Genomic DNA, 72,089 nt, shown 5'->3' with positions numbered 1-72,089 from the left:
GGAAATCACAAAAAGTCTGAGTGACAATGAGTATAGGGATGCGGGCTGATGGGTGACACTGAAAGAGATCAGGTGATGTTAAGATAGAATTCAGCAACACAAGGAGCAGTGCTTGGCGATAGAGTGATATGATGTTAGGTGTGAAGACATTCTCAGACTGAACTTCCACAATGCTGAGCTCAGCCAAAATGAAACAGAGCGTACTTGACTGATGAGGGGATACCCTTCCTCCTCTTGTTATGCAGGTTTAAAGTCAGTGGCCCCCAGTGATCACCTTCTGCAGATGTACTTGACCACTTTGTCACGAAGCTCTTTGGTTTTGACCCCATAAATGATAGGATTGAGCATGGGGGGAATGAGGAGATAGAGGTTGGCCAAGATGATGTGGACATGGGGAGCGATGCCCTGACTGAACCGGTGTGTCAACTTGGAGAAGAGGGAGGGAGTATAAGACATCAGCATCACACAGATGTGGGCTGTACAGGTGTTGAGGGCTTTCTGGTGGGCTTTCTTGGTGGAGATTCTGAGGATGGCCCTAATGACGAGACCATAGGACAGGGCAATGAGCATCAGGTCTAACCCGATAACTGTAACTGCTATCACCAAGCCATACATCTTGTTGACTGTGATGTCCCCACAGGATATCTTCGCCACAGCTATGTGCTCGCAGTATGTGTGGGGGATAATGCGGTTGGTGCAGAATGGCTGCCTCTTCAGGAGCAGGGGCAGGGGCAGAATGAAGAGAACAGCTCTTATCAAACCCACGAGCCCTAGCTTAGCTATTCGTGCATTGGTGAGGATGGTGGAGTATCTCAGAGGGTTACATATGGCAACGTAGCGATCGAAGGCCATTGTCACAAGGATAGATGAGTGCATAACAGAAAACACATCAAGGAAGAACATCTGGGTGAGGCAACCATCCACAGTAATGCCTTTCAGATTGAACCAAAATATACACAGTGCCTTAGGCACAACGGAGGTAGAAGTGCTGATGTCTGTGAGCTCCAGCATGCAGAGCAGCAGGTACATTGGCTTGTGCAGGGTCTGCTCTTTCCCTACAACAAACAGAACCATGAAATTTCCCAACAGGCTGATAATGTAGAACACAGACAAAGGGATAGAAATCAGGATATGCGCAGCTTCCAGGCCAGGGATGCCCATAAGGATGAATGTTGAAGGGTCAGAGGGGGTGAGGTTGAAAGATGCCATGAGATGAGGTTGATGCATTGATTGGGCTTAGAAATGTTCAAGGTGTCTGCAAAGGGAGAGAAGCACAGCCATGGAGTAACACAGTTTATAACAAATAGTACAGTAAATATTTTATAGTTATTACCAATGTAGAAAGAGGGATGAGCAGTGAGGTGGCAACATTTATAGATGGCACCAGATTATTTAGGTCATAGTCAAGCCCAGAGAAGTCCTCAGAGGGAGCTAACCAAGCCAGGTGAATGGGCAACATGATGGCAGGTGAATTTTGATGTTAATAATGGCAACGTGTACGCCAATTTGAGGGGAAAACGTAAACCCCTCAAACACCTCACAAGATCCTAATTTAACTGTCTGAACTCAGGACAGGGACCTGGGCATCATGGTACACAGCTCTGTGAAACCCTGCTCACAGTGCAAGCATGGACAGAAACTAAGCAAAACATTGGGATCCAAGAGAATCATGGAATCATAGGACAGGAAGGGACCTCTCGAGGTCATCAAGTCCAGTCCTCTGTACTCACGGCAGGACCAATCACCATCGAGACCATCCCTGACAGGAGTTTGTCTAACCTGCTCTTAAAAATCTCCAGTGATAGAGATTCCACAACCTCCCTAGACAATTTATTCCAGTGCCTAACCACCCTGACAGTTAGGAAGTTTTTCCTAATGTCCAAACCAAACCTCCCTTGCTGCAATTTAAGCTCATTGCTTCTTGTCCTATCTTCAGAGGTTAAGGAGAACAATTTTTCTCCCTCCTCCTTGTAACAACCTTTTAGGTACTTGAAAATAGTTTTCATGTTCCCTCTCAGACTTCCCTTTTCCAGACTAAACAGACCCAATTCTTTCAATCTTCTCTCATAGGTCATGTTTTCCAGACCCCTAATCATCCTTGTTGCTCTTCTATGGAATCTCTCAAATTTGTCCATCTCTTTCCTGAAATGTGGTGCCCAGAACTGGACTCAATACTCCAGTTGAGGCCTAATCAACGCGGAGTAGAGTGGAAGAATTACTTCTCGTGTCTTGCTTACAACACTTCTACTAATATATCCTAGAATGATGTTTGCTTTTTTGCCAACAGCGTTACACTGTTGACTCATATTTAACTTGTGGTCCATTATGACCCCTAGATCCCGTTCTGCAGTACTGCTTCATAGGGAGTCTTTTCCCATTCTGTGTGTGTGCATCTGATTGTTCCTTCCTAAGTGGAGTATTTTGCATTTGTCCTTATTGAATTTCATCCTATTTACCTCAGACCATTTCTCCAGTTTGTCCAGATCATTTTGAATGTTCATCCTATCCTCCAAAGCACTTGCAACCTCTCCCAGCTTGGTATCATCTGCAAACTTTATAAGTGTACTATCTATGCCATGATATAAATCATTGATGAAGATATTGAACAGAATTGGACCCAGAACTGATCCTGTGTAACCCCACTCCTTATGCCCTTCCAGCCTGACTGTGACCCATTGATAACTACGTTCTGGGAACAGTTATCCAGCAAGTTATGCACCCACTTTATAGTAGCTCCATCAAGGTTGTATTTTCCTAGTTTGTTTATGAGAAGGTCGTGTGAGACCGTGTCTAATGATTTACTGAAATCAAGACAAACCATTTCTTCCATTTTCCCCCTATCTACAAGGCTCCTTACCCCGTCGAAGAAGGCTATCAGGTTGGTTTGACATGATTTGTTCTTTACAAATCTATGCTGACTATTGCTTATCACCTTATTATCTTCTAGATGTTTGCAAATGGATTCCTTAATTATTTGCTACACTATCTTTCTGGGTACAAAAGTTAAGTTGACCGGTCTGTAATTTCCTGGGTTATTCTTATTTCCATTTTTATAATCGGGCACTAAATGTGCTCTTTTCTTGTCTTCTGTGTGGGATGGGGACTCATCTTGTAAATACAATGCCATGAGATCAGTCAGTCAATGTTTCACCCTCCTCCGGACTCCCCTGTCTAGTCCTGGGCACCCTCCTCACAGAGGATATTGCAGAACTACAGGGGTTCAGGGAAGGGCAAAGAGAATGATCAAGAGCCTAGGGAAACTCTCAAACTGAGAGAGATTAATAAGACTGGGATTGTTGCCTTATAAAAGAGTTGAATAAGAGGGGACATGAGAAAAATCTATAAAATACTGACTCGTACAGAGTACATTGAGAATGTGTTCCCCCGTCTTATTACACAAGATCAAGAAGACATTCAATTAAACTGAAATGTGGCCAATTCAAAACTGATAATAAATACTACTCTCTTCACTCAATGCCTAATTAGACTGAGGGACTGATTGTCACAAGAGGTAGTTGAGGCCATGAGCTAAGCAAGAATCAGGAAGGGTTTGGACATTTACATGGATAGTGGGACTAACCAGTTACAATAGTTACAGCCAAATCAATATTTTGGAAAGCCTATACACCCATGTGTTTCAGGGCACAAGCCAATCTCTAGCTGTTAGGCATTCAGGTGACACTCTCCCGATGGTCAGGTCATCCCCACATCCACCCACTGCAGGGTTTCTTTCACCTTCTTCTGCAGCACCTGTGGCTGTCACTGTCAGAGAGAGGAAACTGGATTGGATGGACCATAGGTCTGATCTATGATGCAAGGCCCACTTTGGAAAGGAGCCAGCTTTTTCCCAAGGAAAGAGACATTATCATGCTGGGCTATGACTTTTTGCTCAACAGAATCAGCATGAAGGGCACGGGCATCTTGGTATTTATTGCTACAGGCCTGCACCTCTGTTACTTCCTGTGTTTCTTTGGGGTGAGCCAATTTCTTGCAGGTACCCAGCTTTGTCTGAGACATAAGTGTGATACTAAATATATCAGGAGTGCCCTGTAACCCCCATATTCCTCATTGATAGATAATCATGATATTGCATATATAGCAGGCCATGTGAGGTATCAGGGAAAGGTTATGATTTGCTGAAAGTCATTGTTCTATCTAAATATGTAAGCATTAGTGCATATGAAGTTATGAGAGTGCATTTGATGGTTGTCACTTAATCATGCTGTGAGCTGGGAATCAGCAGCTCCACAGAGAGAACAGCAAGAAAAAGTAAACAAAGCCTGGGCAGGTGTCAAACAATCATCAACATCCATTGTCCAGCAAATGAGCTACAATGCAATGACTGGCTTGCCCAAGGTCATATCACAGGAATTACTCAACCTTGCCTGGCAACACAACAGTGCCCAGCAGACATGCCTGGACTTGTGTTCTCCAGGGACTAAGGGTATAGAACAGAACACAATGGCCCCACATTTGACCTTTTCTCCTTTCCCCATGTAGCCTATAGGGCTAACCTGCTTGCTTGCCTATAGAGATATATTTTCCTACAGATTTCTTATTTCCTTATGGTTTTGATTATTTGTTTTATTATAAAAAGTTATAACAGGTTTATAGTAAAGTAGTTTGGCTGTAACATAAAGGACTTAAAGGCCACATCCTGTATGTTGCACTAAGGCAAAGTTATCATATACATGTCTGGGACCATTCACCCAGATAGCAAAGTTGGCTCACCTATGTTCAGGACCTGTCACCTAGATAGATGGTGATGAGCTAAAACATAAGGTCCACATATGATGTGTTAAAGCAAGATAGCATAGGGACCTTCCTAAGTTCATACCTTTTTAAACTTAACAGGTACACCACAACTTGGAAAAAAAACAAACAGTTAAGACCAGAATGAAATGACCATTTAGGACAGAAATAACAAATGTGATACCTAATCACAAAGGGGCTATGGTAATGAATGGACACATATGATAATAAGTTGAGGTCAATGATATACTGACCTATAGGAAATAGACACTGCGGCATTAGTAAGGTGAGGGAATACAAATGACGAAAAAGGGAAAAATCCCCTATTGAATATGCATCAAACATAACAATGTCAGTGTAACATGTTACAAAAGTGGCATCCCCGCCTAGGGGCTGTAGAAGAAGAAGATGTAATCTTGGGAGGTGCCAGGATGATGGCCACCTGAGATGATGGGCAAGGTGATGAGGAAGATGATGGATAACACTTCAGGGTGTTCTACAAGGGATGGTGTGAGTATATGGAAGTGCAGATGTACATTCTCTATCTATCTTGTTAAGTTAGGGTGTTTGTGACTGTGGTACATGTATTAATAAACCATATTTGTAAATATACAAGAGTTCCTATAGTGTGAATGTGACAACTGTGCACATCGGGGTTCCTAACTATAAAATAATTTGAATAATGCTGGGCCTGCTCTGGGCACAAGAACCTGTCAACACTCCAAGTGATAACTGGAGATTCTTAAGTATTCTATATAATTAATACACAAGCTAAAGATCAGGCAACACCCCCTCCCTCCCTCCCTATGTGGCAAACAAAAAGGACACTCAGAAGACTGAAGACTCCAACGGAGGAGACTGGCCTAGGTTTCAAGGGTTAAACCTGTGTACTATGAACTGCAGCTTCCGGTGGGATGAGAAAAACTGCTAAATCTAGATGTTACCAAGTCTAACAGGGTTGAGAGTTTGGGCTGCGTGTTTATTGTCATCAGATGTTTGGCTGTGTGTGTGTGTGATCTCCCTGGGTGCTGCTCCAGCTTTGTGCGGACAGCCAGCACAGCAGACTTTGAGCGAACTGCCCAATGACCACAAAATCCATTCAGGTGTGAAGGCTCCCAGCCAGGTTTACGGTTGAGGAAGCACAGTAGCAGCACCTGGCACACTCTACGAGGATACTGAGACACGGATGCCCATGACAATGGATGCAGCTCAGTCAGCGCTTTGACTTTCCACTGCTCCCTCTGATGGGCAAAGATACTCCCTCTGAGACATTTTTATACCCTAATAAAAAGCAAGTTAATACTACCCCCTGGCGTCACCTTGTACACGTTGGTTTGATTAAAACATCCCTATTACATATGGTCATTCGGACCTTGTCTTTTAGGACTCCGTCTTTTTGTACCATCCTGACTATCAGAATGTTTTGCTACTACTTGACAGTGGGATGTGTTTTTGTGACTGCTCTGTGACTAGCATTCCTTAGTCAGATTCTGTGAACAACTTTTGCCTTATATCTGGTTTCTGATATAAGGGCTCATGTCTCAGGCTCTTTTCCTGCTACAAATATTTTATTTTATTTTGCTAACTAACTTTGACTTCTTGCCTATCACTTATAATCACTTAAAATCTCTTTTGTAAACTTGTTTTACTTTTTATCTTCACCAGTAAGTTTGCATTAAGTGTTTGGCAAATTTGCTCAGGTTTACAAGGGCTGGTGTATATCCACTTTCCATTGATGAAGTGCTGAACCAATTAATAAACTTGCCCTGCTCATCTTGAGCAGCGCAAGATGGTATATTCCTGAGATACAGGGCTGGGAGCTGGGGGGATTTGGCTGGTGCCTTTCTCTGTGTGATTCATGAGTGGCTTTGGGAGCATTCATGCAATCTAGCTGGGTGTGGGGCTCCACATGTGCTTGTGCTGAGTGATAACAACGCCTGGAGGAGTTTGCTGTTTGTCACTAGCAAAGCATTGTGAGAGACGGCCCAGGCTGGAGAGTTAAGGGGACACTGCCGTCCCACCTTTCCAGACTGCACCCTTAGGATCCTGTCACAATTAGTTACAGTTGTTAACTAAGAAGTGTAAGCAGAGACAATTGTCAGCAACTCAGCTGCCAACCCTTCTCCTGCCTCAATATAGATATAAAGTTTGCAGATGACACAAAAGTTGGGTGATGGTAAATAATGAAGAGGACAGGTCGCTGATTCAGAGCAATCTGGATTGGTTGGTAAACTGGTCAAAGAAAATTATGTGTGTTCTAATATAGCTGTGTAGATAGATCCATCTAGGTACAAAGAATGTAGGCAAAGCTGACATGCTGGGAGACTATAGTGGGAAGCACAATGACTCTGAATAAGATTTGGGGGCCTGAAGGAATAATTAGCTAAACATGAGTTCCCAGTGTGACCCTGCAGCCAAAAACCCAATGTGATCTTGGGATGATAACCAGGGGAATCTCAAGGACAGGTGGAGAAGTTATTTTACCTCTTTATTTCGCTCTGGTGCGACTGCTGCTGGAAGCCTGTGTCCAGTTCTGGTGTCCAGGATTAAAGATGGATGTTGATACATTCAAGAGGGTTCAGAGAAGAGTCACAAGAATTATTAAAATATCAAAAAAACCTGCCTTATAGTGATAGACTTAAGGAGCTCAATCTATTTAGTTTAACAAAGGTGGCTAAGGGGTGACTTGACAATAGTCTCTAAGTACCTACATGGGGAACAACTAGTTAACTACACGCTTTTCAGTCTGGCATACACAGATGTAGCATGATACATTTCTGACTGGAAATAAGGCATACATTTTTAAAACGGTGAGAGTAATTAAACATTGGAACAATTTACCAAGGGTCATGGTAGATTCTCCATCACTGAGAAGTTTTAAACTAAGGATGGATATTTCTCTAAAAGATCTGCCCTAGGAATAATTTTAGGGAAATTCTCCAGCCTGTGCTCTACAGAAAGTCAGACTAGATGATCACAATGATCCCTTCTGGCCTTGGAATCTAAAAACATGTCCCCAGGAGTCAGCTGGAGGCATTTTGCTTTCAGGGCTGTGCCTGAGCTTACTGAAGTCATTTTTCTGTTCATGGCCATGGTAAATGTAGCCCTATGGCGACACAGTCTCATGTGAGGGTGGCAACTTGAAAACGTTACATTACGTGTGTATTTCATGAAGCTAAGGAATCTCATGAGGCTCTGCATGGATGAACATTTTAGGTGAGAAAAATAATGACTTAAGCCCATGAAATCTCCACACTGAGGAATGTACAACCGTTCCTGTGAATGGCTAATAGCTAACAAACGATTGCAGAGAGTCCTGGGTTTATTGTCTGTGTCCCACTGTTTCAGGTAACTGCCACTGGCTCCTGCACATGGCAGCTGTATTGATCTCGGCCCTCACATGTGTCAGGGTTGCCTGCTTCCATTATATAATGTGGCTACTTCTCAGCTTGTGCCTTGTTCCTGTGTAGCTGTCCGCCAAGCTGCACAGTGTGTAGGGTTGTAACAAGAGCAGCACCACGGGTGCCTTTGCATTCGTCTCTGTGTGAGATTACTGTACAGTGAGACACAGTCACCGATTACCCCCGGTCAAGGGAGCAGGTGTGACAGGAGGCAGCTCACTTCCTGCAGAGGAGGAGCTGTGGGGTGCGTGGGGTGGTTCGGAGGTTGTGGGAGCCACGGATGACTGGGGAGCATGGAGAAGACACTGGCGACTGTAGTGGGAAGAGAGCCTACCATATATGAACAATGAAGTTGGCGATCAGCTAGAAACCATTGCCAGTTAAGTTAAATTTGGCTACTATGTAAAAGCAACTGGGTTATTGCTGGGTTACTGTATTATTGTTGTACTGTATTATTGATGTACATCTTTTACAATGTGCACAACATTGCCAAACTATTTAACCAACACACTGGTAAAAATCAAGAAACGAATGGCAACAACGAACACAAAGGCTTGGGAAAAACAAATTGGTAAAAAAATTAAGTTCCACAGTAACTGCAAATTGGGTCAACAAATTCCCCGATAGTACCAGTCACACTTGGACTTGTGGCACCTTGGAGACTAACAAATTTATTTGAGCATGAGCCTTCGTGAGCTACAGCTCACTTCATTGGATGCATTCAGTGGAAAATACAGTGGGGAGATTTATATACACAGAGAACATGAAACAATGGGTGTTACCATACAGACTGTAAGGAGAGTGATCAGGTAAGGTGAGCTAATACCAGCAGGAGAGCGAGAGGAAAAAAAACCATTTGTAGTGATAATCAAGGTGGGCCATTTCCAGCAGTTGACAAGAACGTCTGAAGGTGGCCCACCTTGATTATCACTACAAAAGGTTCCCCCCTCCCCGCTCACCTGCTGGTAATAGCTGGTAATAAAGAACGTCTGACGTTCTTGTCAACTGCTGGAAATGGCCCACCTTGATTATCACTACAAAAGCTTTTTCCCCCCATGCTCTCCTACTGGTAATAGCTCACCTTACCTGATCACTCTCCTTACAGTGTGTATGGTAACACCCATTGTTTCATGTTCTCTGTGTATATAAATCTCCCCACTGTATTTTCCACTGCATGCATCCGATGAAGTGAGCTGTAACTCACAAAAGCTCATGCTCAAATAAATTGGTTAGTCTCTAAGGTGCCACAAGTACTCCTGTTCTTTTTGTGGATACAGACTAACACGGCTGCTACTCTGAAACTACATCCGAAGTAAGGCACATGTTATTCAAAACAATCTTGTTCAGTGTCTGGCTACCAATATTAAAAACTGACCCCTCTCCCGCCCTGAAATATTTTTGTATCCTGACTGTTCTGAAATTTTAAGCCTGGGAGTTTGAGATCTGAGCAACTCCCCTGTCAGTTCTTCTTTGTTCCAAATGAGCCTACACCATCTTAGAGGCCACGGGATGACTCCAGTTTCAGTCACCGGAGGCTCATGGTTGGTGAACACAGGCCATTTATTTAAGTCCCTAGTTGTGGAGTTAGGGTGAAATGCTGGTGAAGTTAGGAGTTTTGCCACTGATCTCAGTGGGACCAAGATTGCACCTAACAGGGCAGTGAAGTTGCTGAACTGGAAAACTGGAGAGAACCAGAAAACCAGACAGCCCAAAAAAAGGAAGCTACTGAGACAAATAGAAGAACACAAGAAGAGACAAGGAATTGACCTTAAAAGCAAATATTTGTCTTAATTATTTCCAATACCTTTGTAGTTCCAATTTTCCCAGGTAAATCCCTTGGCGTTTCTGACAATACTAAAGAGTTCAAGTTGCCGTGCTGGTGAATTCCTGCCTAGCTGGTTTTTGACTTGTACCTGGAACCCTTCCTGAGCCCTTAGCACTAACTTTATTGCAGAAACAGGCAACTCACCGCAATCCCACTCAACAGAGAGACGAAATCTCCTTACCTCAACAGGAAGTCAGAGCCCTGAGAATCAGCGTATGAATCTCACATGTTTGACCCTCAGTGTGCTGGACAGTGACAATTATGATTCCTCTGTACAGTCCCGGCAGACTCTAGGTTGGCCAGGACTCCTAGACAATTCTCTTGTCTCCATGAGCCTTGGGAAAAGCAGAAAATAGACCCTGGAGAACTTCAGCCTGAAAGCCTCCCCCGGTAATGAAGATATTATTTGCCAATAACAGTGGCTGGGATTGTGAGAGCAAACAGAGTCTTGCAGACTTGATAGAGTTGTCCAGCACTACTGAAACCAGAGAGAGAAAAGGAAAGTAAAAGTTTAGATGTAAGAATTTATCTATCAGCATTTCCGTGCGGCTGACCATCGTCATAGAACCTGACCATCCCCTCCTCCTTGCAGCTGACGTGCTCTGTGCTGAATCCCTGAAAACACAACATGCACATGGAAAGGCTCTCGCACATCTTTGTTTCAAACACACAGTAATAGACACTCCCTTTTGATACCTCTCTCTGACAGAGGGCAGCACAGATTGCCCCTGATCAGTCATAAACCCTCATCGTGCAATATAATGTCATGGGGAGGAGCAGCTTCCTGAGCCCCCTTCAGTGATCAGCATATGCCCTGAGGCTTGTGGGCTGCTAGAGTTGCTGACAGGCTATAATTAGAATGGGGAGGGTGGAGGGAGATGTTCAGACACATTCGGTGGGACTCAGGTTATTCAAGGCACAAAGGCAGTAGGCACCAATTATAATCTTGTCCTGCCTAACATACTCTGGTAAAGAGTTCCACGGGATGGGTCCAAAGAGTCCGTCAGTGGCTATTAGCCAGGATGGGCAGGGAGTCCAGTCGTGGCGGGTGCTGATCTCAGGTTTTAGGCACCACAAGCAGTGTTCCACCAGTCTTGGGCTATCACCAGGTGCCAGGCCCGTGGTAGATATTTCTGTTCATGAAAGGAACACCAGAGTGTCTTTTCATGACATCCATATAATCAAGGATGGTGGCCTTAACTCTGCTGTAATCAAGACTGTATTAGACTCGCTTGGGCCTAGGTCTGAAGCTAAGAAGTAGTCCCATTGCCCGGGGCCGAACCCTGAGCACTGTTTTCCAGGGCTGAAGCCCCAAACACCTGACATTGCCGGTCTCAATTTCCCCCAAACATTCCTCCATACCCCCTAGGAGGGTGCTACCCATAGTTTGAAAAGTTTATTTTGACGTTTAGAAATTAAATTATGGTGATACTTGCATTACAATACCCACAGTGACTCAAAAGATATGATGTAATTTAACTTTGTGACACACCCCCTCTGATGTGGGGCCCCAGGCAATTGCCCTATTTGCTACCCCCTAAAGCGGGTCCTGGGGCCAATCCTTTCCAGCCATCAGGTTGTGCCCCCCGTTGGTGGTCTGGGCTAGTCTAGTCAGGTGGGGAACTAACAAGACATCCCAGTGCTGCCACCACCTGCTCCAGACATCCCAAAGCTACCACCACCTGATCATTGTAAGGAATGCCAAAATTAGCTTGAATTTATTTAAGTCGACCTTTAGAGTCTGATTTTATAAAGTTGAAGGTGCGTGTCCACATTAGGCATATTAGCTCAATGGAGTGCTTTTTCCCTACCGTGGCTAGCATTGAACATCCTTCTGTGATGTATTAGCAGGACATGAAAAGTAATTTTTCCCTTCTACTCCACGCTGATTAGGCCTCAACTGGAGTATTGTGTCCAGTTCTGGGTGCCACATTTCAGGAAAGATGTGGACCAATTGGAGAAAGTCCAGAGAAGAACAACAAAAATGATTAAAGATTTAGAAAACATGACCTCTGAGGGAAGGTTAAAAAAATTGGGCTTTTTTTGATCTGGAAAAGAGAAGACTGAGCTTTCAGTATGTAAAGGTTGTTATAAGGAAAGGGAAGAAAAACTGTTTTTTTCTTATCCTCTGATGATAGGACAAGAAGCAATGGGCTTAAACTGCAACAAGGCAGGTTTAGGTTGGCCATTAGGAAAAACTTCCTAACTGTCTGGGTGGTGAAGCACTGGAATAAATTGCCCAGTGAGGTTGTGGAATCTCCATCATTGGAGATTTTTAAGAGCAGGTTAGACAAACACCTGTCAGGAATGGTCTAGATAATACTTAGTCCTGCCACGAGTGTAGGGAACTGGACTAGATGACTTCTCAAGTTTCCTTGCGGTTGTGTTATTCTGTGATTCTCTCATATTGCAGTGCAATTGTAAGCAAGCTGTCCTTGTCCCCCTGTTACCCAGGCTTCTTTCAACCCAGAGCTCTTGGTAACTTTTCCTCTATGTGACGTGGTGTCAGGAAATAAACCAGAGGAGACACGGCCGTCCGACCGATAGGTGGCCGGCACAAACAGGATGACACAAGAGCACTTTCACTTAAAGATACATTTTACTTGGTCTCAAGCACTGACACACGTCTGCAACAGGGTCGTAAAACACCCCCAACCCTTGATAATGACCAAAGCTGAGTGTGGCTCTCGAGTGTCACAGCAGCAGCCCTTCTACCAGTGGGGACCACAAGATGCATCCAGAGGGAGAGTCCTATCCCAAAGAGTCCTCAAACTTTTCCACCTTATTTATACATTAGTAACAGAATGGCATGTCCCTTAAGGAAAACTTGTTAAGCAAGCAGTTCCAATGCTCAAGCAAGAGGCTTCCTTCTGATTATTGATTAGCCCAGTGTGGGTTTTTCCAGAGTTTACAGTCTTGAGACCCTGTTAGACACATTCCTGAGGGCACATCCTGCTCTTCTAAAATGTGTGTATCAGCAACTTCAATACAATTCTTGTCAGGAAGGACGGGGGGTCAAGCTGCCCTTTCTGTGGCACTCAAAACACCCTCCCCTCCTGCCTTGGTGAAGCTGAGTTTGCTACCTGGCCACTTTACACAGCCTTCTGACTTGGCTGCTTTTCGCAACAAGCCATAGTGGTTTCAGGAAGTTTACTGGTTTGCTGACATCTCCCCATACACCCCGGCCCCAGTTTTATCAGCTCTTTTGCCCCAGGTTATCTTACTTTTCTTTGTTGTCTCTCATTTGTGATCATAATAAAAGTTAATGGAATGAGGAGAAAAGGCTCTTTATTCATTGAGCACACAGTGGTTAGTGCGGGTGTAGGGGACAGCTTGGTAAGGAAGAACACACATAAATGTGACATTACTGTGGGTCATTGATGAAACCAGATTTCAAAGCCACATGGCGACACAGTGTAGCTCAATGTGCTCTTCTTATTGCCCTGGTGTCTGGCTGCAAGGTGATCTGCCTCAACCCCACACCCCGATGGATTTTCGCTTTGTTTCCCAGATATTATGGAGCACACAGCAGGCATCAATAACATTGGGGATATTGCTTTCGCTGAGGTCTAACCTAGCAAGCAAACTATGCCAGTGGGCTTTTAAACATCCAAAGGCACATTCCCCCACCATTATGTATTTGCTCAGCCTATGGTTTGACCAATCCTTACTGTTGTCCAGGCTGTCTGTGTATGGCTTCACGAGCCATGGGAGAAAGGGGCGGTTGGGTCTCTCAGGATCACGACTGGCATTTCAACATCACCAATGATTATTTTGCTGCCTGGAAAGAGAGTCTCTGCTTGCAGATTTCTGAACAGACCAGAGTTCCTAAAGATGTGTGCTTCACGAACCTTTCCGGATCATCCCACGGTGATGTTGGGGAAACGGCCCAGTGATCCACAAGCACCTGCAACACTCTTGAGAAGTATGCCTTTTGGTTTACGTACTCTTTGGCAGGGTGGCCTGGTGCCAAAATAGGATTATGTGTTCATGTTATTGCCACACCACAGTGAGGGAACCCCATTGTGGCAAAACCATCCACTATGTCCTGCCCGTTTCCCAGAGTCACTATTTAGTAGAAGAGTACTGATTGCTTTGGCTACTTGGATCACAGCAGACCCCACAGTAGATTTACCCACTCCAAATTGATTCCCTACTGGCCAGTAGCAGTCTGGCATTGCAAGTTTCCACTGAGCTATCGCCACTCGCTTCTCAGCTCTCAGAACAGCTCTCATTTTAGTATAGCTGTGCTTCAGGGCTGGGAAAAACATTTCTCAGTTTCATTAAAGTGCCCTTATGCATTCAAAAGTTCTGCAGCCACTGGTCATCGTCCCAAAGCAGCATAACTATGTGGTTCTACCAGTCAGTACTTGCTTCCTGGGCCCAGAAGTGGTGCTCCACCATGTCAAGGTGACGCACGATTGTCACCAGCATCTGCAAAATGCTCCACCTATGGTTTCCACCAGGGCTGCTTGCATTGCATCCTATTGTTGCACCTGGAGGAACCTGCTTCGGCTGAGAAAATACTGCAGGATAAGGTGCCAGGGATTTGTAATGCCCACAACAACAGTGTACAGCTGAGCGGGGTCCATGCTTGCTGTGCTGTGGCATCTGCGCAGGTAAGCCAGGCTTTGGAAAAAAGGCGTGAAAAAGGCTTGGTTTGTTTGTTATTGATTTCAGGGAGGGAGGGAGATAAGTGCATCATGGGAGGCTAATGCCATGTTTCTATAACCACTAGCACAAATGTTGTGGTCACATGAGGCATTGCAAGCCCAACCCAAAATTCCACTTGTCTCCACGCACGGTGGGATATTTCTCCACAGTGCAGCGCTCCGGGCGTCGATGCAAGCCCTGGCAGTGAAGATGCACTTAGCCTCCACAATGCGCATAGTGGGGACATGGAAAATTGACTTATTAAATCAGAGGCTCTATGCTAATTTAAATAAAATTGGCTTACATTTGTAATGTAGACATACCCTTCATCGCCTATGGCATTCGCACGTCTCTGCTCTTTGGTTGATGTTTGGCTGCTATACCTGGCCCAGTTGTCGGACTCCTCCTGCTGCTGTACCTGGTGATGCTGGACCCGCTTTGCCAAGGGGGCTGGAACACAGGGGGCGAGGAGCTCAGGGTCCACTTTTAAAAATATGCTCTGTTTTTCGCTGGTGAGTCGCATATGGTAGCAGCCTTGGGGGATGAGGGTGTAGGAGAGGAGGGACTCAGCGAGTGGCAGAGGAGGGCCATGGAGGAAGGGGTGGAAGACAGGAAGAACTTAGTGCCCGCGTGCTTGGCTTATCATCCCCCCCACCCCTGGCTTGCCTACTCACCCCCCGTGTGCCGCACAGTGAGCAACCCATTTCTGCATCAATTTCTGATGTACAGAATAGATGAACACTTAGAAGAGTTTCAGCTGCCAAATATATATCCACTTTAGACCTCACAAAGGGATACGGGCAAATGCCTTTGATGGCAGAATCCTGGGAGAAGAAAGCTTTTCACCTCCTTTGGCTCTCGTCAATTCAGGATCACGTCGTTTGGCCTACATGGGGTGGCATTGATTTTTCAGAGACTAATGGATGGGACATTACAATTGCATGGGCGGTATGCAGCGTGTACACTGATACAATTTATTAAAAATAGGTCTTGGTCCTGTATCTTCTGGCAGCATTGCCACACACAGTGCAGTTGGCAGTACATTACACTCAGGATCCCTTAACGATCTGAGCCCTGATTATCAGCCAATTATTCTCCACTCCCGGGGGAGGCTCTCAAGCTGAAGTTCTCCAGGGTCTATTTTCTGCTCTTTCCACTGCTCACAGAGCCTAGGGAATTGTCCGGGAGTCCTGGCCAAACAGAGAGTCTGCAGGGACTGTTCAGTTAAATCATAAAGGTCGCTGACTGGCACGCTGAGTGTCAGGCATGTGAGATTCGTACATTCATTAGCAACCCCTGTTGAACAGGATTTTGGTAAGTTGCTTGTTTCTGAATTAAAGTTATTGTTAAGGGCTCAGGAAAAGTTCCAGGTTCAAGTCAGTGACCATCTGGGCAGGAATTCACCTTCATGGTGACATTGAATGTTTAGTAGTGTCAAAAACATCAGTGGATTTATATGGTAAAATTGGAGCTACGGATGTATTGGCAAAAGTTTAGACAAATATTTGTTTTTAAGGACAGTTCCTTGTGTCTTACTGTGTCCTTCTTTCTGTCACAGGAGCTTAATTCTTTTTTTGTTTGTTTGTTTTTAGTTTATGTGGATTATCCTCCGATTCGCTCCAGTTTTCAAATTCAGTAACTTCACTGCCCTATTGGGAACTCCCGAGAAAGTCTCTGCAGTGGGTTTCTGTGTTACCAGAGCGTTCACAGCAAGAATGGGTCACATACTGGCCAAATTCTGCCCCCACTGGGGTCACTCCTATGGGGAGAAAAAACTGTCCTTTGGGGAGAACAAAATGAGAATGCAACATGAACATGGGGGGCTGTGTCAGCACCCTAACAAAACAGCTCTCTCTGTAGCAGGACCCAAAGCTGTGATTTTCACGGCTGGGAGCCGAAAGTTAATCACTAACTGTGGCAATCTTGATCTCATTGAGATCAATGGCAAAACTCCCAACATGGCCTGGAGTTCACTCTAAATCCACATGTAGTGACTTAAAAAAATGGCCTGATTTACACTGGCCATGAGCCTCCAGTGGTTTCAACTGGAGTCATCCTGTGGTCTCTAAGGACAGGTGAGCTCATTTGGACCAAAGAAAAACTGACAACAGAGTTCCTGAAATCTCAAACTCAGAGGAGTACAGGTTGAGATCAATCAGGATAACAATTTCTTTAGGGCGGGACTTGAGTCTGACTTCTCTGTGCCCCGGCATCTCTGGTTTGAGAAGCCCCAAAAGGCAGTAAAAATAAAATCATGTTTGGTAAGTTGCTTGTTTCTGCATTAAAGTTATTGTTAAGGGCTCAGGAAAAGTTCCAGGTTCAAGTCAGGGACCATTTGGGCAGGAATTCACCTAGGCAGTTACTTGAAATGTTTATTCGTGTCCTGAAATCTCATTCAGAGGTTTAGAGGTTCAAATCAATCAGGATAACAATTTCTTTAGGGCAGGAGAGGGGCCTTCTCTCTCTGTGCCCCTGCATCTCTGGTTCGAGAAGCCCAAAAGGCAGTAAAAATAAAAGCATGTTTCTGCCTTAGAGGAAACCAGGTGGTGTGAGAAATCTAACCCTGGGGTGGTCCAGGAATGCACAGTGTGTGGAGAGGAGTGGGGATGTGCAGTATCCAGACTGGGAATGAACATCCTGCTTAATGCACAGAGCAAAGAAGCATCACAAGTTCTCCTAGGATCGGTGGGGGTCTCAGACTGCAACATAATGTAAACCACATTGTGCCAGATTGTATCTGACACCATCCCCCATCTCAACCGCCCCTTCCCCATGAGCAGCCCCACTACAGCCTTGTGGTAACATCAGCAATTGCCAAGATGGAAAAGCAACCACAGGAAGGGGAGTCTGGTTTTCTAAGGGGCTGCAATATGTTAAAGCTTTATGTCATTGTCATAAATATAAAGGGAAGGGTAACCACCTTTCTGTATACAGTACTATAAAATCCCTCCTGGTCAAAGGCAAAATCCTTTCATCTGTAAAGGGTTAAGAAGCTAAGGTAACCTTGCTGGCACCTGACCCAAAATCACCAATGAGGAGACAAGATACTTTAAAATTTGGAGGGGAGGAAACAAAGGGTGTGTGTGTGAGTGTGAGTGTGTGTGTGTGTGTGTGTGAGAGAGAGAGAGAGAGAGAGAGAGATGCTTTTGCCGGGAACAGAAAAGGAAGGGAATCTTAGAACTTAGTATGTAATCTAGTTAGATATGTGTTAGATTTCTGTGTTGATTAAATGGCTGGTAAGTTGTGCTTAATGGAATGTATATTCATGTTTTTATGTCTTTTTGTAACTTAAGGTTTTGCCTAGAGGGATTCTCTATGTTTTGAATCTGATTACCCTGTTCGGTATTTACCATCCTGATTTTACAGAGGTGATTCTTTTACTTTTCTTTAATTAAAATTCTTCTGTTAAGAACCTGATTGCTTTTTCATTGTTCTTAAGATCCAAGGGTTTGGATCTGTGTTCACCTATACAAATTGGTGAGGATTTTTATCAAGCCTTCCCCAGGAAAGGGGGTGTGGGGTTTGGGGGGATATTTTGGGGGGAAGATGTTTCCAAGTAGGCTCTTTCCCTATTGTTTGTTTAAAACACTTGGTGGTGGCAGCATAAGGTCCAAGGACAAAAGGTAAAAGTTTGTACCTTGGGGAAGTTTTAACCTAAGCTGGTAAGAATAAGCTTAGGGGGACTTTCATGCAGGTCCCCACATCTGTACCCTAGAGTTCAGAATGGGGAAGAAAACTTGACAGTCATTCTGAGGAAGAGTTACTGAGACTGGTTATTTTTAATCTCCACGTCCGCTCTCCCTCCCACCGGATCTATCCCTCTCTCCTTTCATGCACAGGCTGAGCTGCTGCTGGGGTTCCCTTCACCCCCAGAAAGGCAGTTTAGGCTGATCTCCCCCTTTTCCCCGTGCAGGCAGACACTGAGTTTAACCTCGTCTGAGGAGATATTCCTGTGAGCTGCCTCTGTGGGGTCTTGCTCCTGTTTTTGGTTTTGGGTGAGGGGCAGCACTGTGTGCCAGGGCTGGAAGTTGTGCGGGGTTGGAGACCTACATGGACGAGTAGCCAGCACTCAGAGTTATGGAGGAAGGAAGCGGGTTGTAAATGGGCAAGTGGGCAGTGCTGAGGGTACGGGAGGAAAGCAGGGTGTGTACACAGAGAATAGGGAAGCTCTGAGGGTTGTGGGGACAGGCAGCGGGTACACAGAGACAGACAAGTGGAGTTGAGTGTGTTGGGGACAGGGAGCGGTATATACTTGCCGGGTGGGCAGTGCTGCTGAAATTAAAATTTTCTTTGTAATTGTTGGTCTAAGGTCAGCACTGGGAACTTTCCTGGCCCTGGGTGCATTTGTGCTGGTCTATGGGTCTCCTTGCCCTGGCAAGCCACAGAACTGCAACCTGTGTGTCACAACATTTACTCAGTTTTATTTCCAATCGTTGTTCTTGTTGTGTAACTTCAGGCATTTCACCCGTAGAAAGAACAATTGACCTTTGTGTGACACTGCACCCCTATTTCTCATCGTGATATTATTATGATATGATTATAGCATATTTCTGATACATTTCATGTCAGATGTATTATGTAAGATGTCATTGGAAAAGTTATGATCTTCTGAATATGATTATCCTGTTTGTATGCATGTATGATTTGTGTACCTGAAGTCATGAATATTGACTATGTATCAATATGTAGGAGGGAGGGATAGCTCAGTGGTTTGAGCATTGGCCTGCTAAACCCAGAGCTGTGAGTTCAATCCTTCAGGGGGCCATTTAGGGATCTGGGGCAAAAATTGGGGATTGGTCCAGCTTTGAGCAGGGGGTTGGACTAGATGACCTCCTGAGATCCCTTTCGACCCTGGTATTCTATGATCTGTTTTTCAATTGTAGTTACACATCAGTAATGCCCACTAGGCAAGATGCCTTCAATCTAGGTAGCTGGTTGGGAAGGGCCTCTCCACTCAAGAGGACGGGAAAGATGTGAGGAAATAAGCCTGACTGAGGGAAGTGCTGGACCCCGGCCAAAGGGATTTCTAACCTGTGTATGGAAACCTGAGAAACCCAAGGTGTAATTCATAAACTTGTTTGATGTTTTAATCTAAACCCAGGATGCCAGTAAGTGAAGTGTGTGGGGCAAGGGGGAATATCAGCTTGGTTACCAAAGGCGTGCACTGTGTCCCCACATTGAGGGAGGGGCAAACCAGGAAAGAAATTCATACTGGTTGGAGTTTGGACCAGTTCAGTCCGGTACAGTTCTGAGGTCATGGGCTAGGGAGCTGGGGGTTATTTTGACTGTAATCTCTCTATCGTTGGCTCACGCAGAGGCTGGTCAGAGCCTGCCTGTACCTGCAGCCAGGTGTGTCCCTGCCTGTGGGAACGCCGGTGGAGGCAACACTGGGAGCGGGTCTTTAGCGGGTCACAACAGCCCATTGAGAGAGGAAGCTCAGGCTGAGGAGTCAGAGGACTCGGTGGAACCCCAGCTCCAGGTGCCACCTGGGACAAACCCGTCAGTTTGCTTCTCACTTTTTTCAATCTCCCATTATACTCTGTGCCCCCCTCTCCATACTCTCCTTCCCCATCCCAGGCTGCCCCGATTCCAAGAGCACGCTGGTCGCTAGTGTCTGCTCCATGCTCCCCAATAATCCCTACATCTGACCATCTCAGAGCCACCCCACGCTCTCCACAGCTCTTCCTCTGCAGGGGGTGAGGTGCCTCCTGTCACACCCGCTCCCTTGGCTGAGGGGTAATCAATGAATGTGTCTCGCCAGTGAGATACATCACACACAAGGGGCAAATGCCAAGGCAGGCACCGGTACAGCCTGTGATGGTTGCGGGTAATGCAGGTGTCTCAGAGTTGGTTCTGGATACAACTAAAGCCCATTAAGGGAATGGTCCTAGTTTGGGTCTTCTGGGAAGAATGACACTATGACTGGGTTGCATCCAGTTAGTGTCATGACAAAATCCCAGAGACCAAACAATTCTGGTGCTTTTATTTTGCCTGTTGCTGGGGTGTTGCTGGGAAAGGGTATACCAGGTATGCGTGATCAGATTGATCAGCTAGGGCACAAAGAGAGCATGAAGGTGATTTGACTATGTTGCCCTTTGACAATGTGGAAACTTGTAACCAGGAGGAAATGATTCCTAAGCCTATTGAGCCTGACAACTTGCATGTTGCTGATAACTGTCAGGAAAGTTGCAGTGGGAAAGAAAGCACCTCTAACCTTTTATCTAGTGAGGCTATGAGCTTGCCTGAAAGGAGATTGTGTAAAAATTGCCCCAATGGGCCAGAAAGTCTGTTGTTGCTGAGGAACATGGTCCTTTAAAGCAAGCCCTAGGTGAAGAGGGTATGGGCAGAATTTCTGTGAGGGGTGAATTGTTGCTTAGAGAAGCTCCTAGGAAAAGGTAATGGTAATCTGTGCAAGCAGTTTGCTGTAGCTGAAGGGTGTGGACGTGATTTAATCAAGGCAGTTTCAGTTCCTGATAGCCAGAAATGTTCTGCTAAGAATCAATTCATTAACTTTGCTTTGAAAAGATCCAGTATGGATAGCTGTGAGAAGGCTTTTTTTCAGATAAAATGAAAATTATTAGGGAATTTGGCCAGCCCGATAACCAAGTGGCTGTGCTTGACAAGTTTGTTGGGAAGACAATGTTATTGGGACAGGAATGTCTCCATGTAGATTCTTTTCAGAGTAACAGCCGTGTTAGTCTGTATTCGCAAAAAGAAAAGGAGTACTTGTGGCACCTTAGAGACTAACCAATTTATTTGAGCATAAGCTTTCGTGAGCTACAGCTCACTTCATCGTATGCATGGAAAGTGTGGAAGATCTTTTTATACACACAAAGCATGAAAAAATACCTCCCCCCACCCCACTCTCCTGCTGGTAATAGCTTATCTAAAGTGATCACTCCTAACAGTCTGTGTCTCAGGTTGAGAGGGAAGACTGGGTAGCTAAGTCTGCAGAGCAGAAGAGCTGTGTAGTTAATCTCTCGAGAATGCATGCCAGGGATGGCAGGTACACTCTCACCTCTATACATTTTGCCTATGACTTGTAGTCTCTCAGTGAATTTAACGTCTGTTTCCATGTGGAAACAGAGGTTGGTAATGGAAGGACAACAGAATCTTGTATCTAATATGTTAGTAAAAATGGATGGTATCTCTTTAAGACAGAGTCCAGCCTTGGAATTGGTAAGAGTTAAGGATCTAAACACTGGTAAAGGGGCTTCTGTCTGGTTGGATGCAAATTACCTGGCTGACAGGGAGAAGAAAGACTGGCTAATAGCTAAAAGAAAAGGAGTACTTGTGGCACCTTAGAGACTAACCAGTTTATTTGAGCATGAGCTTTCGTGAGCTACAGCTACTGAAGTGAGCTGTAGCTCACGAAAGCTCATGCTCAAATAAACTGGTTAGTCTCTAAGGTGCCACAAGTACTCCTTTTCTTTTTGCGAATACAGACTAACACGGCTGTTACTCTGAAACCTGGCTAATAGCTGTTAGCACAGAGGGCACACCCAATCACCCAGTGGATTCTGTTAAGCAAGAGAAATCAGGATTTGATCCTTCAGGACAAGGAGGAAAGAGAGAACTTAATTTTGCAAAGGGAGGCCACAGGTTAACCCTAAAACCCCAAAATCCCAATGGTATTGGGCCAAAGGTGTGGCATGACAAATATGATTGTAGATGGACACTTGCAATGGATTTGTTGTTATTGCCAGTGGTGATTTTTGGAAGTAATGTGTTGCTAATACCAAGAATTGTAAAACTATACAATGTGCCTAATCATTTGGAAAATCCCTTGAACATGTTAGGAGTGATGCATGAGAAAACACTTTATGTGAAAAGACGTTGTGATTGTGATATTTCAAAGTTAGTGTCTGTGAACAGTCTTGAAACTTTTCACAGGAGAGAAGGAACTCCAGACCTCATGTGCTGTATAAGAAGGGAAACTGAGGCACACTACCATATTCCTTTCATGGCTATATGCCAAGATTCCTACACTATTGACAACATTAACTTGGCTTGATGTTAATTGGGTTCCAAACATTTGCCAGAGCTTGTATAGATAGAGTACCTATTTTGTTCAGCTCTTGGCACGAGCACATAGAACATACAGGAATCAAGCTGCAACAGCAGATCCAATCCACTTCTGGAGTTGACTATGGCCAGAATCATAGAATCATAGAATATCAGGGTTGGAAGGGACCTCAGGATGTCATCTAGTCCAACCCCCTGCTCAAAGTAGGACCGATCCCCAATTAAATCATCCCAGACAGGGCTTTGTCAAGCCTGACCTTAAAAACTTCTAAGGAAGGAGATTCTACCACCTCCCTAGGTAATGCATTCCAGTGTTTCACCACCCTCCTAGTGAAGAATTTTTTCCTAATATCCAACCTAAACCTCCCCCACTGCAACTTGAGACCATTACTCCTTGTCCTGTCCACTTCTACCACTGAGAATAATCTAGAACCATCCTCTCTGGAACCACCTCTCAGGTTGTTGAAAGCAGCTATCAAATCCCCTCTCATTCTTCTCTTCTGCAGACTAAAAAACCCAAGTTCCCTCAGCCTCTCCTCATGAGTCATGTGTTCCAGACCCCAAAACATTTTTGTTGCCCTTCACTGGACTCTCTCCAATTTATCCACATCCTTCTTGTAGTGTGGGGCCCAAAACTGGACACAGTACTCAAGATGAGGCCTCACCAATGTTGAATAGAGGGGAATGACCACGTCCCTCGATCTGCTCGCTATGCCCCTACTTATACATCCCAAAATGCCTTTGGCCTTCTTGGCAACAAGGGCACACTGCTGACTCCTACCCAGCTTCTCGTCCACTGTCACCCCTAGGTCCTTTTCCGCAGAACTGCTGCCTAGCCATTCGGTCCCTAGTCTGTAGCTGTGCATTGGGTTCTTCCGTCCTAAGTGCAGGACCCTGCACTTATCCTTATTGAACCTCATCAGATTTCTTTTGGCCCAATCCTCCAATTTGTCTAGGTCCCGCTGTATCCTATCCCTACCCTCCAGCATATCAACCGCTCCTCCCAGTTTAGTATCATCCACAAATTTGCTGAGAGTGCAATCCACACCATCCTCCAGATCATTTTTGAAGATATTGAACAAAACCGGCCCCAGGACCGACCCCTGGGGCACTCCACTTGACACCGGCTGCCAATGAGACATAGAGCCATTGATCACTACCCGTTGAGCCCGACAATCTAGCCAACTTTCTACCCACCTTATAGTGCATTCATCCAGCCCATACTTCTTTAACTTGCTGACAAGAATACTGTGGGAGACCGTGTCAAAAGCTTTGCTAAAGTCAAGAAACAATACATCCACTGCTTTCCCTTCATCCACAGAACCAGTTATCTCATCATAGAAGGCGATTAGATTAGTCAGGCATGACCTTCCCTTGGTGAATCCATGCTGACTGTTCCTGATCACTTTCCTCTCATGTAAGTGCTTCAGGATTGATTCCTTGAGGACCTGCTCCATGATTTTTCCGGGGACTGAGGTGAGGCTGACTGGCCTGTAGTTCCCAGGATCCTTCTTCTTCCCTTCTTTAAAGATTGGCACAACATTAGCCTTTTTCCAGTCATCTGGGACTTCCCCGTTCGCCACGAGTTTTCAAAGATAATGGCCAATGGCTCTGCAATCACAGCCACCAATTCCTTTAGCAAATAATATGGTGCCATCTGTAAATCTTGCCACCTCACTGGTTAACCCCCTTTCTATAGTCTTAATAACTATAAAATAGTTACCATACTATTTGTTATAAACTGTGTAATCCCCCTCGCTGTGCTTCTCTCCCTTCACAGGCACATGGAGCATTTCTGAGCGTGATCGATGCACCAGCCACCTCATGGCAAATTTCAGCTTTTCCCCCTCTGACTCTTCAATATTCATCCTAACCGGCGTCCCTGGCCTGGAAGCTGACCACATCTGGATTTCCATCCCTTTCTCTGCGTTCTACGTTATGGGCCTGTTGGGAAATTTCACAGTTCTGTTTGTGGTAGGCAAAGAGCAGACCCTGCACAAGCCGATGTACCTGCTGCTCTGCATGCTGGCGCTCTCAGACATCACCACATCTACCTCCTTTGTGCCAAAGGCACTGTGTATTTTTTGGTTCAATTTGAAAAGCATTACTGTGAAGAGCTGCCTCACCCAGATGTTCTTCTTTCACGCATTTTCTACTATGCACTCAGCTGTCCTAGTGACAATGGCCTTTGATCGCTATGTTGCCATATGTAACCCTCTGAGATACGCCACCATCCTCACCAACGCACGAATAGCTAAGCTAGGGCTACTGGGTTTCACAAGAGCTGTTCTCTTCATTCTGCCTATGCCCCTGCTCCTGATCAGGCAGCCATTCTGTGCCAACCGCATTATCCCCCATACGTACTGTGACCACATAGCTGTGGCAAAGGTGTCATGTGGAGACATCACAGCCAGCAGAGTGTACGGCTTGCTGATGGCGTTTTTAATCATTGGGTTCGACCTGGCCCTCATTGGCCTGTCCTACGGTTTGATCATCAGGACGCTCCTCAGAATCTCTTCCAAGGAAGCCAACCAGAAAGCCCTCAACACCTGCACAGCCCATATCTGTGCGCTACTGATGGCTTATCCTCTTGGACTCCTCTCCAGTCTGTCACACAGGTTTGGTCAGGGCATCACTCCGCACGTTCACATCCTCTTGTCCAACCTCCATTACCTCATTCCCCCCATGCTCAACCCTATCATTTATGGGATCAAAACCAAGGATCTTCGTGACAAAGTGGTCAAATACCTCTGCAGAATGTACTCACCTCGCGGTACTGACTTTAAACCCGCATGACAAGAGAGGGTTTTTGGAACTGCCCTATGTTACCCTGGATTTTGAGGGATGTTTACCTCAGAATGTTCTCAAGCTAATCGCAGCCATGTGATGTGCACTGGCCACAATGAATTAACAATATAGAACACCACATAGTTAAGGTTAATTAGAAAACAGGTTTTTAGATGCAAGGTCAAAATCTGGCAGGCAGTTTCTGCTAATTGCAATGGGAGGAGTGGACAGACAAGTAAATACATGAGAAAGAGAGAAGATAAATGGATGAAAACCTTGAATCTAAACACCTCTGACATTCAAAGTTTATTGAAAGTTGGAAAAAGTGGTGATTCAGTAGGGGTCGCTATGACCTCTATGCTTTGTAGACATTATAAAAGATTAGCTAATTATCTTGCACTTTGGAGCAGTCCTCAGAAACCATCTTGAGAGACCTTTTTCCTGACACCCTTTCTCCCCAATGGGTGACCAACTGCCCACTGCGAACCTGCTGTTTATTATTTAGTTCCTTTCCAGGTGTTAGGTAAATATCTGGGATATTCTAGACCTATTGTTTATGTCTGTGTGTGCCTCAATCTAATAAACTGCAGTGTTAGACAAGAGCATACTGACAAGCCCAGCTAGTGAGGATGCGCTTAGCCGACACAATGAACATAGTGGGGACATGTAAAACAGAATTGCTTAAATCAGAGGCTGAGGATCGACTTAAATAACATTGGCCTAATCCTGTAGTGCAGACATACCCTTAATCACTTATGGCATTTGCGTGCCTCTGCTTTTTGGTTAACATCTGGATCCTACACTTGTTCCAGCTGTGGGACTCCTCCTGCCGCTGTGCCTGCTGATACTGGAACAACTTAGCGAAGAGGCTTGAACACAGGAGGCCAGGGACCACTTTGAAATGTGGTTCTCTATTACACAGAGATGCCACAGGGAATAGAAGCTTTGGGGGATGAGGGACTAGGGGGAGGGACTCATAGAGCAGTGGGTGGGGGTGGAGCAGAGGAGGGACTCAGCATGTGGGAGGTGGGGGGCCACAGGGAAGGTGAGTGGATGAGAGGAGGGACTCAGTGAGTGGCAGACAGGGGGTCCACGGAGGAGGGGATGGAGGAGAGGAGGGAGTCAGGACTCAGCAAAGGCCATGGTAACCAGGTGTTGCAAGGACAGGAAGAATGGAGCATAGGTGAAGTCATGGAAGAAAAGAGGGGAGGGGCATGAGGGGCAGAGACCAGGTGGGGCATGAGCCACCACAGCCCAGGTGTCCACACTTTCAAATGTGGCAAGTGAGTCCGCCGCACAGTGGAGATTTAGCCTCCCTTGGCGTACTATATCCGCTGCCTATGTAAGGTGGCCCTTCTTGGCCACTTCCTACCACCTCCCTGCGAAAGTCCCAAGGTCTCCGTCTGTGGTAAGGTACCGTGAAGGGTGCCTGCTCACCCTAAGAGACACCTTGTGGTGGCCCATACAGCAGCAAGGTGTTTCTCTCTTTTTTTTGTGCGACAACTGCCCCTTCCTATGGTGTGGCCCAGCCTCCTAGGGCCAGCTCAGTCCAAAGGCTCTGCCCTGCTGGGGTAGTCCAAATAGCAAATGAGAGGGATCAGTGAAGCCTAGTATTCCTATGAGAGAAGAAAGCTTCCTTCTCAGGCTGTCCCTTCTACAGGCCATCCCCACCCTCAGTAAGTGATCTTTGGGCTTTTGTTCATTGAATTGTAGACGGTTAGGGTTGAAAGATATATCAGGAGGTCATCTAGTCCAACCCCTGCTCAAAGCAGAACGAACCCCTGTGACCTTATTAATATAATCTGTGACCGTATAGATCGTTGGTGCAACCACTGATATTTATTAGAAGAAATACTGTACAAATGTTGTCTATGGAAAGGTTCTGATTTGCTTATTATGATTATACTATCTATATAGGTGAATCGGTTTTTTTAGTTGAAGTTATGAATATTGGCTATGTACTTGCATATCAATGTGTTCTGATTCTGAAGTAGCCTTAGTAAAGCATTTGGTCAACTTCTCGAGAAAGGAATGTGCACATTCAGTGCCCAGCCAAGAAACACTTCACTGACAATGGACCTTGGAAGACTACAGTCCACATAAGAAGTCTTCCTGAGAATGTTGAAAATGGCATGTGAGCATTGGCTGCCTCCTGTAAAGAACTGAATTATGCATGGGCATGTGGCTTGCCCATGTGACTCCAAACTCCATTTTGCTGTAATTTTCCACAGTAAGAAGAAAGAGGTGTCCTTACACCCGGAAAAGACTAGAAAATGCAGCTGCCTCATCTCCATCTTGTCTTCAGTCCTGCTTCTTGCCTAAAACTGATGCTCTGAGCAAAGGACTGAATGACCCGTCCTGGCTGTTGATGTTCTCTAGAGACTTTATTAAAACCTGCAGTTTATTCCATCTCTGCTACGAGCCTGAACCAAGAACCTTGCCATCGCTGTATGTAATTGATTCCATTGAACCAATTCTTTCTCTCATCTATATCTTTTTTCATTTTATGAATAAACCTTTAGATTTTAGATGCTAAAGGATTGGCAACAGCGTGATTCGTGGGTAAGATCTGATTTGTGAATTGACCTGGGTCTGGGGCTTGGTCCCTTGGGATCAGGATAACCCTTTTTTCTTTTGCTGGGGTATTGGTTTTCATAACCATTCGTCCCCATAACAAGTGGCACTGGTGGTGATACTGGGAAACTTGATTGTCCAAGGGAATTGCTTGTATGACTTATGGTTAGCCAGTGGGGTAAAACCAAAGTCTTCTGTGTTTGGCTGATTTGGTTTGCCTTGGTGTGCAAAGGAACCCCAGGCCTGGGCTGTAACTGCCCTGCTTTAAGCAATTTGTCCAGGATTAACACTCTCAGCTGGGTCCCACAAAGGCAGCATCGTTACAGTGGTGTAGTCGTGCTAGGATCCACGTCAATTAAGCCAGGTCAATTAAGCTTTGGGTCAGAACTGCACACTATCCAAATTTGAATTTTGGTCATGAGAGTTTGGTTGGTTAAAGAACAGTTGCAATGGCTTAGCAAAAAGCATATAAGTTCCTTGACAAAAAAACCCTGGAAGATTTGTGCTCAGAAAATGGGATAAGCTGTAAAAAGAAAGCTACAAATGAAGAATGGAGAGATCTGATAATGTTACGTGCCTGTGCCTGTGAGTTCAATACAAGGTGACCCCATAAATTGTGCCAATGCTCTGTATGGGAGTGGTAAGGGAAAATTCATAGAGTGTGTAAAAGTCAATGGTAAAAGCTGTTTAGGGCAAATTATAGCTTCTAACGTCACTCTTGTTAAAGCAGATCTTGTAAAGAGCAAGATTACTTCCCAAATCAGAGTGTGAATGTTGTAGTCCTCTATGAGCTTACTGTAAGCATGTCTTTAGCCAGAATCCACCTTGAATGGAATGGTACTAAGCATGAAGTTATAACTGGTGTAAGGACCTTTCTGCCTAAGGATCTTTTGATTGGGGAAAATATTAAAGCTTTGTTCAGTCCAGGTAGCCAGTCACAGGAAAGGAATTATCTTGAACCTGTGTCTATTATGGACATTGATTTGCCTGGGGAGGGTTTCTCCAAATGTTTGTGTGAGGAAAAGAACAGTTTGTCTGAGAATGAAATTTCTAAATGTCTGTCTAATGTCTCGGAAGTAAACCTGGAAGTAGATCAAGCACAGAAAGAACTTGTTGGTCAGGAAAATGTTTCTCAGGAGCCGATTAAAGTGGATGGTCAGGCTAAAGGCCTAGCTGAGGAAGAAAAGGGTAGATTTTTGTTGAGTAATGGATTTTCGGCTAGTACAGCTTATAAAAGTGAACCTAAAAAGGGTAACTGTGATTTGCTGGAAGTAGCTCAGTGTAGTGAGGAGAGCTGCAGTTTATCTGTTAGGAGTGGCCATGTGCCTGGTAAGAAAAGTTTGGATGAGCCAAGCAGCCTTGTGAGCTGATGCTTTGTCTAATCAGCAGTTTGGGAAGGCGAGGAGAGTGGAAGATGAGTGTCCCTGGACCTTACCTGTTACCTGTGTGGAGAATTGTGACAGTGAAGGAAATGTGCCTGTGTCTGTCAGGGGTATTGACTTGCCTATGGAGGGAGCTACCCCGCTCTCCAAGCAGTTGTCTGAGACAAGGGGAATGAGATCCCGAGCTGTGTGTCTGGTAAAGGAGAATGTGTCTCCAGCTCTTCTTTGTCTGTGAAGCAGACGGAAGATGCCTTTCAGTCTGTGATGATTGAGAATAGTGCAGTTGTTTCAGAGTTCGTTCTGAATTCAACTAAAGCCCAGGAAGGAAATGGTCCTAAGTTTGTGTCTCCTAGGGAGAATGGCATTGTAACTAGGTTGCATCTAGTTAGTGTGCTACCAAAATCCCAGAAACCAGACAATTCTGGTGCTTGTATTTTGCCTGTTGCTAATGTGTGGCTGGAAAAGGGTGTATCAGCTCTGACTGATCAGGGTGATATCCTAAACAGGGCACAAGGAGAGCATAAAGGTAATTTGATTGTGTTACCTACTGACAGTTTGGAAATTTGTAGCAAGAAGGAAAAGCTTGTAGGTGGCAAAGGCATGGAGAAAGCTTCTGACTTTTTGACTTTGAAATCTAGCAGTTTGCCTGAAAGGGGATTGTGTAGGGACCCACCTGATAAGTCCAAGGTGATCCTCGATGTCAGTGAGACCCAGAAAGAGTATGTTGCTGCTCAGGAAAGTTTTCCTTCAGAGGAAGCTCCAGGTGAAGAGGGTAAGGGCATAATTTCTGTGAGGGATGAATTGTGGCTTAGAGAAGCTCCTAGGGAATGGAATCCTCTTGGTAATCTGTTCAAGCAGTTTGCTGCAACTGAAGGGCATGAAAGTGATTTAATCAAGAAAGTTTCAGTTCCTAACAGCCAGAAATTTTCTTTTATGAATGGATCCGCTGACTTTCCTTTTGAAAGATCCAGTGTGGATAGCTTTGAGAGGGTCTCAGATGGAGTAAAATCTGTTAGGGAATTTATTCAGCCCTATGACCAAATGGCTGTGTTTGGTCAGCTTGTTGGGAACACAATGGTGTTGGAACAGGAATGTCTCCATGCTCATTCTGTAAGTGAGCACACTGCACTTCAAGGTCTGAGGACAGATTTGGTTTCTGGTGTTTCAGAGCGGAACTATTTTATGGCTGACTGCTTAAGGATGCAGGGGAGAGCAAGCAAACTCTCACCCTCAGACTCTTCGGATTTGTGTGGTAACTCTTTAAGACAGAGTCCAGCCTTGTATCTGCAAGTGTTATCAATATTGTCTCTGTTCCTATTGTGACATTGCACCCCATAATTCTTTATGGAAATATGCTTTTGTATTTATATATGACAAAACTGGAATATGTTTTATGTTACATATGCCATGTAACATATCTCTGCAAAGGTTACGATCTACTGAATATATTCATCTTAATTTGTATGCATGTGTCATATTTGTATTTGAAATACAAATATTTCAAATATTGGCTGTGTACTTGTTGAGTTTAAGTAACCTTAGTAAAGCATTTGGTCAGCTTCTTGAGAAAGGAATGTGCAAATTAAGTGCCCAATCAAGAAACACTTAACTGCCAATGGATCTTCAAAGACTCCAATCCACATAAGAAGTCTTCCTGGAGACATTCAAGAGGTGGATTTTGCATAGGAGAGAGGAGAGGTCTCAACCCACAAGAGAGTCTATTTAAGCCCCTGGAAGACCCCTCCATTTTATCTTCAGCTGGCTCAAGAGATAGCCTGTCCACCCCCAAAGGATACCTGAAAGAAACTGGAACAAAGGACAGTAACCACAGGGGTGCGAGTGATTGCTGGATCCAGCCTAGGAGGAGACCAGTCTATAAATAAGCCTACTGGAACATCTCTGAGGGTGAGATTTCATCTGTAATCACTTTCTTACTGTACTAGGTTTAGACTTTCGTGTTTTATTTTGCTTGGTAATTTACTTTGTTATGTCTGCTATTACTTGGAACCACTTAAATCCTATTTTTTGTAGTTAATAAAACCACTTTTTACTTATTAATTAACCCAGAGTATGTATTAATACCTGGGGGGCAAACAGCTGTGTATATCTCTCTATCAGGGTTATAGAGGGCAAACAATTTATGAGTTTACCCTATATAAGCTTTATACAGGGTAAAATGGATTTATTTGGGGTTTTGACCACATTGGGAGCTGGGCATCTAAGTGTTGGAGACAGGAACACTTCTTAAGCTGTTTTCAGGTAAGCCTGCAGCTGTCGTGGGACGTGGTTTAGACCTGGATCTGGGTTTGTAATAGGCTAACATATCTTGGTCAAACTGGCAAGGTTCTGGAGTCCCAAGCTGGCAGGGAAAATGGGTTAGAAGTAGTCTCAGCAGATCAGTTGGCAGTTCCCAAGTGGTTTTCTGTGTTCCAACCCGTCACACCTGTATCCAGCTCATTAAATAACATCAGCCCCAGAACAGATCCCTGTGAAACCCAACTTGAGACCTCCTTCCAATCTGACAGCATTCCATTAATAGTTACTCTTTGTTTGTGATTGTTTGAACCAATCATCTATCTTAATGGTAGTTCTACTGAGCCTGCATTTCTCCAGCTTACTTATCTGAATGTCACGTGGGGATAAGTCAATATACCTGGACTTTAGCATGGCTTTTATGTCCATCGCTTTTCCCCCCATCCACCACTATGGTTTGGTATGATTTGTTTTTGCTCTGCCTTCCTATCATCTGTTACTAGCTCACTTTCTCCACTGAGTAGCAGACCCTTACCCTCTCTGATCTTTCTTTATAGTCTGATATTTGTAGAACCCCTTCTTGTGATCGCTAACATTTCTTGCCAGCTATAACTCATTCTTTGCTTTGGCTTTCCTGATTTTGTACCTACACACACGTGCTATTGCCATATATACTTCCTTTGTGACATGCCGCTCCTTTCACTTCCTGTATGTATTCCTTTTGGTTTTTAACTAGCTAAAAAGTTCCTTGTGTGGACACATTTGAGTGGCTCTTCTTATCTTTCCACTGCATCTGAATAGCTTGATTTTGAGCCTTTGGAATTATATCTTTTTTTGGAACTGCCAGCCCCCTTCTACTCCTTTTCTTTCTAATTTGTCTTTCAGTGGAACCTTGCCTACTATTTCTCTGAGTTAGCTGAAATCTGCCTCTTTGAAGTCCAGTGTCTGTGTTTTGTTCGCATGTCCTCCTTTCCTTAGAATCTTGAATTCTATCAGCTCATGTTCACTTCCCCAAGTTCCCCACCACTTTCACTTTGCAGCTAAATAATGTTGGTCAAAACCAGAACCACAATCAATGACCCCGCTACATGTTTTCTTAACTTTCTGATTCAGAAAGTTGTCACTGTTGTGGGGCAAGTACAGCCCATTCACCTTTGGCGCAGGGCAAGAATTTTATGGCCCCATGACTAAGACTTCCTGACTAACCTTTGCCTCACAGCGATAGGGCCCAGTGATCCAAGTCAGTGTGGCTGTGCTTGCCTTTTGGGTGATGTGCCCTCATGGTCCGGGGCAATAAGCTGCTGTTGCCCTCACGGCAGATTGGCTTAGTGGACACAGTCAATAGGGCCACCTTTGCCTCCGGGGCAAGCTAGCTCTTGGTCAGCAGGTCAGGTCACATGGGAGGTATCAAACTGCACCCCTTTCAGTATGTCGCCCTGGGCCATTGCTGAAGTGCCCATGTCAAAGGCCGGCCCTGTGTTTGACCCCCAATCTCATCATGATAACTCAGGACAGTGGCTATGGTGCTCGGCACTTTCTCCGCACCAGTCACTTCCCTGACCCACTGATCATTGATTACAGTCAAACCACCTACAATTGATTAAATGGCAACTGCAAGAAAAATAAGGAACAAACAGAAAGAAATATGGGAAACACAGAACCTTCCCTATGGGCATGTAAACCACCACAAACAGCTGTCTCTGGGGTGTGAGAAAAGTTCAGTCTGTTCCCCACATACCCCAGGCCTCCCCTCAGACTTGGGCTGTGGTGTGGTGATACCATGGGTGAGAGACCTGCTATGACAGTGGCCACACTCCCTCAGGCTCTAAGTGGCAGGACCCTTCTGCCCAGCATCTTCCCTCCCATCGGGTTCATGTCCCCCATTCTGAGTCCAGCCTTCAAAGTCCTCCTGTCTCGCAGTGTCTCCCTGTGCTGGCCCCTCTCCCCATGGCCCCACCTTGCTCTCCACAGCCACTCATCATGCTTGGCTGCCATGTTACTTGTGGCATGGCTGCATCCACTCCCCTGGCTATGGCCTTGCTGCACCCTGCTGTAGCTCAGCCCTGGTTCCCCATCAGGGCTGGATTAACCTTTTGTAGGCCTGGTGCCAAACATATTTGTGGGCCCCCATGTTGTCACTGTGAGCCCCTTCCAGTGTGGGCCCAATGCGTCGGCACATTGGTGCCATACTACACCCAGTACTGGTGGGATGGGGATGAAAATCTTAATTCAAAAACAAAATAAGATATTTGAAGCCACGCTTGATTGAGACTTCCACTCAGCCCCTAGAGAACAAACTGGGCTAGCATCAATATATCAGAAATACTTTTGAATTTAGCGTACTTGTGTGGGCGGGTGGGTGTTGTTTGTTAGTTTTTTCTTTTTTGTTTAAAAGCTCATGACCTCCTTGGGGCCCTGAAAACAAGTGCTTAATTGGCACATTTATGAGCCATATTAGGCCCAAATGTAGCCTTCAGTGGAATTTCATCTGCATCTCCCCCCGCCCCCCTTCCACCCAAAGTTATGTTTCGTTTTTTGAAAGCTGAATTTTCTACTTTGGTACAATAATGTTTAAACAACTTTTTTTTCCAAAAATTAGTTTCTTTAGCCTATTTCTCCCTTTGCCTCACCTCTCTCATAACTTCAAGTGAACCAGTAAAGTTACCGGGGTGGGGTTTGGGGAGGAATTTGCTGCTGACTGTTTTTTGCAGGGAGAAAGGGCCACTAAGACACACGCGCGCACACACTTTTCCATCCCAATCCAGCCTCAAGCCCCTACCCCGACCTTCACCCCGGGTTCTTCCCCTCTCCTGCCCCTCCTTCTGTCCCCCAGCCCCACAGTTAACTCCCACCTTCACACAGGGGTCCTCCTCAATTACCCTGCTATTGCCCAGCCCCCACTTTCAAGCCCAGAGCCGTCACCTCCCTCCCTTCGACTGCCTGCTCCATGCAGAGCCAACCCCACCTTCAACCCAGACTCTCCCCTCCCTCCCTCTGCCCCATACACAAAGCCAACCTTCACACCCTGCTTCTCCTAAGCTCTGACCCCCATAAAGTCACTGCTAGCTTGCCCCATTGCACCTGGACTTGCCCTACAACTGCCCCTTCCCTCCAAAGTGTTCTCTAACCGCTCCTCTCCCAGAGTAGGAGGGAGTTTCTGGGCATTCCCACTGGCAGTGGGGAGCAGCAACCAGCCCCAATGTCACCACCTGCCCCTCCGCTGCTCCAATATTTGGCTCCAGTCTGCTCAGCCCCCCCACAGCTCTGCCTCAGTGGTGCTGCTCTGCCTCCAGCCCAACTTTCACTCCATACTGCAGCTTCCAGATTTGTACAGCCTTAATAGCCCAAAATCACTTAAAAACTAACCCCAAAGTAGCCCAATCTATCTATTGAGACAAAGGTGTTTTTTTTTAAACACATTGGTCTCTACATCAAGTAACAGATAAAAGTTTTTGTTAGATACCTAAGTACAAACTGGATTTAAAAAAAAAATAATACAAGTCCCAGCAGGAGTTCATCCACATTAAAAACAAAGCGAGATGAAAATCAAATCACATTCAAAACCCCAATGCTGGTACTTGTATCCCGATTGAGGTTTGGCAGATATTTCAAACCAAAAATAGCAAATGTTAAAAATAGCCCCAAAGTAGCCCAAAGTGTATGTAGTGCAAAAACAAAAAATTATATTTATTTCTAATGCATTGAATCATGGTACTCAATGTCCATATTTTGAGTTGAATTAGTTTGTTACTGTTAGTTGCTAAAAGGCAATATTTCATCCTTGCTGTGTTCGTCAGAAGGAGAATGCTTCTGCTGCTAGTCATACGTCAGCAATGACCAGTACGATCATTTCTTTCATTGGCGTAAACTATTCTCAGCAAATTCTGTGTTGTTGCATATATGCCCTAACACAAAGCATATTTTCTGAAAGTTCCTCTTCCAGCCTTTTGCACAGTTTTGTTTCAATCAAGTTCAGCTGAGATAGCAGTCTTTCAACTTCAGCATTGCTAGAAGGTAGTGACAGCAAAAACAGAGCAAATGAGCCAAGTTCACCAAAGACTTTGTCCTCAGCAGTATCTGTGTATTTGAGAACCTCAGTCCAAAACTGCTTAACTTGGTTGTCCTGAGTATGAGGCCAGTGAACCACTGGCAAAACTCTCCATTGCTGCTCCAACTTTCCAGTGTCTCCACAAAACAAAGGCAAAAATGAGATCAGCCAATCAACATCGTGCAAGGCTGAGCAGAGTAGAAGAACTTAGTACTGCAAGTGATTCAATCACCAGGATGTTTGGTGGCCATCCCTGTTTCACGACAAACCCCAACATGAAATTTTGACACCAATTTTTGATGCCTTAGAAGGCGGGAACGGTTAGTGTGTGTTTTGAAAGTCCAAGCTGAAAAGTGACAACCAAATGAACTGTTAAAAGTGGTAAGTTTTTGACCCAAAGGTGACGTTGTAGTTAAACACAGTGGTCCAGTTCTCAAAAACACAAAGTTTCATAACTCTCACCAACAAGCTCTAGTAGAATGTCCTCAATTCCTGCAGAAGCTTTCCTGTATTAGTTTCCCCTCCAGGCCTCCTGAAGGATTAGACGTAGAAAAATCAGGTAAATTTTATTCACAAGATTGCTGCACATATGATAATAAAACATTGTTTCCATTCATCCAAACTGATCCAGGTCCTATTCATACAGTGACTAATGGAAAGCCACCATGAGTCAGAAAGCTGCAGTATATTCTGGTGGTCTGGAAGTCATGGAAAGGCCAACAGACAGGGTGTGTGGGGGTTTTGGGCTGACAGGTGACGCTGAAAGGGGTCAGGGAATGATCAGAGAGAGGGAATTCAGCAACCGAAAGAACAGTGCTTGGTCATAGAGTGATAAGACCTTAGGTGTGAGGATGTTCTCACACTGTGAACTACCGATTTGCTGAGCTTAGCCAAATTGAGACAGAGCACTCTTGTTTAACGAGGAGATCTCCTTTCCCACTCTTGTCACACAGGTTTAAAATCAGTGGCCCCAGGTGATTACATTCTGCAGGTGTATTTGCCCACTTTGTCACAAATCTCTTTGGTTTTAGCTCCATAAATGATAGGGTTGAGCATGGGGGGGATGACAAAATAGAGGTTGGCCAAGATGATGTGAACCTGCGGAGCGATGCCCTGACCAAACCGGTGTGTCAGAATGGAGAAGAGGGAGGGAGGATAAGACGTCAACATCACACAGATGTGGGCTGTGCAGGTGTTGAGGGCTTTCTGGTGGGCTTTCTTGGAAGAGATTCTAAGGACAGCCCTGATGATCAGACAGTAGGAGAGGGCAATGAGTGTCAGGTCTAAACCGATGACTACAAATCCTATAATTAAGCCATACATCCTATTGACTGCGATGTCCCCACATGATATATTTGCACAGCTATGTGCTCACAGTACGTGTGGGGGATGATGTGGTTTGCACAAAATGGCAGCCTGCTCAGGAGCAGGGCCAGGGGCAAAATGAAGAGAACAGCTCTTATCAAACCCATTAGCCCTAGCTTAGCTATTTGTGCGTTGGTGACAATGTTGGCATATCTCAGAGGGTTACATATGGCAACATAGCGATCAAAGGCCATTGTCACGAGGACAGCTGAGTGCATAGCAGAAGCTGCATGAAGGAAGAACATCTGGGTGAGGCAGCCACGCACAGTGATGCGTTTCAAATTGAACCAAAATATACATAATGCCTTTGGCACCATGGAGGTAGAAATGCCGATATCTGTGAGCGCCAGCATGCAGAGCAGCAGGTACATCGGCTTGTGCAGGGTCTGCTCTTTGCCTACAACAAACAGAACGGTGACATTTCCCAACAGGCTGATAATGTAGAATATAAAGAAAGGGATGGAAATCCAGATGTAGTCAGCTTCCAGGCCAGGGATGCCCAATAGGATGAATGTTGAAGTGCCAGAAAGGGTGAGGTTGAAAGTTGCCGTGAGATGATTGACGTGTTGATCAGGCTCGGAAATGCTCCAGGTGCCTGTGAAGGGAGAGAAGCACAGTGAGGGGGGTTACATGCTTTATAACAAGTACTACACTAAATATTTTATAGGTATTACCAATCTAGAAAGGGGGGTGAGCAGTGAGATGACAAGATTTGCAGATGACAAAAGATTATTTCGGTCATAGTCAAGTCCAGAGAAGTCCTCTCAGGGAGCTAACTAACCAGGTAAATGGGCAGCATGATGGCAGATGAACTTTAATGTGAATAACTGCAACATGTACGTCCATTGGAAGCAAAAGCTTGAATTCCTCACACACCTTACAAAGTTCTAATTTAACTGTATGAACGCAGGACAGGGTCCTGGGGTCATGGTACACAGCTCTGTGAAACCCTAATCACAGAATTTATTAGTCTCTAAGGAGCCACAAGTACTCCTTTCCTTTTTGCAAATACAGACTAACACGTGAACCGTGGTAAACATATAACACGTAAACCGTGGTAAACACAGCTGCTACTCTGAAACCTAATCACAGAATGAGCATGGACAGAAACTAAGCAAAACATTGGGGTACAGGAGGAATGAAATGGGGAACTGTACAGAAAATACACTGCCATGAGATTAATATTTCACCCTCCCGTGGACTCCTCTGTGCACTCCAGGGCATGCTTCTCACACAGGAAACTTTAGGATACAGGGGTTCAGGCAAGGGCAACGAGAATGATCAAGGGCTGGGGAATCTCTCATATGGAGAGAGATTGCAAAGACTGGGATTGTTACCTTACAAAGGAGATGAATAAGAGGGGATATGAGAGAAGTCTGTAAAATACTGACTGGTAGAAAGTACATGGAGAATTTGTTCCCCCTGTCTTATAACACAAAATCAAGAGGACATTCAAATAAACTGAAAAATGGCAAATTCAAAACAGATAAATCAAGAATTCTTTCTCACTAAATGACTCATTGGACTGAGGAACTCATTTCCACAAGAGGTAGTTGAGGCCATAAACTAAGTAATAATCAGGAAAGGTTTGGACATTTACATGGATTGTGACATTATCCAGTTAGAATACTTACAGCTAAATAAATATTTTGGAAAGCCTATACACCCACGTGTTTCAGGGCCTGAGATAGTCTTTAGCTGTGAGGTATTAGGGTGACAGCCTCATGACGGACAGGTCACCCCCCAACCCCATCCACCCACTGCTGGGTTTCTTCTACCTTCTTCTCCAGCACCTGGGGCTGTTACTGTCAGGGAGAGGACACTGGACTAGATGGACCATAGGTCTGATCCACAATGCAATTCCTGTGTTCGAAAGGAGCCAAGTTTCCACCATGGAAACAGGCATTATCATGCTGAGCTATGACTGTGCTCAACAGAATGGGCACAAAGGACACAAGAGTCTTGGTATTTAGGGCTACAGGCCTGCACCTCTGTTACTTCCCTTGTGTCTTTTGTTGACACAGTTTCATGTTGGCACCCAGCTTTGTCTGAGACATAAGTTACAGGTGTAAACTGACAATTGTAAGCAGAAACGTGTCAGCAAATCAGGTGCTTACCCTTCTCATGCCTGAATATTGATGAAGTTTGTAGATGACTCAAAAATTTGGAGACGGTAAATAATGAAGAGGACAGTTCCATGATTCAAAGCTACTGGATTGGTTGGTAAACTGGGTCGAAGCAAACAATATGTTTTCTAATATAAACATGTAGATAGATACCTACATCTAGGAACATGTAGATGATGCTTAAGTGATGGGGGACTCTCATGGGAAGTGCAGTGACTCTGAACAGGATTTGGGGGTATGAAGGAATAATTTGCTAAACATGAGCCCCTAGTGTGACCATGCAGCCAAAAAGAGCCAGTGTGTTCCTGGGATGATAACCAGGGGAAGCTCAAGGAGAGGTAGAGAATTTATTTTACCTCTGTATTTGCACTGGTGCGACTGCTTCTGGAATCCTGTGTCCAGTTCTGGTGCCTAAAATTAAACATGGATGTTGATACACGGAAGAGGCCAAGTATTATTAGAAGGTTAGGAAACCTGCCTTATAGCAATGGATTGTCATCAAGTCACCCCTTAACCATCTTTGGTAAACTAAATAGACTCAGAAATCTCAGTCTGCTAAGTACCTACACAGGGAACAAATATTTACTAATAGGCTTTTCAGCCTACCATACAGAGGTGTAACATGATCCAATGGCTGGAAGTTGAAGTTAAAGAAATTCTGCCTGGAAATAAGTTGTTAATTTTTAAATGGTGAGCATAATTAGCCACTGGTACAATTCACCAAGGGTCTTGGAGGATTTTTCATCACTGAGAAAGTTTAAATCAAAGTTGGATATTTGCTCTAGGAATAATTTTGGGGAAATCCTCAGGCCTGCGTTATACAGACCGGATGATCATAATCCCCTCTGTCCTGGGGATTAATATTAACGTGTCCCCAGGAGTTGCCTGGAGGCATTTTGCCAGCAAGCTTGTGCCTGAGATTAAGGAAGGCATTTATTATTTTCATGGCGATGGCACCTGGGAAATCTACATTATATGTGTATTTCATGAGGAAGAGAGATCTTTTGAGGCACTGCATGGATGAATGTTTTAGGAGAGAAAAATAATGACTTGACCACATGAAATCCTTGCTATTAATGACTAACAGAGGTGGCTAACAAATGGGCCCAGAGCATCCTGGGTTTAATGTCTGTGTTCCAGTTGCCCACTGCTTCTGGCAGCTGGCAGTTGCTCCTGAAAATGAGTGGTGTTTATATGGGCCCTGATATGTCCCAGAGTTGCCCACTCTTGTTATACAATGTGCATACTTCTCAGCTTGTGCATTGTTCCTGTGCAGCAGTCCCCGAAGCCATGCACATTGTGTATGAATGCACCAAGATCAGCAGCAGACGTGCCCTGGCATTTGCCACTCCCTGTGTGGGATTTCTCACTGGTGAGACACAGTCACTGGTCTCCCTCCAGACAATGGAGAAGGTGTCACAGGAGGCACCTCACCCACTGCAGAGGAAGAGCTGTATGTGGTGTGGGGCAACCTGGAATGTGTTGGAGCCAGGGACGGCTGGGGAGTGTTACGAATTACACCTGGTAGGACACGCACACAAATGCTACGAATTACACCTGATAGGACCCGCACACCAGTGCTACAAATTACACCTGATAGGACACGCACACCAATGCTGCAAATTATACCTGATAGGACACACACAGTTCGAATCTAGGCTGAGGCACAGAAACAAAGTCCACAACTGCAGAGTTCCCAAAAGACACTAAGTTTATTACCCTCGAGCGTGGTGCCCCCCTGCTTGCCAGGGGGGGACCCTAAATACAGATTATACAAAGGTTATATACTTTTTAGCAAAGCATGTTGCCCTTGTGCATCGGAAACCTTAGCCAATAAACAAACCCTTGTCTTATCTACCACCTATCCCTGCTTGGTGCATTCCTCGTGCTATACCAGTATGTTAATTACACAGCATGGTCCTAAAGCCATGCATCAGTAACTATTATTATCAGAATGGGAGGCCTCACATCAAGGCCAAGAGACAGGGAGTTAGAGACTGACAAAAACCAGATACTGGAAGTCAAGGCAGGCTGGAGACAAGGAGGAGGATTTTCACAGGGATTCAGTATCTAAGGATCACTCCTCCTGGTGTATGATGTGCTGGCATTTAAACAATGGTGGGCTCCAAACCAAAATAGAGTCACATGTGCTAACTTTTCCTTAACAGTCCTCCCTTTCTTTTTGTACGTCAGTAAGCTATATTGGGGCTGAGTAACTGCGCTGCAGGGTTAGCAGCTGCCGACAGCACATACTGCAGCATTGTAGGCATACAAAAAATAATGCAAAAACAATAACAGCCATGAGGTGAGCCAGTCCCAGACTTCCTGGAATCCGGCGCTGGTAGTGTCGAGGCTGATGTGGTGGAATAGGGCTGCCTGTTGCTTGAGGACGTGGATGTCAGTTTTCACCCTATGGTGCTGATTTACAAATACACAAAAGCTTGAATTGACCAGAGCACAAACCCCGCCCTGATTTGCAAGGAGATAATCGAGGGCTAGGCGGTTTTGCAATGTAGTTTGGGATAGCTGAGTGACTTCAATTTGAAGGGCAGAGAGAGCATCTGCAGTAGCATTTGCCATTAGTTCCAAAGCAGCTGAAATGTTAACTATAGCTTTTTCCAGCTCGCTTACTCCCAACCATGGCAGAAACCAACGCACAAAGGAGTGAAAGCCTTTGGGCCGATAAGAAAGGGGGTTTAAAGGAATACTTCGTCGGTCCCTCCATACTAGATTGCGGATCTCTTCCCGGGTCAGGTTCTGGTGTACTGTCATGGCAGGTACTATAGCCCCTCAGGTACATGTACCACACCACCCTGCTGGGAGAACCTTATAGGCTGTGTGATTGCATAACCAATACCAGCCAGACTCCTCGGGGACCGGCCACGGGGTCCTGGAGTAGGTAGAGGGGCTTCCCGCACCAGAGCTGATTTGGGTGGTGTCCTTGCACCCTACAAAATTCCCTACAAAAACTGTATTTTTTATGCCCTTACGTCGTGATACACATAAAGCATAATTATCCTGGGCCACTATATTAATAGACCATATTTGGATTGTAACATTCCAGTTAAATGTAGTGTTTGCCCATAGCTGAGCTTGGAGTGTTTGATTAAGGGGGATAGATACCCCTACCAACGGGACCCCCTGACCTAAATATGTGGGGGTATGAATACAAATCCAACACTGCGTTCGATTTACACCCTGTTTGATAGCACAGGTTAAATTCAAGAAGCTATTGCCCTCCCATCCTTGTACTGGACTTGGCAATAGGGAGAGGACCCCCCCAGGCAAACCATACTAATGTTGACATCCTCCCCTGTACTATACAAAAAACACTACCCCCAATGTAAGTCCAATAAACAGGAACACAAAAAGTCCTGGTGGGCTGTGAAGGTCCCAGTAGCTGGAAAGCTTAGTCCATGGATTGGTCGTGGTGTTCATTTGTGAAGTGGCTCATCCAATGGCTTGTCAGGGTCAGGTGGGGGTCCCAGCGCCAACTTAACGTAGCTATGATGGATCCAGGAACCTTCACCTGCAAAGGAGTGGTGGCAGATGGTGGGAGTAATGTTCGTGGCTGTAAGGCGTTTTTGGTATTTATACTTGCCTATAAGCACAGTTCCAGCCTCTGGAATAAACCCACCCCACCACTTTACTTCACATTCCCAAGAATACATTCCGCAACTTTCTCCCTGCCAATGTACAATGCTCCGTCTTTGCCATCAAGGCCAATTCTCAGTGTCTTTTGCAGTCAGGAATCCTTGGATTTTGGTGGTTTTAGCAGAGCAGGTGTTTCTTTTTTTTTTTTTCTTGGAACAGTCATGGTTTTGCATTATACAGGGGAGAGGTTACTAGCACGTCACCCTGTAGTGCTTTGGTTTCTTTAGCAAACACTGAATGCAGGTTAGCTTTGTCAGTGGACAAGGGAGAGGTTACTAGCACTTCACCTTGTTTGTTTGTTTGTTTGTTTTTTTTTGCTGTTCAAAAGGAGGAAAGAAAAAAAAACCCAGAAGGAGGGACAGGCTGATCAGTAGTCGAAGTGAAGTCATCTCGAGGTGGAGGGGTCTTTTTGCAGTAAGAAGCATGGGTCTAGGCGGTCAGTCCTTGGCACTTCACAGCGGTGTTGGTAGTTAGCAGGACTTAATAAGGGCCTTTTTAGCATGGGGCCAGAGTAGTCTTTTGTTGATGGACCTTTATGTAGACCCAGTCACCTGGTTTTAACAAATGGCAGGTTTGCTCAGGATTCTTGAAGCAGGACTTCTTTTACCTGTAAATACAGAGACCTAACACATTTCATTAATCTCTGGCAGTGTGTTGCAGATCTCACAGCTGCTTGGGCACATTTAAGCCCCCCTCTTTCTTGGCTGTTAGCCAAATCCTAGCTGTGAGTAGTGTCCTTGGGCAGGCCAGTGTCTCATCTTTGGACCGAGCCTGCCAGCTACAGCGTTGAATTAGCTTGTCCTCCGTTTTTATCTTTTTTTTCCTTCTTGGCTTTTATTAACCTGCAAAGGAAACTTTTACTTTTTACTTATACACCTTTGTTTAAAAAGGAACACATGTACATTGCCCATTATACAGCACTTCAGTCTTATTGTATAATGTATGCCACATACACCCTTCTAGGAAAATGACTTTATTACAGAGCTTTGGAGCAACAAGCCAGGACAAGCACACCCACTTTTGAGGAGTCCACTTGGTACAACCTCTGGTGTCCAATAGCTTTCTTCCCTTCCCAGCCTTCTGGCTAGAAATGTGAGGTAGCCAGAAGGATCTCATGTATAATATGGGGAGTGGGTTAACCTTTCATGTCCTTGCTTTCAAAGACTGTTGGTGTGCAAATTTTAACAACAATTTTTTTAATTAAAAGATCTGGCCAATGATTTTTTTTTTCTTAAGCAAATGTATTAAACTTTAGTATATCACATTTTTTGATATTATCCAAACACTTTGTATTCCAAGTTGAATAAAACAAGTATCTGCATTTTCATTTAACCCTTCTATTTAGTTTTAAACTAAACTGTTCTATGAAAAATTAAACACAGCAATTTTAGCCACAAGACAAACACCACAAGACAGGACATAGAACACAGAACAGAATTCCTATTGTGCCAGTAAATTCATGAGATGTTGAATTGCTTTTCAGCTGGCATCAGTTTTTTCTGATTTTCTGAAAGACAAAAAAAAAAAGAACAACACAGATCTACCTCTTTTGGGCAGCCAGTCATTGCTTAAAATATTTCCGTTTTATACAAATACCTTTGTTAATTGCAGGCAAAACAGAGGAATTACCCATATTTTCTTGTATTTGTTTTATAGGCAGCCCAGGTTTCAGAGGGCTCTACCTTATCAGTTAGGTAATTTACATTAAAACAAATGCTTTCTGGATTGCTTTTGGATTCACAGGTTAAAGATTCTTACTTTAAAAAGGGCACAATAAACTTTACCAGACTTTTGATTGCCTTTTACTTTTAACTCCTGCTGTCAAACACACAGCGACCTGAAAAGGAAGACACCACCTATTGTAGCCCCTTGGAACCTAATAAGATATTAATTAAGTAGCACTGTATAATTGCATTACTTTGGAAAAGGGCCCATTTTTTTTTCCAAAATGGCTGCAAAGAAACCAAGAATTCTTTTTCTTTCCAGTATTTCACAAAGTTTAACTGCTTAATTCTTTCCAGCAACTAAAGAGTTAACTTCTTACTTTCCTTTCTTAAATCACTTGCTTATTTCCCAAAACGACACCCAATTAACTTAGATTTTACCATTTCAAATATTATTCCGGGATTTACGTTTTCCATTCCTGTAATTATTTACTCCTCTTTTTTTTTACTATGACCTTCAAGTTTCCAACCTGTTTTCCAATATCTTTATCTGTTGCCTACCCGCTTGGGCCTGATTCTGTTTTTTTTCTCTGAATTGTCCCTTCCATGAGCACCAGCTTTGTTTCACTACCAAATTAACAAGGAGGGTGGGCTTCTTAACTAGCCCCCAGCCCTCCTGGTCTCTTTTCTTAAATATTTTCACTTAAAAGGACTACCCGAGTCCTCCCCACATGAGGCTTGTCACCTGGACAGAAAGCATGGCCAATTGGCAAGCAAGGAGGTGACAGGCATAAGTCAGAAAGCCGAGGGTAAGCCGGAGGAGGGGCAGAAGCAGGCATAGCACAGAACGGGGCTGGAGACCCCTGAGATGAATAAGAAAAGGAGGAGGAAAGAGGATGTCCTTTCACATGTGCATAAACCCAGTTGTCCCATACATACCAATAATCCATCTGGGCTGGAGCTTTGTTCTCCAGCCTCCTTCTAAGCGCTGTTAATGTATCCCCAGCAAAGGACACATCCGGTGGCCATTTAACAGATGTTTGAGTTGTTAGTGCTGGCCACTCAACCTTACATAAAATAACAGCTTTCTTCCTACCTAACCCATGGGTGCCAGAAATATTCCCCCAGTTCTCGAGAATTTCAGCCAAAGGGGTCCCCTTACTTACACTCTGCCCAGAACCCATAAAGGTCTGCCAAAAGAACACAAAATGTGCCACCTTATCACCTAAGCGACGGCTCACACCCCCCCTCTTGGGAGTTCTCAAAGGTGAACTCACCCTGTGCCGGCTGGAGCTGCCCGAGAGGAGGAGTGTAGTCTCGCTTGTTGGGGCGAGCCTAGAGTCCCTTCGTGGTCACCAAAACTGTTATGAATTATACCTGGTAGGACACGCGCACAAGTGCTACGAATTACACCTGATAGGACACGCACAGTTCGAATCTAGGCTGAGGCACATAAACAAAGTCCACAACTGCAGAGTTCCCAAAAGACACTAAGTTTATTACACTCGAGCATGGTGCCCCCCTGCTAGCCAGGAGGGGACCCTGAATACAGATTATACAAAGGTTATATACCTTTTAACAAAGCATGTTGCCCTTGTGCATCGGAAACCTTAGCCAATAAACAAACCCTTGTCTTACCTACCACCTATCCCTGCTTGGTGCATTCCTCGTGCTATACCAGTATGTTAATTACACAGCATAGACCTAAAGCCATGCATCAGTAACTATTATTATCAGAATGGGAGGCCTCACATCAAGGCCAAGAGACAGGGAGTTAGAGACTGACAAAAACCAGATACTGGAAGTCAAGGCAGGCTGGAGACAAGGAGGAGGATTTTCACAGGGATTCAGTATCTAAGGATCACTCCTCCTGGTGTATGATGTGCTGGCATTTAAACAATGGTGGGCTCCAAACCAAAATAGAGTCACATGTGCTAACTTTTCCTTAACAGGATCATGGAGGAGACACTGGTGACCAGCGTGCTGTTGGAATCAGGGCAACCTGGAATGGGGAAGGAGAATGCGGACACGGGGTCAAAATAGGATGGGAGATTGAAACAACTGAGGAGCAAAGAACAATGGTTCCTTTCACCAGTGAAATGCCAACCATCACGAAGAAAAATTGAATTTCAGCAGCTCTACTCACCTGTCCATGAACTCCCCACTCTCTGTCTCCACAACCACCAGTGTTGACCGCTTCTCTGTTTACATCCACCTGCCTGCCCCCAACAACCTCCAGAACTTCTCTGTGTACATCCACCTGCCTGCCTCCACAACCTAAAGTGCTGACTGCCTGCTCAGTCTGTCCCCCACCCTCCCAACTTCCAGCCCGGCCACACCGTGATACCCCTCACCCAGGACCAAAGCCAGGTGACAGACCCCACAGTGACCGATCACAGCAATATCTCCTCAGACGAGGTTAAACTCAGTGTAGGCCTGTACTGGGGAAAAGGAGGAGATCAACCTGAATTGCCTTTCTGGGGGCTAAAGGAACCCCAGCAGCAGCTCAGCCTGTGCAGGGAAGGGGAGGGACAGACCTGGTGGGAGGGAGAGAGGAAGCTGAGACTGAACGGAGCCAGCTTGAGTAAATTTTCCTCAAATTGACATAAAGCTTGAATATATTGCAGCCCGTTACAAACCCAGACACACCTTCCTGAGGCTGCTTTTCCATGTTGTTAATTGCTGATGGTGCCACAAGACTGTAGTAGTTAAATCCGTTCGTGTTTCTGATAATATTAAACAGTTCAAGTACCATGCTGGTGAATTCCTGCCCAGATAGTTCTTGGTTTGGGCCCTGGAACCCTTTCTAATCCCTCAGCAATAACTTTCATTAAGAAATGGGAACTCACCGAAATCCACCCAGCATAGAGAAGAAATCTCCTTACGGTGACAGGGTGTGGGGTGTGAGTGAGACAAATAGATGATGTCACACCCAAACTTATATAACATTAACATATGGTGGGAATCCTTTGTTCCAAAAACAGTTCCAAGTCTGGTTTGTGGAAATATATAGGTACCCAAAATGGAGTTCAGTGGTCTGGTCACATGCCCTTGCCTGCCCTGCTGGGTCATAGCAGCCATTATCCATAGACTGTCTGGAGCATTCTCAGGAAGGCTCACCAGGTGGGGGATAAGCTCATTCTTATGTTCTTATCTCAATTTCCTTTTCCTTCTCTGGCTGCTGGACCTCATAGTCGATGGAACCCACATGCCTCACTACCTCAAAAAGATCCCTGTCATGGAACCAGTAATTTGAACTGCAAGCTTGTTAGTAACAATAACACTCAGTCACCCAGTTTGAACACTCACAGCTGCACCTATTTGTATAGGCTGTCTCTGTACTTGTGCATTTAACAAAATTCTTCTAGCAAACACCCACAAAGTCTTGAGGCCATTTCTGAATTGAAGAATGTATCAGACTATGTTTATTTCCTGGTGTCTTTTCTGTTCCAATGGTAGATCTATGTTCTTAATCTCTTTACAAGGGTAAAGTGAAGTTGGGTCCTTAGTTAGGAAGGATTTGTTGGGATATTGCCACGCACAAAAGGAATTTCATAAGCTTATTTACTCATTTGGCTCATAGCCAGGATGCTAGGACTATGGCTTCAGGGCAACTAATCTGGCAGCATGACTTTATCACCAATCCATGCTTGTGGTCTTTCTTTATAAGTAACATTTAGGTCTGATGAATTAGCAAGTTGCCTTATCTGTGAATACTGATAACACTGCAGCTCCAAGGACAGAAGCATTGAACAGCCTGAACTGTGTTACCGAGGCAACGACATGCCAGCCTTCAGCACATAACAACGGCCGGCTGACACTCTGAGCCCAGGGGTGAAGACCTCTATGATCTGGAGCAAGTCAGGGACTGTTGTGACTCCTGCCCAAAGTGCGGCCACTGCCTCAGTCGCTGGGGTTCCACCACTTCCCCATTCACCGCAGCGAGTTGTTCAGAGGCCTGGCTAAGGAAGTCATGGCTTCTGTGACTTTCAGAGACCTCTGACATTTTCCCCTTCAACCCTGGGCAGCGGAGCCAGAGATGTCAGCCAGTGAGGGCCCCTGGGTTCTCAGCTGCCATGAGTGGCCAAGGACCCAGCAGCTCTCAGCCACTGTGGGTAGAGGGTGGGGCCTTCAGTTAATTTTTGACTATTGCCCGTGATCTGTCCATGACTTGTACTAAAAATAACTGTGACAAAATCTTAACCTTAGGAATGGCTAATCATCTGGTCTACTCTTCATTCCTGTACAAAATTGCATCATGGGCCCAGATAGCCACTCCCTGAGTGAATGCATTCTGGATGCTCTCAAGGGCTGGGGTCATTGCACACCCACTGACCTGGCTGGAAGTGTCTTCCACAGCATCATCTTTTCCTCCCCTATTCCTATCAAATCTGCTGGTTCTACACTTACTGGGGTATCAGCCTCCATCTTGTAAGTCAGCCATTCCCACCATTCCTTCAGGACTTCATCAAAGTGGTTGCAGTCCCTCCACAATATGACCAGAAAGGCCAATTATTGGAAATAATTTCCCTAATATGTTTATTAAGTTTTAGCACAACTAAGTTTCCACACAAGAATTCCTTTATTAGTCCAAAGGGAACTTGGTGTTGATTACACCCAAGTACAATTACAAGCTGATACACACTTATGTGTTATATCCTACAAGAATACATTCATAAGCATTGGCTAAATATTTACCACATTAAGTCCTGAGGTAAATGAGGAAGTGGGAATGCACAAAGAAGAGGGTGCAATAGGGGAGGCCTCCGGGCAATTATATAGTTATCTTAGGTGCATGTACACAAATGGAAGAAGCCAGGGAAACAAGTAGGAAGAATTAGAAGTCCTGGCACAGTAAATATATAATGTGATTGGAATAACAGAGACTTGGTGGAGTAACTCACATGACTGGAGCTCTGTCATGGATGGGTATAAACTTTTCAGGAAGGACCAGTGTGGGAGAAAAGGGGGAGGAGTTGCATGGTATGTAAGAGATCCATATGATTGCTCAGAGCTCCGGTATGAAACTGGAGAAAAACATATTGAGAGTCCTTGGGTTAAGTTTAGAGGCAAGAGCACAAGGGTCATGTCGTGGTGGGCGTCTGCTATAGACCACCGGACCAGGAGAAGGAGGTAGACGAGGCTTTCTTCGGACAACTAACTGAAGTTTCCTGATCACAGGCCCTGGTTCTAATGGGGGACTTCAATCACCCTGATATCTGCTGGGAGAGGAATACAGCAACACACAATCAACCCAGGAAGTTTTTGGAGACTGTTGGGGACAACTTCCTGGTGCAAGTGCTGGAAGAAACAATTAGGGGCTGTGCTCCTCTTGACCTGCTGCTCACAAACAGGGAAGAATTGGTAGGGGAAGTAGAAGTGGGTGGCAACCTGGGCAGCAGTGACCATGAGGTGGTCGAGTTCAGGATTCTTATAAAAGGAAGAAAGGGGAGTAGAAAAATATGGACCCTGGACTTCAGAAAAGCAGACTTTGACTGCCTTAGGGAACTGATGGGCAGGATCCCCTGGGAAGCTAATACGAGGGGGAAAGGAGTCCAGGAGAGCTGGCTGTATTTTAAAGAAGCCTTATTGAGGGTGCAGGAACAAACCTTTCTGATGTGCAGAAAGAATAGCAAATATGACAGGCCACTAGCTTGGCTTAACAGTGAAATCTTAGCTGAGCTTAAACACAAAAAGGAAGATTACAAGAAGTGGAAACCTGGAAAGATGACAAGGGAGGTGATTAAAATTGCTCTAGCATGCTAGGGTGTAATCAGGGAGGCCAAAACACAATTGGAGTTGCTGCTAGCAAGGGATGTGAAGGGTAACAAGAAGGGTTTCTATAGGTATGTTTCAGAGTAACAGCCGTGTTAGTCTGTATTCGCAAAAAGAAAAGGAGTACTTGTGGCACCTTAGAGACTAACCAATGTATTTGAGCATGAGCTTTCGTGAGCTACAGCTCACTTCATCAGATGCATACCGTGGAAACTGCAGCAGACTTTATATATACACAGAGAATATGAAACAATACCTCCTCCCACCCCACTGTCCTGCTGGTAATAGCTTATCTAAAGTAATCGTCAGGTTAGGCCATTTCCAGCACAAATCCAGGTATGTTAGCATCAAGAAAGTCAGCGAAAGTGTGGGACCCCTATTGAATGGGGGAGGCAACCTAGTGACATATGATGTGGAAAAAGCTGAAGTACTCAATGCTTTTTTTGCCTCAGTCTTCACAGACAAAATCATCACACAGACTACTGTATTGGGCAACACAGTATGCAGAAGTGGTGAGCAGCCCCCAGTGATGAAATAACAGATTAAGGACTATTTAGAAAAGCTGGACATGCACAAGTCCATGGGTTCAGATTTAATGCATCCAAGGGTGCTGAGGGACTTGGCTGATGTGATTTCAGGGCCTTTGGCTGTTATCTTTGAAAACTTGTGGCAATTGGGAAAGGTCCCAGAGGACTGGATAAAGGCAAATGTAGTGCCCATCTTTAAAAGAGGGAAGAAGGAGAACCCAGAGAACTACAGACCATCAGTCTCACCTCAGTCCCTGGCAAAATCTTGGAGCAGGTCCTCACGTAATCCATTTTAAATCACTTGGAGCAGAGGATGGTGATAAGGAACATTCAACATATATTCACCAACCCTGATTGTCTTCTATGATGAGAGAATTGGCTCTGTGAATATGGGGAAAGCAATAGATGTGATATATCTTGAGTTTAGCAAAGCTTTCGATACGGTCTCCCACAGTATTCTTGCCAGCAAGATAAAAAAGTATGGATTGGGTGAATGGACTATAAAGTGATAGAAAACTGGCTAGATTTTTGGGCTCAACTGGTAGTGTTCAATGGCTTGATGTCTAGTTGGCAGTTGATATCTAGCAAAGTGCCCCAGGGGTCGGTGCTGGGGCTGGTTTTGTTCAACATCTTCATTAAGGATCTCGATGATCGGATGGATTGCACCCTCAGCAACTTCATGGATGACACTAAGCTGGGGGGCAGAGATAGACATGCTGGAGGGTAGGGATAGGGTCCAGAGTGACCTAGACAAATTGGAGGATTGTACCAAAAGAAATCTGAGGTTCAACAAGCACAAGTGCAGAGTCCTGCACTTAGGACAGAAGAATCCCAGGCACTGCTACAGGCTGGGGACCAACTGACTAAGGGGCAGTTATGCAAAAAATGACCTGGGGATTATAGTGAATGAGATGATTGATATGAGTCAGCAGTGTGCCCTTGTTGCCAAGAAGGATACCGGCATATTGGGCTGCATTAGTAGAAGCATTGCCAACAGCTTGAGGAAAGCAATTATGCCCCTCTATTTGGCACTGTTGAGGCTACATCTGGAGTATTGTGTCCAGTTGTGGGTACCCCACTACAGAAAGGATGTGGACAAATTGGAAAGAGTCCAGTGGAGGGCAACAACAATTATTAGGGACCTGGCACACCTGACTTATGAGGAGGGGCTGAGGGAACTGGGGTAATTTAGTCTGCAGAAGAGAAGAGGGATGTGGGATTTGATAGCAGACTTCCACTACCTGAAGGGGGGTTCCAAAGAGGATGGAGCTTGGCTGTTCTCCATGGTGGAAGATGACAGAACAAGGAGTAATGGTCTCATTTTGCAGTGGGGGAGGTGTAGGTTGAATATTACGAAAAATTATTTCAGTGGGAGGGTGGTGAAGCATTGTAATGGGTTAACTAGAGAAGTGGTGGAATCTCCATCTTTAGAGATTTTTAAGGCCTGGCTTGACAAAGCCCTGGCTGGGATGATTTAGTTGGTGTTGATCCTGCTTTGAGCAGGGGGTTGGACTGGATGACCTCCTGCGGTCTCTTCCAACCCTAATCTTCTATGAATTTATGATAATGTAAAAGCAACAAGAACATTTTAATATTATTTATTTCTAATTCCATTAAATGACTGTTGTCAATGTCTATATTATGAGTTCAATTAGTTTATTGTTATTAGTCTCTAAAGGCAATGTTTCATCCTTGCTGTCTTCATCAGAAGTAGAATGCTTCTGCTGCTGGTCACACATATCAGCAGTGACCAGTGCAATCATTTCTTTCACCGGTGCAAAATGTTCACAACAGGTTTTGTGTCATTGTCTGTACGCTGTAACATCAAGAGTGTTCTCTAAAAGCTCATCCTGCATCTTGTTGAACTTTTTTTTAATTAAATTCATCTGGGAAAATAGTATTTCAACTGTACATTGCTAAAAGGTAGTGACAGCAACAGCAGAGCAAATATGCCATGTTCCCTATAGTCTGTCTCCAGCAGCATCCGTGTATTTGAGACCTTCAACGCCAAACTTCTCAACTTGGTTGTCATGAGTATGAGGCCTATGCACCATAGGCAAAACTCTCCACTGATGCTCCAACTGTCCAAAGTCTCCATAAAACAATGGAAAAAATGAGATATCAGCCAATAGAGGTCATGCAGAGTAATGCACAGTAGAACGATTTAGTACTGCAAGTGATTCATTCACCTGGATTGGTGGCAATCTCTTTTTCACAAATTCCAACATGAAATCTCTGTAATGGTGCCCCCCATAAGACTCTATGTAAATATACTTATGAATGTATATATGATATAACTAGAATGTGTGTTATGCTACATATGTCAAGTAACATAACTCTGTAAAGTTTATGATCTACTGAATCTATTAATCCTCTTTGTATGCATGTATCATTTTTGTATTCAAAGTTATGAATATTGGCGCATACTTGTTTGATTCTGAGAAGGTTTTAGTGAAGGAGTTGGTCAGATTCCTGAGAAAAGACTATTCTCAGTAAGTGCCCAGCCAAGAAGCCCTTAAGCCAACATTGAACTTGGAGACGCCAATCCACATCTGGGCTTTCCCAGGAATGTGGCTTGGCTGGTAAGGAACTCAGTCATGTGTGGACGTGTGACTTGTCTGGAGACTTCAAAGCTCCATTTTGTAGCTGGACTTTGGATAGAAGAGAGGAGGGAGTCTCCACCCACAAAAGAAAGTCTATTTAAATCCCTGGGAGACCGCTCCATTTTGTCTTCAGCTGGCTAAAGAGAGAGACTTTCCACCCCCAAAGATACTTGAAAGAAACTGGAACAAAGGACAGTAACTATGGGGGGAGGGGGAAGGGTGAGTGATTGCTGGACCCAGACTAGAAGGAGACTAGTCTGTAAAAGAAAGCTTACTGGAACTGGTGAGGTTTTTATCTGTATCGTTTTATTACCATACTAGACATAGACTTGCATGTTTTGTTTTATTTTGCTTGGTAAATCACTTTGTTCTGTCTGTTATTACTTGGAACCACTTAAATCCTACTTTTTGTAGTTAATAAAATTACTTTTTACTTATTAATTAATCCAGAGTATGTATTAATACCTTTGGGTGGGGACAGCTGTGTATATCTCTCTATCAGTGTTGTAGAGGGCAAACAATTCATGAGTTTACCCTGTATAAGCTTTACACAGGGTAAAACAGATTTATTTAGGGTTTGGACCCCGTTGGGCATCTGAGTGTCAAGGACAGGAACACTTTCTAAGTTGCTTTCAATTATGCCTACAGATGTTAGGGGATGTGGTTCAGACCTGGGTCTGGGTTTGCAGCAGGCTAGTGGGTCTGGCTCAAATCAAGCAGGACCCTGAAGTCCTCAGCTGACTGGTCAGGAAAGCAGGAGAAGTCGTAGTCTTGGCACATCAGTTGGCACCCCCCAGGGGGTTTCTGTGATCCAACCCGTCACAATCTCAATACTGACTTTTGACATCTTCCAGCATGGGAAAGGCTGGTGTATATTTTATAAGGTCCAGCTTAAAAGCAATACCAAAATCGACTTCACAAAGCAACAAGTAATTTGACACCAAGATGACATCATAGCTTAATACAGCAAAGTCCAGTTCTCAAAAACACACAGTTTCACAACTCTCACCAAGTCCTCAATTCCTGCAGCAGGTTTCCTGTATTAGCACTTTCCAGTGGAAAATTTTGGTTTATCCTCCAGGCTTCCTGAAGAATTGGATGTACTAAAATCAGGTAAATTTTGCTTACTGGATCACTGTGCATATGATAAAGAAGTTCAGCACTGTAGTTACTTTCCTTGTCTTTAGCTATCTGAAAGAATCCTGTTCACACAGGAACTAATGGAAAGTCACCTAGCATTGGAAAGCTGCACTATCTTCTGGTGGTCCGGAAGGCATGGACAGGCCAAGTGAGAAGGGGATAGGAGTGAGAACTGGTGAGTGACACTAAGCCCTGGACTACACTAGGACTTTAGGTTGAATTTAGCAGCGTTAAATCGATGTAAACCTGCACCTGTCCACACAATGAAGCCCTTTATTTCTACGTAAAGGGCTCTTAAAATCGATTTCCTTACTCCACCCCTGACAAGTGGATTAGCACTTAAATCAGCCTTGCCGGGTTGAATTTGGGGTACTGTGGACACAATTCAATGGTATTGGCCTCCGGGAGCTATCCCAGAGTGCTCCATTGTGACCGCTCTGGACAGCACTCTCAACTCAGATGCACTGGCCAGATAGACAGGAAAAGAACTGCGAACTTTTGAATCTCATTTCCTGTTTGGCCAGCATGGCAAGCTGCAGGTGACCATGCAGAGCTCATCAGCAGAGGTGACCATAATGGAGTCCCAGAATTGCAAAAGAGTTCCAGCATGGACCGAATGGGAGGTACGGGATCTGATCGCTCTATGGGGAGAGGAATCCGTGCTATCAGAACTCCGTTCCTGTTTTTGAAATGCCAAAACCTTTGTCAAAATCTCCCAGGGCAAAAAGGACAGAGGCCATAACAGGGATCCAAAGTAGTGCCGCGTGAAACTTAAGGAGCTGAGGCAAGCCTAACAGAAAACCAGAGAGGCAAACGGCGGCTCCGGGTCAGAGCCCCAAACATGCTGCTTCTATGATGAGCTGCACGACATTTTAGGGGGTTCAGACACCACTATCCCAGCTGTGTTGTTTGACTCCTTCAATGGAGAAGGAGGCAATACAGAAGCAGGTTTTGGGGACGAAGAAGATGACGATGATGATGAGGAGGAGGTTGTAGATAGCTCACAGCAAGCAAGTGGAGAAACCGGTTTTCCCAGCAGCCAGGAACTGTTTCTCACCCTGGACCTGGAGCCAGTACCCCCCGAACCCACCCAAGGCTGCCTCCTGGACCCGGCAGGTGGAGAAGGGACCTCCGGTGAGAGTACCTTTTAAAATACTATACATGGTTTAAAAGCAAGCATGTGAAAGGATTAATTTGCCCTGACATTCGCGGTTCTCCTAGAAGTACTCCCAAAGCCTTTGCAAAAGGTTTCTGGGGAGGGCAGCCTTATTGCGTCCTTCATGGTAGGACACTTTATCACTCCAGGCCAGTAACATGTACTCGGGAATCATTGTACAACAAAACATTGCAGTGTATGTTTGCTGGCGTTCAAACAACATCCATTCTTTATCTCTCTGTGTTATCCTCAGGAGAGTGAGATATCTTCATGGTCTCCTGGTTGAAATAGGGTGCTTTTCTTCAGGGGACATTCAGAGGAGCCCGTTCCTGCTGAGCTGTTTGCCTGAGGCTGAACAGAAATGTTCCCCTCTGTCAGCCACGGGGAGGGGGGAGGGTTGAGGGGGTAGCCACGCGGTGGGGGGAGGCAAAATACGACCTTGTAACGAAAGCACATGTGCTATGTATGTAATGTTAACAGCAAGGTTTATCCTGAAAGAGTGTAGCCACTGTTTTATAAAATGTGTCTTCTTAAATACCGCTGTCCCTTTTTTTTTTCTCCATCAGCTGCATGTGTTTCAATGATCACAGGATCTTCTCCTTCCCAGAGGCTAGTGAAGATTAGAAAGGAAAAAAAAACACACTCGTGATTAAATGTTCTCTGAGCTCATGCTGTCCTCCCACACTGACAGAGCACAGACGAATGTGTGAAGGCAAATAATGTCAGAGTGCAGGAAAGCACAGAATGACCGGGAGGAGAGGTGGCGGGCTGAAGAGAGTAAGTGGCGGGCTGAAGAGAGTAAGTGGTGGGCTGAAGACAGGGCTGAAGCTCAAATGTGACGGCAGCGTGATGAGAGGAGGCAGGATTCAATGCTGAGGCTGCTGGAGGATCAAACCAGTATGCTCCAGTGTATGGTTGAGCTGCAGCAAAGGCAGCTGGAGCACAGACTTCCACTACAGCTCCTGTGTAACCAACCACCCTCCTCCCCAAGTTCCATAGCCTCCACACCCAGACGCCCAAGAACGCGGTGGGGGGGCCACCGCCCAACCAGCCACTCCGCCAAAGAGGATTGCCCCCCATAAAAGAAGGCTGGCATTCAATAAATTTTAAAGTTGTAAACTTTTAAAGTTCTGTGTGGCATTTTCCTTCCCTCCTCCACCACCCCTTCTGGACTACCTTGGTAGTCGTCCCCGTATTTGTGTGATGAATGAATAAAGAATGCATGAATGTGAAGCAACAATGACTTTATTGCCTCTGCAAGTGGTGATGGAAGGGATGAGGGGAGGATGGTTAGCTTACAGGGAAGTAGAGTGAATCAAGGGGCGGGGGGTTTCATCAAGGAGAAACAAAGAGAACTTTCACACTGTAGCCTGGCCAGTCATGAAACTGGTTTTCAAAGCTTCTCTGATGCACACCGCGCCCTCCTGTGATCTTCTAACCACCCTGGTGTCTGGCTGCGCGTAACCAGCAGCCAGGTGATTTGCCTCAACCTCCCACCCTGCCATAAATGTCTCCCCCTTACTCTCACAGATACTGTGGAGCACAGAGCAAGCAATAATAACAGTGGGAATATTGGTTTTGCTGAGGTCTAAGCGAGTCAGTAAACTGCACCAGCGTGCCTTTAAATGTCCAAATGCACATTCTACCACCATTCTGCACTTGCTCAGCCTGTAGTTGAACAGCTCCTGACTACTGTCCAGGCTGCCTGTGTATGGCTTCATGAGCCATGACATTAAGGGGTAGGCTGGGTCCCCAAGGATAAATATAGACATTTCAAAGTCCCTAACAGTTATTTTCTGATCTGGGAATAAAGTCCCTTCCTGCAGCTTTTGAAACAGACCAGAGTTCCTGAAGATGCGAGCGTCATGTACCTTTCCCGGCCATCCCACGCTGATGTTGGTGAAACGTCCCTTGTGATCTACCAGAGCTTGCAGCACAATTGAAAAGTACCCCTTGCGGTTTATGTACTCGGCGGCTTGGTGCTCCGGTGCCAAGATAGGGATATGGGTTCCGTCTATGGCCTCACCACATTTAGGGAATCCCATTGCAGCAAAGCCATCCACTATGACCTGAACATTTCCCAGGGTCACTGCCCTTGATATCAGCAGATCTTTGATTGCGTGGGCTACTTGCATCACAGCAGCCCCAACAGTAGATTTGCCCACTCCAAATTGATTCCCAACTGACCGGTAGCTGTCTGGCATTGCAAGCTTCCACAGGGCTATCGCCACTCGCTTCTCAACTGTGAGGGCTGCTCTCATCTTGGTATTCATGCGCTTCAGGGCAGGGGAAAGCAAGTCACAAAGTTCCATGAAAGTGCCCTTACGCATGCGAAAGTTTTGCAGCCACTGGAAATCGTCCCAGACCTGCAACACTATGCGGTCCCACCAGTCTGTGCTTGTTTCCCGATCCCAGAATCGGCGTTCCACAGCATGAACCTGCCCCATTAGCACCATGATGCATGCACTGGCAGGGCCCATGCTTTCAGAGAAATCTGTGTCCATGTCCTGATCACTCACGTGACCACGCTGACGTCGCCTCCTTGCCCGGTATCGCTCTGCCAGGTTCTGGTGCTGCATATACTGCTGGATAATGTGTGTGGTGTTTAATGTGCTCCTAATTGCCAAAGTGAGCTGAGCAGCCTCCATGCTTGCCTTGGTATGGGGTCCACGCAGAAAAAAGGCGCGGAGCGATTGTCTGCCGTCTGACGACACGGCTTACAGGGTTGGCTTCAGGGAGCTAAAATCAACAAAGGGGGTGGCTTTACTTCAAGGATTATTTCAGGCAGGACTTCACGGAGGGTTCCAATAAGAAATGATGCACCTAAGTTATTGTTCTTATTGGAACAAGGTTAGTCTGGCCTCTGATTGATACATGGCTAGATTTACCTCACTGCAGCTTCTCTGTGAGTGACTGCAGTGTGACCTAGAGGAATGAGTCCCCTAGACAGGGGACGGGGGGAAGCAAATGAGTACAAAACAAATCTGGTCTATTTCTTGTTTTGATCCACTCCATCTATCTTTTACGTCTTTGGCTGGCAGCAGACGGTGCAGAAGGACTGCATGCCATCCACATCTCAGGGCTGCTCGGCAGAAGATGGTACAGTACGACTGCTAGCAATCCATATCGCATGCCTGCTCACCATAAGACGATTCAATAGGACTGACTGCAGGACTAAAGAGAATGATCTGGTCAAGTCACTCCAAATTTAGTCCCTGCGCCCATGTCTGCCCAGGCGCTCCTGGCCGACGTGGCCAGGAGCACCTCGGACATGACGATGGCGGCTAGCAGTCCTATTGCACCGTCTGCTGCCAGAAGGCAATGGATTGATGCTGCTGTGTAGCAATGCAGTACCACGTCTGCCAGCACCCAGGATATATACGGTGACGGTTACCTGAGCAGGCTCCATGCTTGCAGTGTTATGGCGTCTGCACAGGTAACTCAGGAAAAAAGGCGCAAAACGATTGTCTACCTTTGCTTTCATGGAGGGAGGGAGGGAGGGAACGGGGGCCTGATGATATGTACCCAGAACCACCCGCGACAATGCTTTAGCCCCATCAGGCATTGGGATCTCAACCCAGAATTCCAATGGGCAGCGGAGACTGCAGGAACTGTGGGATAGCTACCCACAGTGCAACGCTCCGGAAGTCGACGCTAGCCTCGGTCCTGTGGAAGCGCTCCGCCGAGTTAATGCACTTAGAGCATTTTCTGTGGGGACACACACACTCGAATATATAAAACCGATTTCTAAAATAAAGACTTCTATAAATTCGACCTAATTCCGTAGTGTAGACATACCCTAAAAGGTATCAGGTGACGTTCAGGGACAGGGAACTCAGCAACAGAGAAAGCAGTGCTTGGTGATGATGTGATAAGACATTAGATGTGAGGAACTTCTCTGACTGTGAAATTCCACAATGCTATGCTGATCCAAATGGGGACAGAGCAGCCTTGATTGACAAGGAGATATCCTTCCCCCTCTTGTCACACAGGCTTAAAGTTAGTGGCCCAAAGTTATCACTTTCTGCGGATGTATTCGCCCACTTTGTCACGAAGCTCTTTGGTTTTGACCCCGTAAAAGATAGGGTTGAGCATGGGGGGGACGAGGAAGTAGAGGTTGGCCAAAATGATGTGAACATGCGGAGCGATGCCCTCACTGAACCGGTGTGTCAGAGAGGAGAAGAGCGAGGGAGTATAAGATGTCAGTATCACACAGATGTGGGCTGTGCAGGTGCTGAGGGCTTTCTGGTGGGCTCTCTTGGAGGAGATTCTGAGGAGAGCCCTGATGATTAGACCATAGGACAAGGCAATGAGCATAAGGTCTAACCCACTGACTACAAATGTTATCACCAAACCGTACATCCAGTTGACTATGATGTCTCCACACGACAACTTCACCACAGCCATGTGGTCGCAGTACGTGTGCGGGATAATGCGGTTGGTACAGAATGGCTGCCTCTTCAGGAGCAGGGGCAGGGGCAAAATGAAGAGAACAGCTCTTATCAAACCCACAAGCCCTAGCTTAGCTACTCGTGTGCTCGTGAGGATAGTGGAGTATCTCAGGGGGTTACATATGGCGACATAGCGATCGAAGGCCATTATTACGAGGACGGCTGAGTGCATAACAGAAGCCGCATGAAAGAAGAACATCTGGGTGAGACAGCCACCCACAGTAATGCTTTTCAAATTGAACCAAAATATACACAGTAACTTTGGTATGACAGAGCTAGACGTGTTGATGTCTGTGAGTGCCAGCATGCAGAGCAACAGGTACATCGGCTTGTGCAGGGTCTGCTCTTTGCTTACAATAAATAGAACCATGAAATTTCCCAAGAGGATGATAATATATAACATAGAGCAAAGGATGGAAATCCAGATGTGGGCATCTTGCAAGCCAGGGATGCCCGTTAGGATGAATGCTGATGGGTCAGAAGGGGTGAGGTTGAAAGATGCCATGAGGTAGTTGAAGCATCAATCAGAATTGCTGAAGATGCCTGTGAAGGGAGAGAAACAGAGATGCACGGGGGGTTACACACTTGATAACAGTACAGTTAATATGAGAAAGGAGGATGAGCAGTGATGTGACAACATTTACAGATGTCACCAGATTATTTCGGTCATTGTCAAGTCCAGAGAAGTCCTTAGAGGGAGATAACCAAGCCAGGTGAATGGGTAGTATGATAGCAGATATATTTTGATGCCAAAAATGGGAACATTTATGCCATTGGAGTGAAAAACTTGAATTTCTCAAACACCTTGCTAGGTTCTAATTTTACTTGTATGAACTCAGGACAAGGACATGGGTATCATCATACACAGCTCTGTGAAACCCTGCTCACAGTGCAAGCATGGGCAGATGCTAAGCAAAACACTGGAATGCAGGAGGAGTGGGATGAATCATTAAAAAAATGCAGAAAATGCAATGCCATGAGATCAGTCACTCAATGTTTCACCCTCCTCTGGACTCCTCTGTGTAATACTGGGCACCCTTCTCACTCAGGGTATTGCAGAGAAAGAGGGGTTCAGGGAAGGGCAACGAGAATGATCAAGGGCCCAGGAAAACAGCCAGTATCAAACGGAGTGTAGTTGGTACTGATCTGATTGTATGATTCTAACTCTCGTACAGAGAAAGGTTTAAAGACTGGTATTGTTACCTTAGTAAGGCAATTAATAAGAGGGGATATGAAATACTGTAAAATAATATACAGACTGGTACAGTGTAGATCCAGAATGTGTTCTCCTGGTCCTCTAACACAAGATCAAGAGGACATTCAGTTAAACCGAAACTTGGCAAATTCAAAACAGAAAAAAAAAGATGCTTTCTTCACTCAGTGCCTAATTAGCCTGAGGAACTCATTACCACAAGAGGTAGTGGAGTCCATGAGATAACTAAGAATCAGGAATGGTTTGGACATTTACATGGATAGTGAGACTATACAGTTACAATAGTTGCAGCAAAATACATATTTTGGAAAGTCTCTAAGCCCACGTGTTTCAGGACACAAGCCAACGTCTAGCTGTTAGGAAGTGTGTCATGGATCAGACCTATGGTCCATGTAGTCCCGTTTCCTTCTCTGACAGTGACAGCCTGAGGTGCTGCAGAAGAAGGTGTAAGAAACCCCTCAGTAGGTGGAAGGGATATGCGTGAATTGACCATCAAGAGGGTGTCACCCTAATGCCTATGCTGGAACAGAGCCAAGTTTCCCCCATGGAAAGTGGCATTATCATGCTGTGTTATGCCTGTGCTCAATAGAATGGACATGAAGGGCACAAGGATCTTGGTATTTAGGGCTACAGGCTTGCATCTCTGTTACTTCCCCTGTTTCTTTTTGTGAGACACTTTCTTGCAGGCTCCCAACTTTGTGTGTGACATATGTTAAAGGTGTTAACTGATAAGTATTAGCAGAGACACATATCACCAACTGAGCTGCTAACCCATCTCATGCCTAAATATTAATGTAGTTTACAGATGACACAAAAATTTGGGGATTGTTAATAATGAAGAGGACAGGGCATGGATTCAGAGCAATCAGGAATGGTTGGTAACCTGGACTGAAACAAACAATATGTGATCAAATATGAACTAACAGCTAATTACTAAGTGATCCATCCCCTGTCGCCCATTCCCAGCTCCTGGCAAACAGAGGCTAGAGACACCATCCCTGACCATCCTGACTAGTAGCCATTGATGGACCGATCCTCCTTGAATTTATCTAGTTCCTTTCTGAACCCTGTTATAGTCTTGGCCTTCACAACATCCTCTGGCAATGAGTTTCACAGGTTGATTGTGTTTTGCGTGAAGAAATACTTCCTTTTAAACCTGCTACCTATGACTACAATAACATAAAGCTACAGAAAGCAGTTTTCATTTAAGATTTCAGCAATACAGAAGTTTTCATATTATGTCACTTAAATTATGGTTGGATAATAAAAGGAAACTATTTTCAAAATGAAAAGAATATTTAGAATCTCAGTTCAATTTATCTCAAATTTAAAAAGAAAAATTTCCAACATTCCTATACTCAGCCTGTGACAGTTCAAGCAGAAGTTGCTGGTTTTTTTTTTCCTCCAAGAAAAAATAAGCCAAGGTTTTCGGAAAGCTATGAGAGTCCTAATTTATAACCTTAAATATGAAGTCACAAATATCCTGGAAGCCCATGTGGAGAAATGGCTCTTGATGGGGGTTATTGTTCAAGATTATTTTTATTACAACACCAACATTTTAGTTCTCCGAAAACACTCAAAATGCTTCTCTAACTCAGCTTTTAAGGAGATTGATTTCCATTCCTTATTATTATTTAAGATTATGGTAGCACCCAAAGAATAGTAACTGGTTCCTAATCAGAGGAAACAGTTCCTATCCTGAAAAAAACACGTTGTTTGATAAGAGAAAAGGGGGAATACAACATATTATTTGTATTACAGTAGTGGCCAGATATTCTGATCAGTATTGCAGTCCTGTTACATTGTGTGCTACAGAACTAAAAGTAGATAGGGTGCCTGGTCGAGAGAGCTTACGGCCTAAGATGAAGAATTTACAAAAAAAAGGGTGGGGAAGGGGGAAGGAGAGTTGTTTTGTTTGTTTTTACTTTATTTGTATTAATACATATTGACTTTTTCCAAATGACCTTCAGCTTAATTATGTAAATGCTGGTGTTAGGAGTTGAGACCGAAACAGGTCTTGGGAAGAGATTTGGAGAAGAGGGTAGCAGTCTTACAGCTTAGTTCAAAGAGGACCATATATCCATAAGAGTCTATGTGGAAGAAAGCAAGATGACATTTGCAGAAGTCTCACATGAGTGGGCAGTCAAGTCTTGCAAAGCTGGGAGCATGGAGGGAGACACTACGAGAGACGGGATCAGATAAGTGAATTGTGAATGTACTTCTTTCTTGTAAGTTTCATCTTCCTCCCCTTTCCTCACACACATTAACTACACTTCCTCCATTCTCATTCTGCAAACCAGCTCTCTTGTTTTTCCCCTTTCCAGCTTTGATTCAATTGTCATTATAACTTTATATGCTGTTTGAAACTTGTCTTCCATACATTATAAGTATATGACTTTCACTTCCTGTCCAGCCCTCACAAAGAAGGGGCAGAATATAAAACTGATAATGCAGAATATAAAACTGATAATGCATAGACTGATTTTCTTCCTATCCTAAAAGTAATACACATTGTTTAGATTGTTTGTGCATTTATTACTATAAAATACTGGTATACTTCTGTCAGTTCTTTTGTATTGATTCTGAGAGAGGTGTAATGATTTTGGGGTCCCTATTTCTTTCATTCTAAGGTGAACTTGTTTTTAAAATGTCTGAGTACAGCCCTCTGCCTGACCCACAACCTCTGGCACTGCACACCTGTCTGTGTGCATGCCATTCCCCACCCACAGAACCCCCAGCGCTGCCAGTTTGTCTGTGTAGACCCTACTCCATGCCCCCATTAACCCCAGCGCTGGCCACTTGCCCATGTAAGTTCTTCACCCCCCAGATTTCCAGCCTCACCACACAGTGATACCCCTTACCCAGGACCAAAACCAGGTATCAGACCCCACAGCAACAGCCACAGAAATACCTCCTCAGATGAGGTGAAACTCAGTGTCTGCCTGCACCGGGGGAAAGGGGGGATCAGCCTGAACAGCCTCCCTGGGGATGAAGGGAACCCCAGCAGCTGCTCAGTCAGTGCGGGGAAGGAGAGATGGACAGATCCGGTGGGAGGGAGAGAGGATGTGGAGCCAGTAACTTCTCCTCAAAATGACACAAAGCTTTACGTATTGCAGCCTGTTAGAAACCCAGACACCGCTTCCTGAGGCTGCTTTTCCATCTTGGCAATTGCTGATGTTACCACAAGGCTGTAGTGGGGCTGCTCATGCGAGGAGGGGTGGTTGGGAGGGGGTGGTGTCAGAGACAGTCTGCGACAGTGTGGTCCACATGCCGTTACTGTCTGAGACACCCCTCTGCCCAGGAGGCCTCTTTACATCTCTTTGGTCTGTGCATTAGACAGAATGTGCATTCTCTATTTCGCCCTGTTCCAGGACTCTGTGCCACTGTGATCCGGATACTGAAGCTGCACCCCCCACCCCCACTGTGCGTTCCTGGGCCTCCCCCGGGGAGATTTCCAACACTGTCTGGTTTCCTCTGAGCCAGATGCGTGCTTTTCTTTTTACTGTCTTTTGGGGCTTCTCGTCCTCTCCAGACGCAGAGGTGCAGGGCACAGAGAGCAGACACCCTCCATCTCTGAAAAAAATTGTTATCCTGATTGTTCTGAACCTCTAAGCCTCGGAGTGTGAGATTCCAGCAACTCTCCGGTCAGTTCTTCTGTGGTCCAAAGGAGCTTACCTGTCCTTAGAGGCCGTGGGACGACTCCAGTTGAAGTCACTGAAGGCTCATGGCTGGTGTAAATCAGGCCATTTATTTAAGTCCCTACACGTGGATTTAGGGTGAACTCCTGGCCGTGTTGGGAGTTTTGCCATTGAACTTAGTGGATCCTGCTCCAAGCTACAAAAATCATGGCTTCCATTCCTGCTACAGAGAGTGCTATTCTGTTAGAATGGTGAAAGAGTCTGAAGGAAACCCCAGTTTGCGTGGCGACTCTCATTGTTATGTCAGGGAGGCCCAGCGTCAATCTGGAATTACCCAGTGAGGGCAGAATGTTAGAGCAGAATCTGGCCAGTGTGTGACCCATTCTTGCTCTAAACCCTCTGATAACGCAGATACCCCCTGAAGAGACTTTGTCTGCACTTCCTAACAGGGCAGCGAAGTTTCTGAATTGAATTGAAAAACTGGAGAGAACCAGATGAAAAAGAGACAGTACCCCCCAAAAAAGCCCACAAAAGCTTATGCTCAAATAAATTTGTTAGTCTCTAAGGTGCCACAAGTCCTCCTGTTCTTTTTGAGGATACAGACTAACACGGCTGCTACTCTGAAACCAAAAAAGAAAGCTACTGAGACAGATAGAAGGACACAGTAAGAGAAAAGGAACTGATCTGAAAATCAATAATTTTGTAGATCCATTGTTACCAGGTACATCCCCTGGTGTTTCTGAAAGTACTAAATAGTAAAAGCTGCCATGCTGGTGAACTCCTGCCCAGGTGTTTTCGGAACTGAACCCTTGCTGAGCCCTTTGTTCTAACTTTAATGCAGAAACAGGCAACTCACCAAAATCCCTCTGAACAGAGAAATGAAATCTTACTGCAACAGGAAGGCAGAGCCCTGAGAATCAGTGTATGAATCTCCCATGTCTGACACTCAGCTACCTTTATGAATCCCCTGTACAGTCCCTGCAGACTCTCAGGTTGGCCAGGACTCCCAAGACTCTGTGAGCAGTGGGAATAGCAGAAAATAGACCCGAGAGAACTACAGCCTGAGAGCCTCCACTGGGAAATGATTCATCAATAACAGAGCCTCGGGTTGTCAGGGCACACAGTCTTGCAGACTTGATAGAGTTGTCCAGCAGTACTGAATCCCCGGAGAGAAAAGGAAGACCCAAAGCTTAGAAAAAACTCATTTATCTATCAGCATTTCCGTGCTGCTGCCCATCATCTGAGAATCTGAGCATAGAATCATAGAATATCAGGGTTGGAAGGGACCCCTGAAGGTCATCTAGTCCAACCCCCTGCTCGAAGCAGGACCAATTCCCAGTTAAATCATCCCAGCCAGGGATTTGTCAAGCCTGACCTTAAAAACCTCTAAGGAAGGAGATTCTACCACCTCCCTAGGTAACGCATTCCAGTGTTTCACCACCCTCTTAGCGAAAAAGTTTTTCCTAATATCCAACCTAAACCTCCCCCACTGCAACTTGAGACCATTACTCCTCGTTCTGTCATCTGCTACCATTGAGAACAGTCTAGAGCCATCCTCTTTGGAACCCCCTTTCAGGTAGTTGAAAGCAGCTATCAAATCCCCCCTCATTCTTCTCTTCTGCAGGCTAAACAATCCCAGCTCCCTCAGCCTCTCCTCATAAGTCATGTGTTCTAGACCCCTAATCATTTTTGTTGCCCTTCGCTGGACTCTCTCCAATTTATCCACATCCTTCTTATAGTGTGGGGCCCAAAACTGGACACAGTACTCCAGATGAGGCCTCACCAATGTTGAATAGAGGGGAACGATCACGTCCCTCGATCTGCTCGCTATGCCCCTACTTATACATCCCAAAATGCCATTGGCCTTCTTGGCAACAAGGGCACACTGCTGGCTCATATCCAGCTTCTCGTCCACTGTCACCCCTAGGTCCTTTTCCGCAGAACTGCTGCCTAGCCATTCGGTCCCTAGTCTGTAGCGGTGCATTGGATTCTTCCATCCTAAGTGCAGGACCCTGCACTTATCCTTATTGAACCTCATCAGATTTCTTTTGGCCCAATCCTCCAATTTGTCTAGGTCCTTCTGTATCCTATCCCTCCCCTCCAGCGTATCTACCACTCCTCCCAGTTTAGTATCATCCACAAATTTGCTGAGAGTGCAATCCACACCATCCTCCAGATCATTTATGAAGATATTGAACAAAACCGGCCCCAGGACCGACCCTTGGGGCACTCCACTTGATACCGGCTGCCAACTAGACATGGAGCCATTGATCACTACCCGTTGAGCCCGACAATCTAGCCAGCTTTCTACCCACCTTATAGTGCATTCATCCAGCCCATACTTCCTTAACTTGCTGACAAGAATACTGTGGGAGACCGTGTCAAAAGCTTTGCTAAAGTCAAGAAACAATACATCCACTGCTTTCCCTTCATCCACAGAACCAGTAATGTCATCATAAAAGGCGATTAGATTAGTCAGGCATGACCTTCCCTTGGTGAATCCATGCTGGCTCTTCCTGATCACTTTCCTCTCATGCAAGTGCATCAGGATTGATTCTTTGAGGATTTGCTCCATGATTTTTCCAGGGACTGAGGTGAGGCTGACTGGCCTGTAGTTCCCAGGATCCTCCTTCTTCCCTTTTTTAAAGATTGGCACTACATTAGCCTTTTTCCAGTCATCTGGGACTTCCCCGGTTCGCCACGAGTTTTCAAAGATAATGGCCAATGGCTCTGCAATCACAGCCGCCAATTCCTTCAGCACTCTCGGATGCAACTCGTCCGGCCCCATGGACTTCTGCACGTCCAGCTTTTCTAAATAGTCCCTAACCACCTCTATCTCCACAGAGGGCTGGCCATCTCTTCCCCATTTTGTGATGCCCAGCGCAGCAGTCTGGGAGCTGACCTTGTTAGTGAAGACAGAGGCAAAAAAAGCATTGAGTACATTAGCTTTTTCCACATCCTCTGTCACTAGGTTGCCTCCCTCATTCAGTAAGGGGCCCACACTTTCCTTGGCTTTCTTCTTGTTGCCAACATACCTGAAGAAACCCTTCTTGTTACTCTTGACATCTCTTGCTAGCTGCAGCTCCAGGTGCGATTTGGCCCTCCTGATATCATTCCTACATGCCCGAGCAATATTTTTATACTCTTCCCTGGTCATATGTCCAAACTTCCACTTCTTGTAAGCTTCCTTTTTATGTTTAAGATCCGCTAGGATTTCACCATCAAGCCAAGCTGGTCGCCTGCCATATTTACTATTCTTCTCCTCATCCTCCTGGCTGACGAGCCCTGCGCTGAATCCCTGGGAAAGCGACAAGCAATGGAAAGTCTCTGGGAAATCCTTGTTTCAAACACAGAATAATAATCCCTCCCATCTGATAGCCTTTTTCTGATTGAGGGCAACACAGATTGCCCCTGCTCAGTCATAAACCCACCATAGCACAATATCATGCCATGGTCAGAAACAGCTTCCTGAGACACTTCAGTGATCAGCATATGCCCTGAAGCTGGTGGGCTGCTAGAATCACTGCACCGGCTGTAATAAGGAGAGGGAGGGTGGAGGGAGATGTTCAGAGGAACAGCTGTGAGTTAGGTGCCCAATGGTTCATCTGCATTCAGTGGGACTCAGGTTGTTAGAGGCACAAAGGCAGTAGACACCAATTATAGTCTTGGCTGTCATAACATCCTCTGGCAAACAGTTCCACAGGATAGGTCCAAAGAGTTCCTGGAGGACAGGTCCATCAGAGGCTATTAGTCAGGATGGGCAGGGATGGCGTCCCTAGCCTCTGTTTGACAGAAAAGGTGGGAATGGGTGACAAGGGGTGGATCACTAGATGATTACCTGTTCTGTTCCGTCCCTGTGAGGCACCTGTCATTAGCCACTGACAGAAGGCAGGATACTGGGTTAGATGGATCTTTGGTCTGATCCAGTATGGCCGAACAACATTCTAATGACTAAGAGGAGATAGGATATCGATCTATAAAACAGTGACTGATGTGGAGAAAATGAATTTCTTCACACGATGCACAGTAAACCTGTGGAACTCATTGCCAGGGGATGATGTGAAGACCAAGACCGTAGCAAGGTTCAAAAAAGAGTTAGATCAGTTCACGGATGATAGGTCCATCAATGGCTATTAGCCAGTTTGTTCGGGGACACAACCTCATGCTCTGGGTTTCCCTAGCCTCTGACTGCCAGAGGCTGGGATTGGTTAACAGGAGATGCATCCCTTCATAATTGCCCTGTTCCATTCTTTCCCTCTGAAGCAACTGGCCACTGTCAGAAGACAGGATGCTGAACTAAATGGAACATTTGTCTGATCCAGTGTGGAAAGTTTTATGTTCTTATCTGAGTCTCTTTTTTTCTTCTCTGGATGCTGGACATAGTCGACAGGGCCCGCATACCTCAATACCTCAAATTTTCCCTGCTCTTAAACCAGTAATTTGAACAGCAAGCTTGGTAGTACCACTAACACTCAATCACCCAGTTTGAACACCTGCAGAAGGACGCCTTTCTCATAAGCTTTTCCTTGTACCGACTGTGTGTTTAGGAAATTCTTCTAGCAAATGCCCACAAAGTCTTGAGGCAATTTCTTAATTGAAGAATGTATTGGACTGTAAAAAGAACAGGAGGACCTGTGGCACCTCAGAGATAACACATTCATTTGAGCATAAGCTTTTGTGAGCTACAGCTCACTTCATCGGATGCATGCCGTGGAAAATACAGTGGGGAGATTTATATACACAGAGAACATGAAACAATGGGTGTTACCATACAGACTATAAGGAGAGTGATCAGGTAAGGTGAGCTATTACCAGCAGGAGAGCTGGGGGGAGGACGACTTTTTGTAGTGATAATCAAGGTGGGCCATTTCCAGCAGTTAACAAGAACCTCTGAGGAACAGCGGGTTGGGAGGGAATAAACATGGGGAAAAAAGTAAAACTATTTCCCCATGTTTATTGGTGATTCTTGCAGCATACTCTCTCCAGCACCCAAAATGTCAGACCTTTGAGATTCATACACTGATTCTCAGGGCTCTGCATTCCTGTTGCAGTAAGGAGATTTCCTCTCTCTGCTGAGCAGGATTTTGGTGAGTTGCCTGTTTCTGTATTAAGGTTAGTGCTGAGGGCTCAGGAAGGGTTCCAGGTTCAAGTCAAGAATTATCTGGGCAAGAATTCACCAGCACGGTGACTTGAACTGTTTAGTATTGTCAGAAACACCAAGGGATTTACCTGATAAAATTGGAACTACAAATGTACTGGGAATAGTTTAGATAAATATCTGTTTTTAAAAGCAGTTTCTTGCCTCTTACTTTGTCCTTTGATCTGTCTCAGGAGCTTTCATTTTCTGGGATGTGTGGTTTTCGTTTGGTTCTCTCCACGTTTCCAATTCAGCAACTTCACTGCCCTGTTAGGAAGTGTAGCCAAAGCCTCTGCAGTGGGTATCTGTATTACCAGAGAGTTCACAACAAGAATGGGTCACACACTGGCCAGATCCCACTCGCACATTCTGCCTTCAGTGGGTCACTTCTGGTTGACACTGTCTTCCCTGAAAGCAAAATCAGGGCCCCTGTATTTGAAATCCCTGTCCTTCATGCCCAGTCTCAGTGCATCACATAAACTGTGGGTTTCCTTCAGACTCTTTCAGCACCCTAACAGAATAGCACTCTCTGTAGCAGGACAAGAAGCTGTGATTTTCACAGCTCAGAACCGAAAGTTAAATACTAAGGGTGAATCTGGTTCCATTGCCAAAGATGGCTAGGAGTTCACCCTAAATCTACATGTAGGGACTTAAATAAATGGCATGATTTACACCATCCATGAACCTCCAGTGACTTCATCTAGAGTCATCCTGTGGCCTCTAAGGATGGGTGAGCTCGTTTGGAACAAAGAAGAACTGACAGGAGAGTTGCTGAAATCTCAAACTCACAGGCCTAAAGGTTAAAGGTTAAAAGACAGGGAATAAAGGGTAGGAATAAATGGTAAATTTTCAGGATGGAGAGGGGTCTTCCCCAAGGGTCAGGGCCCCTGTGTTTTGGAATCCCCATCTTTCATTCTCAGTCTCAGAAAGCCACAAAAAGTGAGGGTTTACTTCAGATGCTTTCAGTACCCTAACAGTAGCATTCTGTGTAGCAGGACATGAAGCCGTGATTTTCAAAGCTCAGATCCAAAAGTTAAACATTAAGGGTAAATCTGGTCCCATGAAGATCAGTGGCAAAATTCCCAACATGGCCAGGAATTCACCCTAAATCCACATATAGGAACCAAAATAAATTCATGATGTACACGAGCCATTAACCTCCAGTGACTTCAGCTGGAGTCGTCCCGTGGCCTCTAAGGATGGGTGAGCTCGTTTGGACCAAGGAAGAACTGACAGGAGAGTTGCTGAAATCTGAGCAGGAGAGATCCAGGAACACAGTGTGTGTATGTGAAGGGGAAGGAGCATGTGATATCCAGATCACAGTGGTGCAGAGCCCTGAAACTGAGCAAAATATGGGGTGGACATCCTGCCAAATGCAAAGACCAAAGAGGTGTAATGAGGCCTGTTTGGGTGGCGTGGGGTGTCAGACTGTAACGGCATGTGGACCATGCCGTAGCAGATTATCTGACTCCTTCCCCCATCCAGACCATGCCTACTCCTGTGAGCAATCTCTGTGCAGCCTCATGGCACAGTCCGTAATTGCCAAGATGGAAAAGCAACCACAGGAAGCGGTGTCCGGGTTTCTAATGGGCTTCAATACATTAAAGCTTTGTGTCATTTTGAGGAAGAGTTATTCACATTGGCTCCTTTTAGTCTCCACGTCCTCTTTCTCTCCCACCGAGTCTGTCCCTCTCTCCTTCCCTGCACAGGCTGAGCTGCTAGTGGGGTTCCCTTCACCGCCGCAAAGGCAGTTCAGGCTGATCTCCCCCTTTTCCCCGGTGCAGGCAGACACTGAGTTTAACCTCGCCTGAGGAGATATTTCTGTGAGCTGTTGCTGTGGGTTGGGTACCTGTCTTTGGGCCTTAGTGAGGGGTACCACTGTGCGGCAGGGCTGGAAGTTGTAGAGGTGGAAGGACCCACATAGGCAGGCAGGCAGTGCT

General features: G+C 45.3%; 3 protein-coding genes and 1 pseudogene across 3 annotated transcripts; 1 reads left to right on the top strand and 3 right to left on the bottom strand.

Moving 5' to 3' along the window:
* Positions 1–270: 270 nt before the first annotated feature.
* Positions 271–1,209, bottom strand: LOC144278412 (olfactory receptor 52P1-like). Its single transcript, XM_077839686.1, has one exon. It carries the CDS (start codon positions 1,207–1,209, stop codon positions 271–273), a length of 939 nt encoding a protein of 312 aa, XP_077695812.1.
* Positions 1,210–24,480: 23,271 nt separating this feature from the next.
* On the top strand, positions 24,481–25,452 carry LOC144278407 (olfactory receptor 52N4-like). The gene has a single exon (XM_077839673.1). The coding sequence runs from the start codon at positions 24,481–24,483 to the stop codon at positions 25,450–25,452; it is 972 nt and encodes a 323-aa protein (XP_077695799.1).
* Positions 25,453–36,678: 11,226 nt separating this feature from the next.
* On the bottom strand, positions 36,679–47,180 carry LOC144259643 (olfactory receptor 52E4-like; annotated as a pseudogene).
* A 12,547-nt stretch (positions 47,181–59,727) lies between these two features.
* Positions 59,728–60,666, bottom strand: LOC144278401 (olfactory receptor 52N4-like). The gene has a single exon (XM_077839660.1). It carries the CDS (start codon positions 60,664–60,666, stop codon positions 59,728–59,730), a length of 939 nt encoding a protein of 312 aa, XP_077695786.1.
* Between the last annotated feature and the right edge of the window lie 11,423 nt (positions 60,667–72,089).

Source organism: Eretmochelys imbricata, chromosome 1 (assembly GCF_965152235.1).
Source record: "Eretmochelys imbricata isolate rEreImb1 chromosome 1, rEreImb1.hap1, whole genome shotgun sequence".
NCBI classification, from domain to species: Eukaryota; Metazoa; Chordata; order Testudines; family Cheloniidae; genus Eretmochelys; species Eretmochelys imbricata.
This window is presented reverse-complemented; position numbering and strand designations above follow the sequence as displayed.

Excerpts from the sequence above, each read along its gene's own strand:
- LOC144278412 (XM_077839686.1), bottom strand. The coding sequence starts at position 1,209 with ATGGCATCTTTCAACCTCACCCCCTCTGACCCTTCAACATTCATCCTT.
- LOC144278407 (XM_077839673.1), top strand. The coding sequence starts at position 24,481 with ATGGCAAATTTCAGCTTTTCCCCCTCTGACTCTTCAATATTCATCCTA.
- LOC144278401 (XM_077839660.1), bottom strand. The coding sequence starts at position 60,666 with ATGGCATCTTTCAACCTCACCCCTTCTGACCCATCAGCATTCATCCTA.